At 39.1% G+C, this 72,089-nt stretch overlaps 1 protein-coding gene and 1 long non-coding RNA gene across 2 annotated transcripts; both read right to left on the reverse strand.

The window, feature by feature from the left end:
• Nucleotides 1-1,621: 1,621 nt before the first annotated feature.
• CD36 (CD36 molecule (CD36 blood group)) lies at nucleotides 1,622-31,141 on the reverse strand. The gene is made up of 14 exons (XM_074580731.1): nucleotides 30,918-31,141; nucleotides 26,925-27,158; nucleotides 18,328-18,488; nucleotides 16,113-16,257; nucleotides 13,249-13,428; nucleotides 13,008-13,099; nucleotides 12,522-12,568; nucleotides 10,138-10,207; nucleotides 8,379-8,566; nucleotides 7,478-7,596; nucleotides 6,052-6,125; nucleotides 5,222-5,276; nucleotides 4,862-5,026; nucleotides 1,622-4,125 (listed from the first exon to the last, which is right to left on the reverse strand). The coding sequence occupies exons 2-13, from the start codon at nucleotides 27,042-27,044 to the stop codon at nucleotides 4,862-4,864; spliced, it is 1,416 nt and encodes a 471-aa protein (XP_074436832.1). The 5' UTR covers nucleotides 27,045-27,158; nucleotides 30,918-31,141; the 3' UTR covers nucleotides 1,622-4,125.
• Nucleotides 31,142-31,556: 415 nt separating this feature from the next.
• On the reverse strand, nucleotides 31,557-35,590 carry LOC141741279 (uncharacterized). Its single transcript, XR_012586369.1, has 3 exons — nucleotides 35,453-35,590; nucleotides 34,159-34,249; nucleotides 31,557-32,870 (listed from the first exon to the last, which is right to left on the reverse strand). It is a non-coding gene; the product is annotated as an uncharacterized LOC141741279 (long non-coding RNA).
• Nucleotides 35,591-72,089: the final 36,499 nt, after the last annotated feature.

The following is a 72,089-nucleotide window of genomic DNA, read 5'->3' on the forward strand; positions in this document are numbered from 1 at the left end:
TAAGAAAAAATTGAGATTAAAAATGTGACTTTCCTAGCGCTACATGCAAATATTCTAGCGGGGCTGAAACTGCAAATGCGTTTAAGGTGCATCCAAAACCTAAGTCACATAAAAGAGCACACACATCGCTATATATAAGTCCTGATTTGTCCACAAATCCTTGGTGTTATACAAGTGAGGCTGGGCAAGAAACAGAGTCCTGAAAAATATGGGTGTGCCTGGTTACATCAAACGTGTATTTCATAAAACACCAATTACAGAACTTAAGGGAAACCCTGGCCTTAGCAAAACACTACGGAATATTAATGGGCATCGAAATTAATGGCAACGGTCTTAGTGCTGCATCTGAAAATCTGACATTCAGCAGACACTTAGGATGTGTTTTTTCTCACACTGCTTTTGAAGTGATGTAATTATTTCTGATGATGTCAACTGGCAGAGGAAGCAACAATGAATTTTAGCCAGCATTATTTTTGACTGCCTGTGCTGAAATGAAGCAGGAGAACTTGTGAAAAACTGTATGCCCTTTGGGTGGCGCCTACTGCAAAGCATTTGTTTTCTTTTCGTACACGGTAGAGCTGAGAAAGGTGCCAGCCTGGCGCTGGCTGGGTGAGCTTTAAGTCCCGTCCTGCTTTGGGTACTGCTGGGAGAGAGTGTCACCACACAGCATCAGGGATATCTGGTATGCAAAGAGGGGACAGAGAGAGAGAGTAGAAAATGAATAGCATCTATTTATAAATGCAGTTTGCATCTGGTAAGTGTGAGTCATTTGCCTCTTTGGGTTTTGGTTTAATATGGCTACTGGAAAAAAAAGCTGTAAACGTATTTTATTAGTTGTTAAATTTATTGGGTTTTTTAAATACTGTTGATGTGTACATCCATCAATAAAACAAGTCCTTGCCTAGACTCACAGTTAAAACATCAGAGAAAACATCAATTGTCTTTCGTTTTCAGGGTGTAGTAGTAGTAGCATGTTTACATTACCTTAACAGACACTGGTAAGCTAGGTGAGAAAAACAGGTTTTCAGAAAGTCTTTGAAAGCATAATTACAGTTTGAGATCAAGAGCCGGCACACCTGCTGTGGGGTGTAAGCATGTGGGCTGTTAGATCTTGGGTCAGATCTGATTTTCACCAGAGATTTTCACCCATAAGGGCCTGGGGTGATTGGGAAACCTGAGGTGTGAGCGTAGCTGGGGTCACCTCCTACCCAAGCTACCTGGCCCACAGAGCCAGCAAAGGATGTCGTAATGTGCTGCTGGATGTGCTAATGCCATCCTGCCAGCACCTCCCGCTCAAGGGAGTTGAAGGCAGGTCGCTCTCTGAGCTTGGTGTTCTGGGATTGTTTTAAAATTGCTTCAGTTTAGGCATGGTGGTGCTCAGCTCTGCCCACAAATTCTCCTCCGTTTTGTAATCCGGAGCACAAATGCTGTATGTCACCGGTATTTGTAATATATCACGCGGCAACACGAAACGTGATGCTCACTTCTAAGCAGCTGTAATGTGCCAGATTACAATGACATAGCAAGGTTAGCCATTAAGCTTGTTTATTCATGAATTTACAAAATCAATCTCTAGGAAAAGAAAACACACTCAAAATACCAAGAAAAGAAACACAAGGAGTTCATTATCCAACACAGAAGACTTTATTTACAATTAGACATAATGATGTCAGAAATAAGAGTTTGAGTTTTATTTTATTTGTAATGAGTTCATTAACATTTCTAAAAAAATGTTTATCCTGCACTTTTTGAACAAATGTAAATACTTAACATTAGCCTTAATAACATGAATGAACAATAACTGTAACCAATGCTTCGGACAAAACAAATACAGATTATAATTCAAGTGCAGTCTAAGTGCTGAACATAGTTTAAAAGTCCAAACCTGCATTGAGATCAATGAGATTATACATAGGAACAAAGGTATTTGTGTGCATGCAACATTGGGCCCTGAGACATTTAAAATCATGGCCTGACTTGCTGGATCACTGCTGCTGGAGCACCACATAGCACTAAACACCAGTACAGCAAACGCTAACTTGCTGGCAGTGGACTCAAAGCCAAAGAAAATTGAGCTGAAACGCTAGCGTGTCAAAAACGACAGCAGAATTGCTGTTGTTCCTTTGGTGAAAAGATCTCACTTTTATATTCTGGCCCAAAAGACTAGTTGTAGTATAAAAAGTTAGTGTCAGATCTTAAACCACAGCAGAGCTGTGCATGTTTCAGAGGAGAAGGTGACTTAATGACTTTAGTGGTCCTCATACTTTTTCGGCCAGGCCATAGGACTCTAGGGATGCCTTCAATTATGTCAAACTGTCAGCAGACTAATATGAGCACAGAGCATCACATATGACACCAGCAATATGAGAGACAGAGACAGACACAGAGATGAGAGAAAGGCCTTATTTTTATTGACTAGCAAGCACTGTGAGTAATCAAACACATTGGCTCTCTAAGTGAGAGCAGAGCTTCCCTTGAGTGTCGTGCCTTCTTCACATCTCCTGCCCTCTTACTTTGCATTTCCAGCTCACAGCTGGAAAAAGAGTGTAGCTATGTACCACATAGACCTTGCCTTCAAGAATAATCTCTCAGGTTTTCTGTGACTCATGAGCTCTATTGACAGCTACAGAACTTTTTCCACAAGGAACATGTGATTAAAAAAACAGCATTTCGGTTTCTTGGGTTTTTCACTTTATTTCCAAAGTGTGAAAACACCTGGTGAAAGATATTGTCCTTTACTAGCAAGGTAAATCTTCCTGGTTTAAAGTCCGTTGTAGCACTATTTCCAAACACCAGGCTAGGAGAGGCTGGCCATTTTTGATTTTCCTTTTTCTTTGCTGCTCTTATTTAAGGGGACAAAAGATCCAAGAGGAAATCTTTAAAAATGCCAAACTTAGGCTCTCGTTCTGAATTCAGTGAGTCCATGGGAAAAGTAGAAACCCCACAACACTCAGTATCTGCCCCATTGACTCTCATTTCTAAGATATAGCATTCAGATTAAATGAAAAAGTAAGCCATTTATGCAGATGGCAGTGTTTGCTACCTGTCTACAGGCTGATGCACTTCATTAAACAAATGGTTGCACAAATTTCGCTGTGGCAAATGGTCTATGAGTAAAGAATTGGGGCTACCTGTTTTCATTTATGTTTTTCTATAGCAAGGAAGCGGAACCCTCTGATATTTGATCAAAATCGTTATCTCAGGCCTTCCTGTGTCTGGAGCATTCTGGAATATTTTCTACTGACCGTAGAGGGGACATATGAGATCACTCCCTAAGGGAGGCCGTAGACAAAGTGGGGTTAGGGCAGAGCAGAGGCTGGTGTTCAAGCAACAGCCAGGAAGAAAAGCACACAGGAGGCAACAGTAAGAGCAGAGGAGCAGGTTGGGAGTTAGGGAGTAGCTCAGGTTGCTAAACAGCTGTGGAGCCAAATGTTGATGAGCTCCATCAACATACAAATGACTGTGGTGTGTCTATGAGTCATCTCCATATAAAATGTATAAACCATGTATTTTAGTAAGTCTTTTATTAACTTCATGTACTACAGTTAGTAACTTTACATAATAAACTTCACATTCAACGCAATTCACATCCCTGAATAGAGGATAGAGAGCAGTTCTATTGCAGCAGCTTCCATTCCTTGAAGGAACAGAAAGAAACATTGCAATGAGAGCATCTAGAGCACAGCATGAGCTCAAAGGTGTTGTCATTCCCAGCCCGTGCTCAGAGACAGAACATCAGCAAACGGCTTTCGTTTGTCTTGCAAATCCCAGAAGAAAAAAAGGAGCAAGTTGCATAAATGGCAGAAGGTGGACTAAAATCCAACTGCATCTCAACTTCAGTTGGCTTAAATGTCATTTAAAATTTGTAACAAGGTTCAAATAATCAAAGTTATTTGAAAACATAGTTTCCATGGTGGCCTCTTTAGCAGTGTCAGAAGTGTGGACCTTTGGAAACATCAGCTTATTTGGGTTAGTGAGTTGGTCTTCTCAAAATGGAAAAGCATGTTGAATTCCATAGCACGTGGACTGCTATGCCTTGAATCATACCTTTTGTCTCTGCATTTTAACATGCTGCTCGGCTGAAATTTCCATTTAACATTGCCTACCTCTGAAGTCTTTTGTTACCTGTAGTGAAATAAAATCAGAATTCAGCATGTGGTGAGATAAGTCTTCTTAAAAATTTCTCTTTACTACAGCATACTTTTCACCATAACATTCATGTCTCTGCACTTTTTCTAAATCACTCCAAAAATGTGATTGTTTCCCTAGATGTCAGTGCATTAATCCACCACTTGGTTATTCTGCCCATGATGGGAGTGTATTTAGTCTTAGTGGGCTAGGTATGTTCAGGAGATGTTTAGGGTAACATGACAGTGATACACAACTGAGAGAAAGAAGTGAGAAACCCTATCCAACACTTAAAAAAAAAGTCATTTACAGCGGGTTCTCTGAACGCCAGACAGGGGTATGTCCTGGAAAAGCACAGGAATCTGCAACTGTGTGGCCTCTGTCCCAGGGAAGTACTAGAGGGCACTTCTGAACAGTTTAGCAATCTTGGGTAAAAAGTCTATTTTCATAAACCCACAACAATCGTGTTGTGTTCTGGAATAAAAAAATTGTTGGTCTTCTGATATAGTTCCCAATACCCTCTCCTGGGTGTGTTAAGAGCATCCTGAAAGATTAAGGCTGGGAAGAGAATTTGAAAACATGAGCTAAATTATCTGAATGATTTCCCACAGAACAACTGCTGGATTTCCTAGCACTTGAAAAATAAGAACAGCTAAATAGGTAATGATTCTGAACTTCTTGAAACCCTGAGGAAAAGTTAGTGCTGAGGACTGAGCCATTGGTGCTTACTTACTTATTTTAATTTCTTTGATCTGCATATGAAATAGGAACCCATGAATGAGACGAACAGCACAGAACCTGCGATCATTAACACCATCTGCAGCACACTCAGCATCTGGACCCGGCCGGTGACTTTATTTCTGAACATTTCTGCTTTCGCATCCCCAATAACAGCAGACTGAAACAGTGCAAGAAAAATGTCAGTGAAAGGTAAGATACAAGCCCTCACTTGCTGACTATATTCTTGGTGTGTGCAAATCACAGCCTGAGTTTAATTGCCCAATTTCAGGGCACCAACTCTGAAAAAGCTGTGTCAGTGTTTTTCTGTTTGTTTTTTAAACAGGGAAGATTAATTGACAGAAAACATACTAACCTCATTTAGCCAAAGAAGAGGAAAAATATAAGGTTTTTTAACTTTTGATAAAGCTCTGAAATGAGAAAATAAGTACAGCATGTTACCCTTAGTTTGGTGCATAAGCCCAGTCTCTATTTAAATATTTTTCTTCTCCTCTAACTACATTTCTACCTTCCAGATGTACCTTTTATGTATAGTTTTGGACCGGAAAAAAAGTGAGCCTACATTTAATAACAGCCATTTTACATATCAGGCAACCATCTCTCTCTTTTAGTTTTCCATATGTGGGTACTCAGAAAGAAGAAAGGTTGGACATAGCTTGGTGCTGGTGGGAGGGGTCTGAAGATCTGTGTGGTGTTCACCTGCCAGATGTACAGGATCCCAAAATATACATCTGTACCTGTACACTTGGGCCAACAAAGAGAAAAGAAACAGCTAGAGACCCATCAACCCTTGTGATAGAGTCCGTCTAGTGACAGAGCACACATAAATTCTCTCTCGTATTGGATTTGTTACAGAAAATACATTTTGCCTTCTAGTTCATCCTCATGGCCCCCGTTTGGGGTTTTGTAAGCGTGTTATTTTTAAGAACATGTTGCCTTGTGAGCTTCTGTGGGGAAATCAAATGTGTGTTAAAATACTGCCTTGCTCAAGAAGGCTTGGTCTTTTGCTGAAATTTATGTTCTCTGACAAGTCATGTCAGAAATTTTTGCAAGAAAGATGAAAAGTCTTTGGGGAAGTATTTCAATTCCTTCTTTTCCCAGCTATTTCTACTGACAGTCTTACAGGCCAATTAACCCTCTTGAAAAAAAAAAAAATTTAAAACAAAATAATGAAGTAATACTTACTCAATTTTTGGTGCAGGCTTCACAAGGAGGTTTACTTGAAGCCTTTTTGCAAATTGCAGTGTAAAACCAGTGGTCTAAAACCAGAAAAAAAAAAAACCACAAACAAACACATTAATTTAAATTTCTGAATTGGATGCCTAAACCTAGAATATGGACTGTGTCGAAAAGCATTTTGGTATTATTTTATCCTTATGTTTTGAAGAATTCCATTTTTATGAAATTTTAGTGTCTCTAAGGGTGTCTCATTTCTCATAGAAGTTCTGATTTTGTGGATTTACTGTAGTTACTTTTGTAATTTGCAATTAAAACTGAAGGCAAAAAAAAGGTTAAAAATACTAAATCAGTCATGAAATGTTTAATATAAAAATGTTTTTTAGTTTGTTTGGTTTATTTTACCAACAGAAATTAGCTAAATTTTCTTTTTCAATAAAAATTATGTTTAACTTGCACAGGGCCAAACCCAAACATTTCATATCAGAATAAATATATCAAAACAGAGGTCAGACTGTTCTTCATCGCCTTCTTTTCCCCTCTGTCCTCCATAAAAACAAGACAGGGTGTTATTCTTGAAAATTTCATATCAGATTTAGGAAATTCTGGTTGATGTTTCTATTCCAAATAAGGTTTAATAAAATTAAATCTTTGTTTCTTTGTTCTCTATTCCAAATAAGGTTTGGAATAGTAAACAAAGAAACAAAGATTTAATTTTAGATTTTCTCATTGAAGTTATATAGCTTAACTGACAAGTTATATGACTAAACATATTTTAGTGAAAAATTCTGAATTTTACCTTTTCATCCAAATTCAAAGCAAAATAAAATTTTGAAACCTTAGAATTCATCACGCAATTCAGAAAACTTTGGTAAATACACTTAAAATTAAGAATCTGAATCACCAGAACAGAGATAGAGGGAAAATCGAAGGCAATAAAAATCAGAGGTGTCATAAATTCATTCTGTTTGGGAGTTCTGTTGGACAATCCAAGTCACAAAGACAATATTAGATCTGTTCTAGTCTGTTCAGACTTCTAGCAATTTTCTTGGAAATAAACTGATCTATATTTATTTCATTTCAATTGAGTTAGTAATTATACAAAAATGGCTAGTTATAGAAAATGAAAAAAAACCTGAGTATAGAGGGAACAGAAAAGAATTTTCTTCAAAGTTTGCAGAATCTATTTAATACCACATTACCATAAGGAAAAATCAAATCTTATTTTCCAAACTTTGAAGGCCAGAATGAGACAAAGTTCTGCTCTAAAATTCCCCTGCTAAAACCGTAACACTTGTGTGAACAGATCTTGCAAGAGCAAGCATGAAAATATTGTATCTTCTGCTTGTCCCTCTGGTAAAAGGCATGCTCTACTATAATTAAATTTAAACATGGCAAATTTAGTGAGTTACAATTATTAAATATTGGGACTTACAGGCTCTACGTCTAGAAATGTCTCGTGCTCCATCTCATTTGGGCTCAGTCCTTCAACATCGTGCAACACAGAATCACTTGCATGAAGAAAATGTGGAAGAGAGATAAATACCGGTCTTCCTATTTGAAAAAAACAAACTCATTTGAATCATTAAGCCTGGTTTCAGTGCTTCTCTTCTGAGTCCATTTTCCATGCAAACATAGGTTTTTATATAGACACACAGTCCTGATAAAAATGTTAATAGTCCCATCGCCCAAAACAACTTTGAGGATTTCTGCCTAGGAAAATTTGCACGGAAAAATAAATTGCAGTTGTAAATCCTGCTTGTCTATGTCCACACTGGGGAGCTGGCAGTGCTCCCAGTTTCACACTGAGGTGTGAACTGTCACTGTTTCCCCCACCCTCGTGATCTTGTTTTAGTGGAAAGCAAGCCTGAAGGGAACCCATGCAGTCCACTCTGCAACAAACATAGACTCTGTATATATTTATTTTATTAAACCAGTGCTAACCTTAGCCGATAGCGTCTCTCAATCTCTGCATGTGTATATAAATGTGTAGGCACACACAGAGCACCTGTGAATTATCACAAATACAAGGACTGTGGCTATCTCTGGTTTTTATACAGTGCCTATAGAATCATCTTCTTTCCTTTCTATATATGCATTCCTGCAGTTGCAGTACACAGTCTGTAGTATCACCATTTTGCATAGCACTATGCAAAATACAGAAATACTGTAGTCCTCATTTGGGGAAATGAGGCTACAGAAAAATGAAAGGTCTCACAGGCAATCTGTAGAAGTATTCACAGACAAACACGAGCGTCCTGGATCTTAGAGGAACACCTGAGCTACAGGGCACGTGCTTTCTCCCCAGTTAAATGGCTTGTTCGGCAGTACTATACCTGCTTTGCAAGCACTAATGTCTAGGACTCCAGCTATTGTGCAGTTCTTTGATATGACTTCATCTGTACAAAAGCAATAATTATCTCTGACTTCAGCAGGTGATGCAAATGCTTGACGAGGAACTGTGAAGCGATAGAGTGGGATTCCCTTCACATTCTGTATGCCCTGGAAAACTCCATAGATCGATCTGAATATAAAAGAGGAGAAACGTGTTTCAGTCATTTGGATTAAAAATCTGAATTCATGGCAATACTCCTCAAGGATCCCTCAACTGTCTCCCTCTTAAAAGAAACGAGTAGTCCAGGGAGCCAATGTCCAGGGTCCCTTCACACTGTTCAGCAGATGGTAGGCGATGTTGTACAAGCTCAGAGGTGAGCACAACAGTACACAAAAAGACAGACAAAAATACTACTAATAAACAATATACACAAAACTGACACTTCTACACCCACTGTTTTTGAAAGATTTTGGACTCCAGTAGAGATACTCACCAATATAAATCAGTCTGCTATAGGTTTTTGCTGACCTGATGATACTAATCTAAGCTTTGTGATGCAGGCAACATTCTGCATATAACCTTAGTCCATTGTGTACGAATGAGAATACCACTTAAGCTGCTTTTTGCTGATACATTATCAACTAATAGAAACTGTGGTTGTTACACAGTAATGTAACCAGGGCAGCAATACTTCGTATTGCAGCCAAACCACAGAAGGGATCTGGGTTTTGCAACATGGACAGAACTGTTTTCCATGACCCCATTTCAGCACAACCTTTGGGTGATTGTTCATTAATTGTGAGAATTAAATGGCCAGGGGGAACTCACAAACTGTGTACAATTGACCCAAATAATTTTGTCATTTCTCCTCTGCATAGAATTTCTTTTTCCATGACTTGTGAATTGCTTTCCAGTTTGGGGATACAATTACTTCACAAAAAAAAAAAAAAATTCCACAAAAAAAAAAGAACTTTCAGTTCATGCAAAAACATTGATCTTTAAAAACAAACAGTCTGCAAAGCAAATGCCCCACTTTAAACCTGGTTAAAAGGAAGCAGCTGTTTCCAGGCAGCAAAATAAATAAAGGGATCAAACCACCCAAAGTAAATACACTGTGATGCACTTTAAATCTTTTAACGTTGCTTTTAGTGATCCCACTGGAGAACTCAGGGACACTGGATAGCCACAGCAGAAGAAGCAGGCTGAAAAGCCATCAGTATGGGATGCATTAAGCAGGTTTGTTTGTTTATAATAGATAAAAATAAAATACATAAAAATATCCTGTGAGAAAACAATTTCAAGTACCTAGTGTATGACAATAAATCCTGCTCTGCATAGAGGATGTTCTGCAGAAATGCCAAAGACGGCCCTAACTAGCCCCTGCTGTATCTATGCAGAGGGATAAATGGTCTTCTTAGATCGAATAAGGCAGGTTATAGGCTGGGTCCTGGTCTTAGAAGAAGTTCAAACTTTGAATCCTGTGTCCCTCAATGTCTGTCATAGATCCATAACAGTTTACAACAGTGTCAGATATTCCTGAATTATACATCTGCAACTGGCTGAAACAAAATACACCATAAATGGCTTGCTGTTTGACATAAATAAAAGCATAGAATCATGAGCACCACTCACGAATTCACTCATGCTTAGGCGAAAGGTTTTATGTTGAGCTGCCTCAGCGACCTGAGCCCAGGCGGAGCCACTGCAGCTGCCCTCTGAAAGGAAAGACGGTGTGGGTGGCACACGCAGGACCAGCCTACCTGCAAATGTCGGAGGAGAAGAAGCGCAGTACCTGATCCTTCTTAACAAATGGTGGGAATGACGCCCCATCTGTGAATAAAATAAGAGCTTGAAAGCAATTCTGCTTAGAAGACACGATTTAATTTCTAGGTCAACACTCAGCTGTTACTTTCATATAAAGCTGTGAACAAAGTAAACAAATTGAGTCATTTATGGGGAAAAAAATTATGGAAATTATGGCACAGTGACAGGTACTCCACAGATAAGATTATGTTGTTTTTGAAAGCGAGCCAAATTACAGCAGCTTTTTATTTTTTTCCCAGATGTAAAGCTATAAGATCAAGCTCATTAAAAAAAAAAAAACAGTCCTGCTTAATATGAATCCCAATACCTGCTGCCATTGCTTCAAGGTTTAAGCAGTCTAAAACCCTAAGCTTTTCTAGAGATGCTTGGTTCGCCTGCTGTTATGGCACTCAGTGCCTACAAGAAACACAGCTTTAGACTTCAAAACTGCCTATTTAATAATCAGTGCTAAACCTTTTTTCACCACAGATTGCTCAAGTGGACCTCTGTAAGCTGTGATCCTGAGATCCTCTCTATAGCTAAGGGAGAGAAGAAAGCGCTTCTAGGGCACTAGCCATCTCACCCCATGGTAGACATGCAAAATAGGTCAGAGGAGCAGCATTTTGGTGATGTCTTTTTCTCCACTTATAAAAAGAACGCAGACAGCCAGTTCAGATGCATGTTTCTGCATTGCAAGCATCCAGAGTTAAGTAAGAGGACCCTATGCCATTTTTCCAAACAAGGTGTTGTAACAAACCTTTAACCAGTACATTTGTTACTTCTTGCTACAATTTCTGCTTGGTTTCTTAGTCAGCCATCATAACCAAGGAACTGAAAACATCTGTGGTATCTTTGAATCTGGTTGGCAAAAGCAAGAAAGCTAAATTACATACTGCCACTTGCCCACTGCTGACAGAAGCACTTTTTCTTAAAGAAGATCCAAGACCATCCTAGACACACTATTTCTAAATCTTGGCAGTCTTGGAGAGTTTGCAAACATGGACTCATTTCAAACCCCGTACAAGAATACTGTTTAATATTTTTATCTAGATACTTACTTGTACTACACATGCTGTGCTTTGGTGTAAAAGCTTACAAGATAAGAAGGAATTCTCAGACTTACTTGCAAGATTTTCTGAACCTGTTGCTTCTCTAAACATTTGGTCTCTCCTGAGCAGTCGCACTGAATGCCTTTGTAAACTGTGCTATAACCTTTGCTAATAAGGATAATCTCCATATTGTAGCTCCATACTGTACTGGAGCACTTAGTACTAGAGCACTTAGCTGAGTATGTTTATTCCATCAGCTCTGAAAGAAGGAAAATTAAAAAGCTGTCCCTGGGGGAAAAAAGGGTTCAGGCTCCATAAGAAAGAAAGAAAGTCCCAGAACCTAAAAAAATATTGTCTCTTATAAAATTACATATTTTAAAAATGAACTAATCCTTCCTGATTCACAGATTTTTTGAAAGTCATATTCTTGTGATGTATTTGAAATACTTCAAAATAACCTGCCATATGCACTGGCTTATAAGTAAAATGATCTATGCCAGCCAAAGCAGTACAGAAAAGGATCAAAAAATCCAAAAACCTGCTTGTTTTGATGTTTGCTTACTGAAGGCCTACACTTCTTTGCAAAAGCCTCCACCAGCTCAACAGATTCTGGTGTCCTCACAGTGATGCTTTCACTCATCAAAGAAAAAATATCACTTTGAACAAATGTATCAGCAAACAACTCAACTGTTTTCATACGCATTCCAAAAACAAATTCAAAAATATCCCTCTCCAGTTTATTCATCCCAAGCTGAACTACTTCTCTTCTTCATCCATTCTCACCTGCTAGCGGCCTCTAAACCACTTACCTGAGAGCCTTATCCCTTAACACCTCAATTTCTTTTCATATCTCAGTATAAAACTTTTCTGTCCATTCCATTTATTTTATTTTTCAACACTGTAAATTAATGTACATTATTAGAATGCAAAGATAATTTTTCTACTGCTATACAAAAAAAAAAAAGTCTTAGTTATATTGTTGTACCATAAAGATAATTGGTAGAAACAGAGAACCAAACTCTTTTCTTGAGTCTCTTCTACATCTACTCTAGCTGAAGAGGGTGTGTGCACATGTATATATAAATTAATGTACAATACTGTATAATATATATTATAAAATATATGCATGTATAGTAGTAGAAGTATGTATACATTCATATTTATATAGACATTTAATATACAGAATATAGGACTCTGGAAGCCCAGGGGAATTAACTTAAATATTGTATCTCATTGTTCCCTTAAAATATCAAGAAATGTGTTGAAGTTTTAAAAAGCTTTAATAGGCTCACCTGTGCCATTAACCAAATCACAGTAACCTTCCCAGTATGAAAGATTCCTTTAAGATAAAAAAAAAAAAGTCATGCTGCATGTAGTATATTATAACATGTAATCAATTTCATTACCTGTATTGCTAAATATAACTGCTCCAGTATAAGCCTGATTCATTAGCAAAGTCAGAGGGTAGAAATGTTCATACATTTATTCAGATAAACTATATGATGCATTAGAATAGGATAAAAGGGATCTAGCTACTTAAGTATGCAAAACAGAAGTAACTACTTGTACCAAAGAATCAATAATTGTCTTAAAAGCATGCTCCTAACAGAATCATAACTAGCTGAAAGAGAGAGGTGGTTTTGCTAAGCCCAGGGCTTGATCCAGCTTTCCTTGAATCGTTGAAGAATTTCCATTTATCTATAGCACTTAGTTAATCAAGCCTTAAAAACCGTACCTTCAAAATATGTATGGTCTTTAATTACACAATGCTATGATACCTTTTGTTTTTATAGCTTTCAATTATTGCTGTTTTTTTAATATCTTCTGTCCCGGTATAGACATTGTAAAGTCCATCGAATGTTCCATTATACTGTAACAGACACAAGAAGAAGGAATAACAGTTAGAAGTACTGAAGCAGATTGTAGCATTGTCAGATTCTTCTTCCTCACAGCAGATACCTTAGTTTTTATTCACAGAATGATAACTGAAGGCTTTGCCTCCTCATTGGTTTCACTTACTGGGTAGAAGACTCCCAGAACTGGGTCCAAGGGGAAGGGGACCTTGTTTAAGAAGGGATCTTTGTATCCCCACAGCAATTCCTTCACTGTTCTGTTCTGCAGCATGGTTGACTTAGAAGCTTTAATCCAAGTGTTTAATAGTAGTTGTATAAAGGTGTTTGTATACAAGGCAGGTGCAGCCTACAACAACAATAAAATTAAAGTTTAGCATAAAATTATGCATGCTCTTATTATCAAGAACTTACCTTTATTTTTGGACTCCAAGAAAGACAATTTCCAGAGTTGCAGCTCACTATGGTGAGCTTAAGTTTCTACTTAAAATTGACACTCCTTAACAAAACAATTACTGGGCATAACTTATACAAAAGCAGAAAATTTGTCTTTACTGCTTACATGAGTTCACTAGATCATCCCTAGTCACAGAATCACAGAACAGTTGGGGTTGGAAGGGACCTCTGGAGGTCATCTGCTCAAGCAGGGCCACCAAGAGCCAGTTGCCCAGGACCGTGGCCAGACAGCTTTTTAATATCTCCAAGTAATCACCTTAAATCCCTACCTGTTAACATGGGTTGTAACACTTTTGGTTTTCTATCTCTTTTCTGTCATTTCCATAGGTCACACACTTCAGACTCACTCGCCCTATAAACATCTAAGTAAATGTATACAAGCCTTGTTACTTACTGGCTTAGATAAGTGGTTTAGATTTGCTGTTGCACTAGCAGCAAAACAACTGTATCCTGCATAAAACTGACAAAGTGCTGAGTCTCCGTTATTTCTTTACTTAGAAAGAATACATATTTACAACAAACAAGTCCTTCTTTCTGAACAGCTTTAATTCTAAATAATGGATAACATTTCCTAATTCAACGAAGAATAACGTAGCTTTACCAGCAGTAATTGTAATGAACGTTACCAGAGGCATAAACACAAAGTCGAGTCCCTAAAGGCAATGAATAGCTTATGGAAAGCAAACAGAAATGATCTATGTTGGCCTGTCTGGTGAAGCAGGAAATTGTAACAATTTTCATAAGTAAATCTGTGTAAAAACAAATAATTCTCTTAGAGCAAGTGCTCAGCCCTTAAGTAGACCATCTCTTTGTACTCAGTGCTACAGGGATAGCAATGGAAGAGCCTCTTTCACTTCCTGCCCTCCTCAACCCCCTGAATCTTCCACTCTTGTCTGAACTTCAACACAGGGAAAGCAGAAAGCATGGGTGTGACAAGATTACAAGATAGAGGAGATGTGGGTTCAATCCCCTCCAGGTTAAGAAAGTGTGAAAAACATCTGTCTAAATTCCCTTGTGGGCATTTTGACAACAAGGTTATGATATAAACAGTGGGCTCTACTGGATTGAAGTTGGTGCTGTCAAATGAGACAGGCAAAGCTGCTCTGGGAATTGGACTTACACCAGTTGCTTCTGAACAGCAAAATGGGTCTTGGATCCTCTGTTTCCGTGTCCCCTGACATGGCTGCTTCCAGGCATGAGTCTACGCTTAGACCCATAAAGAGCTACATGGTCCAAAGTGTGGGGGCTAAGCAGTGTTAGTTAACACACGAAGGACTCTGAGTACAGGAAACAAGAACAGCTTTCCAAAAGAGAGATGCTGGCCTAAATAAGGACACGGGCAGAACATATCTGGTCTGAATAATGTCACTTGCCTTTATTTGTTAGGTCTGTTCTCCCTAGAGAACAAAAGGCTCAGGTGGACTTCATCACAATATTCCAGTACTTAAAGGGAGGCTAGAAAGAGAACTTGCTTCACAAGGAGTGACATGGAGAAGACAAGGGGCAATGGGTACAAGTTGCACCAGGAAAATTTTGTCTTGATAGAAGGGATAATTTTTTTACAGTGAGAACAGTCAATCACTGGAATGTTGCAGAGTCCCCATTGCTGGAGGTTTTCAAGGTGCAATTGGACGCAGTTCTAGAAAATCCCATCTAGGCTCCCTTTCTCAGCAAAGACTGGATCAGATGATCTTTTGAGGTCCCTTCCAATGTTGGCTTTTCTATGATTCTGTGATGGATTCTGTGATTCTATATTCTGTTAATACCAAGCATCTCTTCACTCTGCCCCTAACACCCACCCTCTCTCAGTGAACCTGAACACATACACGCGGACATCACAGAGTTAGTGCAAGACAATCAGGCAACACAACCAGGGCTGAATAAAATATGACAACTGTAAATGTCAGTCAAAGGCAAACATTCTCAACCTGTGACAAGGTAAAAACATCTGGACTGAAAAGGCTCTAGCACAACTCTAAGTGGGCACCCCGGTGCTTTTCTTTGAAGGACTAAGGTCTCAGTAAGATGGGAGAGCTCAGGGGATGCCATTGCAGTGCTGCTGAGGGGCACCATGGGGAGCAACCAGCTGGGGCAATGAGGCCATACATACACCGAGCGTGGGATTTAATACAGCCTCCCCTGCAAAGCAGGACTGAGGATGGTATGAAAAGAGTATAGTAAATCCATCTTGTACTGTTCAAGCTATACCTCACACAGAAAGGGAATCTTGATTCATTCCCACACTAAAATTGCCTAGGAGGATGCTTTCTGATACATCCCATCCAAACTGATGACTTTGCTTCGACTGATGGGAACAGGTCAATTTTCGTTTAGCGTTAAGATTACCCTGGCAATATAAGGGAACCTTAAGATATATGCAATATGTCCTCAGAATTTCTTTTTCTTAAAGATGGTAATACAATGATCCTCAGTGTAGCTGACACTGATATCATCTGGGTTCATAGAGGGGAAGCCTATCCTGTGGCAATTTCAGTATTACTAATGCTAACTTCTCCCCTAGTTCCTCCAGTATCTCAACATTTGAATGTAGACGTTATGGTTTTTTTCTTTACTTACAACAACAGCAAGGTTGAGGCATGTGATGGTGTCATTTTCTGTCCCAACAGACATATCAGGTTCAAAACGAGCAGTGTTAGGCAACATGTAGGATATTGTGCCATCAGAGTTTTCCGTGATATTTACTTTAGGTAAATATCGCACCCTTGAAATAAAAAATAAAAACATAGAATATTTTTAACATTTTATTTTCAAGACAACATTCCCGACTGAAGCTTTTTGAAACATTGATGAACATTTTTATAGGTGAATGTCGAGCATTTTATAACTGCTGAAAGGATTCTAAACTTTTCATGTGAATATATGTAAAAATTCCATTTTCCATAAAACATTTTTCTTTTGGGAATATTTCCTTAGTGCTTAATGGAAATTTTTTTCTTGATACTAAAATGAAAACTAATATTTCCTTTTTATTTTTATTTCAGTAATGGACCTTGTACCTTTTTGCACTTTGTTTTAAATTAATCATATTTTGTCACATTTTTTTCTAAGCTTTCTCATGGTTGCATGTAATTAGAAGGGGATGACTCAGAATGGTTACTAAAAACTCTTAAATTTTTATCTGATATTGAAAATTTGATTTGATTTGATTTTTCTGTGTTACAACAAAACAGATTACAGGTTAAATCCGTAACGGGAGTCACTTTAATAACATTTCATATGCATGTGGGGATTTATAAGCAGTCTTTCAGCTCCACTGAGATTCTCATAAGTCTCTCAAGCATACCCTGTCAGCAGATCACTAAGGTACAAATCTCTGAGCTGCTGCAGCTCTAGTTTTAGCTCAACTCTTCAGGTCCCCATCCTCCTGCTGACCCTTTTCTGGGGGCAGCATCCAGCTGGCATCATGACTTAGTCTATGCTGTGGGTCCACAAAGCTTGTCCCAGCTCCATCCCAGAAGGGATCTTCACGGTACTTCATCAGATCTTCCAGCCTGGGCGTGGGGGGCCCAAAAGGTTCAGAGAACATTTCCTTGTGGTACATAGGCAGCCAGAGCAGGTGGGCCTTACCCCAAAAGCAGATCGATCTTGGCTTCTCAAGATTAGGTTGTGTGCATGCCGTTCTAATTAATAGCCTAATGTTCAGAGTACCTCCCTGAAAGTTTGGAGATTTGGTTTCTAATTAATATTAGTTCTAACTGGAAACGAAGACTTAAAACAAGGTTTCCCACTTCCCAACAGAATCCCGGGGACAGCTGCATTTTCAAGGCCAAGGAAGAGACAGAGAGAAACCCAGTGTCACAGTGATTCAGGTAGACCCAATACCCCAGGTGAGCATGACTGCAGCAGTGAGAAGAGCAATAGTCATCATTTTTTACACAGTCTCATCTAGGCTTCTGGCGGAGATTTGTTTCTGAGAAAATAGGCTGTTTCCTGATTACTGTGTAATCATTTCCTATGTCTTCCCAGGTACTGTATGAACCGAGGTATTCCAATGAGAAATAAATAAACTTTTTGGCATCAAAGCTCCTCAGTTTTAGAAATGCAGTCCAAAACTATCACGCAAATATAATATACATCTCCAAAAAGGAAGAAAGAAACACCATTTTCGGAAAGCAATGTCATAACAAGGGTGCCAGTTATAGCTGGATGTTGGGCGTAACAACTCAGGAAGCACCAACTAGTCCTATGTCAACATCATATTTAAAATTATGCAAATGATTAAAAGCTTCCCGGAATGAGGATGGGCTGCTGCATCTAAGCCCTGACTAGTACATTCAGAAAAAGGAATGCTTTTCAGAGGAAAAAATTAAAAATGAAAAGGCATAGATTAAAAATAAGTCATAAGGGAGCAAAGAAACAAAACACATTATTAAAATAAATGTGAGTGATACACGGGTGATAAAATAATCTCTTGGTTTTAGAGCATCTGTCATGTTTTTTTCTATGTAAAAGCTGGCAGACACTGAACAGCAACAAATGCAACTGTCTGTGTGGTGTTGTGGCAAGCACCTTGCTAATAAGCAATCGTTTTCCACAAGAGCAAACAGCTTCACACCCAATTACCTATTTCTATATGCACTTTCCCAATGTGAGACCCAATACAGAAAGTGTTTGCAATTGCTGTGTGTAGCCCCAATTTAGGCATTTTTGTCAAGTCTGACTAAAATATGCTGCTGGAATTTCAAGAACAAATTTTAACGCAGCAGAACTTTCTCTGACTTTAACGAAACTTCTGGTATGACATGTCACATATTCAGTGTGCTTTGCTTACCTGTATGTGTACGGTCCTCTTTGTTCAAGTTTTGGACGTGCTCCTTGGTCTAATACCTCTGAAGGATTTTGCACATGGAAAATCCAGAATTGCCTGTAAACTGAACTTCCTGGCACAAGCCAATTTTCAAAAGCAATGGTACCATTTGCAATGACAGCTTCCTAAAAGGACAAAAATCAAGGCTAAAATTAACCACAAAAAAAGTAATGACAAGCTGCATTTCCTTTCCAGATGATTGTAGAATAAGCCCAAACAAACAGAAATTAAAATAAAATAAAATAAAATAAAATAAAATAAAATAAAATAAAATAAAATAAAATAAAATAAAATAAAATAAAATAAAATAAAATAAAATAAAATAAAATAAAATAAAATACAAACAAACAAACAAAAAAACCCCAAGCTATTTTATCATCAGTAAGAGGCATAAAGCCCACATTTTTAGCCAACATTTGAAGGCAGCCTGACATTCCTGCTCCGTGACAGCAAAAGTGAGCCCCCTAAAATATGTGACCACAAAGCTGATATAATTGCTATTGTAGCCAGCAGCAAAACTCTCCTACTGCTGTGGTTGGGCATTGCCTTAGTTGCCAAATACTTGCCAAATCCATGGAAAAAGAAAATCTTTGAATGACTGAATGATACCCATCAGTTTTTAGAATCCATAAACTACTTTTCACACACTTGCAAATAGCCCAGGGAAGGAAACAGAGAGTTTTCTCTGAGAATTAGTCACACAGCAAGTAATTTTGCACTCACAGGAAGCAAATAGTGTTCTTGCAGGAATGTTTTTTTGTCAGAAAACTCTTGTCACCAAAACTGAGACTTTCTAAGAAATGTTTCTCGTTTTGATAAACTTCTGTTAGGGACATTTCCTAGCCCTAGGGAAGGAAGGCAAAATATGTCTATAAGGACAAGGCAGGACATCAGGAACCACTCTAGGGTAACCAACAGCTTTATGTCTGTGGCACTCAGCTGTGATATGGTAAATGTCTATTCAGTCCTTGGGACTGTACAGTGAGAAGGAGAGATTGAAGGTATGTTCCCTGTATTGTCAAGGGAATGCCTGCTTTGCTGGTCTACATCAGGCCTTTTTTCCATATGTTTTTCCCAAAGCCCTGGGTTAATGTAGATTTTCCCCTTGGTGGTAAAAATTCAGAATTTTTTTTTTCTATAAGAAGAAAAATCTAGGCTGCCTGGCTCCAACATATAAAATGCTTATTTATTAGAGTGGTGCAATATTAATAAGTTAATTTGCACAGCTCAAAGACTCCCAGGAATTAAAAGGCTGGAATCACTCCAGATAGCAAGAAAAGACATTTTAAATTACAAGTTGCTACATTTTCTTTCTAGCTTAAGTTTCTGCCTCTAGAGTTTGCTTAGCAAGCACCATCCAAAAAAATGGATACTACCAATTGAAACCACTGCAGTTAGAAATTAATACTGTGTCTGGGAGAACTCTTATCACTGGCAGGGCTTTATCTGTGGAAAGCCTGTTTGTACAGTGGAGTTGCGGATGCCTTGCTGGTGGTGTAAAGCACTTGCCTTGCTGTCTGAATATCTGCTATAATTTATGTGCATTTTTGTGAGAGGGGAAGGAAACCTTGGTGCAGCGAAGGTTTATCAGCTTGGCGTGTTATCAGCTTGAGGTCTTGCACTCAGACCCGACAGCTAAAATTCTCTTCAGCCTTGTTTTGCCAACCTCGGAAGGCCGAAGGCTCTATCACAGCTGTGATCCAGCGTGGGGCCCACTATCTCTTTGGTGAAGACAGAAGAGCTTGCATGATTTGGAAATCACTTTTGCAGTTTCCACAGAGAATTGCTCAAAGGCTCTGGGAGAGGCAGACTGATATAAAGAGAGGCACAACTCAGTTTGCCCAGAGCCTGTCTGCGACCTGTACTCAGCAGGGTCCTGGGATGGGGGCAGATGCCAGGATTTGACCTCCTGCCTCAGTAACTGGGGTAGGGAAATGGCTATGGATTCCTGGCAGCTACATTGTTAAGAGGACAAACTAATCTCTGGAGAAGTCAACAACGCACCGGCACAGAGGTGAAGGGAGAATTTTCAACTTTGTGACACTAGATTTTAAAGCAGTGTTACTTACTTCTTAAAAGTTTTCCCTTCCATCCATTCCTCCCTCCCCTTATAACCCTTTGCTAGGGGTTATAGCAGCACAGAATGATATGTCAACTCCTCTGCCACTGCAGAGTTTGCTCAGAATGCCTGAGCTGCAGGACCTCTCCTCCCATCCTGGAGAGGCACAGAAATAGTCCCCAGCCTGCTTCCAAAACATTTTGGGCACTTTGAAAAATGTTTATTCTGCAACGATCACATCACTATTTTGTTGACTTGGAACAATATAAGGAACATGCTTCCTCACAGCCTTCTCCATGTAAATGATCTTATTTTTTTCCAAAGTGTGGATCTTTGCCTCTAATCCTCTCTCTGCTATTGCAGGGAAAGCCAAGAGTGTGCAGGGCTTTATACCAGCTTTTTAGTACAACCAGGACAACTTTCCATGTAAACTGAGACTGTCGGCTATGCAACAAACCTTTTCATGCACTTCCTGTACTGACCTTTACTGCACTGTACTGTATGAGGTACTTTCTTATCAATCTAGAACAAATTTGCTGTCCACCTGAAGAGGTCAGGTGGCTCTCCTGTATTTTTCGTGCAAGAGTAACTACTATGTCCGTATTATAGCCTTAGTAAATGCCAACAGAGAAAAACTACTTTGGGCATTGTATGAAGAGATCCCTGGGACCTAAGGACATGGGACAGACAGGCCACAACCAGTTACTATGTGGATTTGCAGCCCACCATTTACTCTGTGCTAATGCCACCATGAACACTCTTGGGGGATGCTTCAAGGGGACAGATGATCCAACCTGACAGTGCTGGAGCCAAAGGACCAAGTTGGCTCCCACAAGGCCTGGTACCTGATCCATGTGCCTCCCCCTTCCTCTGTGCCAGATCTCCTTCATCAGGGAGCTGTTTCTCCCTGCTGGGCTGGAGAAAGAGTATTTCCTTTTTTTTTTTTTTTCTTTTTTTTTTTTTTTTTTCTGGGTTACCTCTCTTATCACTTGGCTCGGTGGTGTGGGTAGGGGGAAGGATCAGATAAGAGTTAAAACAAGGGAAGCAGCAGGACAAAAGAGGGAGGAGGAGGAAGGGAGCAAGATGATTATTTTTGGTGGCATTTGGCCATTATTGTTAATAACATTTGTCCCACAAAGGAGGTGCATAAGATTCTCTGTCACATACTTCAAGAGTGCAAACGGTGGGTTAAAGCGGAAGAAAATCTAGAGTTCTGTATTTATTCATGTCTTCATTTAATAAAACTAGTACCCTCACACCAGCAAGCCCTTGGGTTTTGGCTGTCTGGTCACTGGTAAGGCCAGCCCTAAATATTATCCCTCTCTATTTCTGGTGACTTGCATATTCCCCAAGTAACACTGACATGTTTTGTGATATTACAAAAGATAGAGTAATTTGGGAAACTACTAATTTGCAATTGATAATATGAATCACTTTCAAGTCCCTAGTCACCCTACATCAGCTCTAATATCTTATGCAATAGTCAACTGTTGTTAGCAAAAATAGCCAGACAATATGTAATTGCTACATAGTCAGATTCATCTCATGACCTAACTGTGCAAGACTGAGTGAAATCAATGGGAACGTTAATCCCTTTTGCTTCTGACACAATTTTTCCCCCACTTGTGGTGGGTCAACTGGCAATACATAAATTCACAAAATGCTGAGCAGTCAACAGTAGAAGCTTGCTGCTTTTTGTGGCTTTACGCTAAATTCAGCCATCATGATTTCTGATGAAGAAATACAAAATGTAAGACTAAGTGTAGGTCTTGACAAAGGATCTGGCCAGAGGGACAAAAGATGCCATTTTCTGGGAAATGAGAGATGCCACGAGTACTTTTGGCTGTAACAAAATTGTTACTACTTTATCCCTATGTGTTGTATGTGTTGGGCTGCATACGTAAACTAGAGGAAACAAACAATACAGTTCTGTAAAACTGAATAAGCTAAATTAATGAAAGCAAATAATCTTCTGTTTGGCAGCTGAAAGTACGAATAGCCATTTATTGTTTTTTAAGTGATGATTATTACCTTATTATTAGCCTTTGTATTCAGGCTTTGTTGGATCAAAATGTTTAGTCCTTTTTCAGTCCATGATCATAAAAAATTATGGAAGCCAATCAAGTTTATCTTTGATAATGCTGGAATATGTGTGATTAGATCAGTTACATTCTGGTGGGAGTCAGAAGTGGCTTTAGCTTCATTTGTTTAGATAACGTAGCATATGTATGAAAGTCACAAACACAATTTTAAATTAGAAGTGTTTCCTCCAGTAGCTGAGGAGACATAATATGGCCAATGATAGATAACAGGTATGTAGAGAGACAGATGGCTAAACATAATAATAGCTAAAATTGATAGCTTTATTTCTAAAAATAGCAGAGACTAACTCTGAGGACTCTACTGAGAGAGTGTAGCACTGAGGTATTGTGGTAAAACATACACCATTCTGTATTATCAATTCATCAGGAATTCAATATATTAAGTAACATTATGTGGCTTGTTAACTTCCTGAGCTCACGTGCCTAGGTAGAAAGCAAGAGCTCTTAGAGAAGTGCTGATAAAGATCTTTCAGGCAAATGAATCAGCTACCAATGGGTTTGAGTGGTTAGACCTAGTTGGAAAAAAAAGCTGATTAACTAAAAAAAATAAGTTTTATCATAACTGAAATGATGGGAATTTTGCCTACATAAATAATATTTTAAGGGAGGGAAAGGCAAAAAGTAATAATTGTGCCATGTCAAAATACCTCCTTCCAACAAGATGCAAGCTTTCTGATTTGTTGCTTTGGATTCATGTTTTTTTAACCTTAGACATGATAATGGTAACAGACATGATAATATGCAACTGAAATGTGTGGAGTCAGTTAAAAAGGTATGTTTTGATAGCTGCAAACAAAATATTTTTGTAAAGAACTCCGAAATGTTCATGTTTCACTCCTAACTTACTGAGGACAGTTTTCTAAACCCTTAAGGCCCTCATGGAAAGGCATCTCTCCCTTCTAGATAGACTCAGTGTTTGGGGAAACTGGGATTTTTACCCTTTGGTACTGAAATCAAAGGCACCTTTTACGGGCGAAGTCTCCTTTCCCTGAATAGTATCAGAGCTGATACATCTTAGCACTAATTTCTTTCAGTGCCTCCCTGCCAAGATGCTGCTGGTGGTGGTGTCATTTTGAGTGTGCTCTCCAAGTAACTGTTTCTTTAAAGAACCTCTAAAAAGATTCAGAAAATATATATAATGTTGGAATTCTTTAAAACCCTGCCCCCCCGACTGGAAGCAGGAGTGGAAACAGCTTATCCAAAAAGATGTGGTATCCAAAAAAAGAGGTAAAGCAGTCCGGGGTTAGAAAACAGCAATGTGTTTGTGTTGAAGCACTGATGTATGTTAATAAACTGGAACACATGAAGAGGTGACATCTTGGTTATCCATGTTACATGGACTTTGTTTGGGTGTCCACCCATGGACTGGTCGTGGGTGGAGAACAGCACCTTGCCTGCAAGGAGATAAGACCCTATACCCTGACAGTCTCTGTCAATTTTCTAAGGGCACCTGAGATTGTCTATACACTTGCAGGTGCTTTATCTTTGCTGCAAAACCAGTATGCAGCCCTACAGTAAAATATATCCTGGAGTGTTTACTCAGGCTAATCTCTCAATGACTGTAATAAAGGAGATGTGAGGCTGGTAGGGTTTGGTAAGCTGCAAGGATGTGTGCTTAAGAGAAGCACGCTCAGGCTTACGCTGCTAGCAGAACAAGAACGGTAAGGACTATTGATTCTATTGAATTTTGAAATCGAAGTTGCCGCTATTTATTGGGAGATGCTAAGAAGCTCAACTGGACTTGCTTGAGAGTAAATTGATGACAATGTGATTTGACTAAATCTTGATAACAAGTTAATTTATGACAGTTTGACTTGTTAAAGTATGAAGTGTCCTAAAACTATCCATTCAGAAGAAAAAAAAATATTCAACATTTGTGTCTCTAATCCAGCAATAACATTTTATAGCAAAATTCATTTACCCTAGAAATACAGATTTGGTCTTACTGTGTTGCTGTCAACTTGTGCAAAGAACTGGGATTTACTCTGAGATAGGATAGGCAGAGGAAAAACTAGGGGTCTTTTTTCAAGCTTTGGACTGTGCAGAATTTAAGATGCGATTTTGCTTAAAATGGTGACATCTGAAACAGTTTTTCCCTTTCATTAAAAATACATCATTTTGACATTTGTTTTCACCAAGTGGGTGAGGACCCAAGTTCAGGCTTTGCCTCGTATGAGTCCAAATGGAAATATAAATGTTTGCAGGCCATATCTGAGAGAACAGCTTGCTCATTAGGTTTTTTCTGGTCCTAAAATCTCTATTCTTGAGAAATTCTAAATAAAGTTGTCATTGCAACTGATCTGGTTTTACCAAACATTTCCTTAAAAAAAGGCATTTCCAAAAGTGAAAGATTCCAGAAAAAAAAAAATATTTTCGGTCTGATCTGCTCAGCAGACTCTGTTTCCTTTGCAGTCAGCTCTACTTTTATTTTAAATACAACGGCAGTGAATAACAAATATTGGTTTTTCTTACTAGCCCTTTCATCAACAATGGTAAATCAGAATGACTTAGAATAAGGTCCCTCTGAGCATCTGCTGAACTGATGACACATTTCAGTCGTTGCACCTTGGCATATCTTTTCTGAAAAGGAATTGTCTTAGAGTCTCATAGTCTCCCTAAAGAGTCAGCATGACAAATAGGAAAAAAATAACCTAGTATGACTCTTGCTTAGGAAGAAAACTATCCATTTACTTAGATAAATAAAGCCTCTAGAAATTTACTCTTTTCTGTTTTATATGAATACTGGAACAATTATTATTTTTTTATATATGTATAACAAGCTGCCTTGAAATAGGTACAAGCATCCGAAACCTGATCAGAATGCACAAAATTATACAGACGTTGCTGAAAAAATTACTCTGTCTAATACTTTACCACTAAGACCTCATGCAGGTGTAATTTCATGCGTAGACATTTGCAAATCATGCTGTATAACTGGTTCATTATTATAAATAAACAGATGAACACATAACATTGCTAATATACGTCATTTGCTTTGAAAATACTTAATGGTGTAAGACAACACTCTAGATTAACTCAAAGTAAATATTTAATGTAAGGAGATACACACTTTTAAAATTATGTGCTTTCTAGTAAACTTGCCATTTCCTCAATATGTCAATCAATTAAAATTATTTGCAAATATAGAGGGTATGACTTTTTTGTGAAATGTTGGAAGGTGGACGAGACATTATCTAGTGAGAATTATTTTTTTGTTCTCTATAAATTTGAAAATTTCATGAAAAATAGAATAAGAATTGGAAAATTCCTCTACATTTAGGTTTTCACTGAGTTCGCTGACAAAATTAAAATGTTATGTAGAAGCCATTTTTTTCAATTTCTTTTTTTTTTACAGTGATGGTAGAATCTAGATAGGGCCTCAATAGACAGTTCAACATTTCCTGACAGTTCATATATCCACCTCCTTAATTGACTTCATCAGCTGTTGAGTTAAAGGCAGTCTTCCAGAAGGGCCTTTGAATAAGTATCTCCAAGATCTCCACAGTCTTCAGCGCCACATCAGATCATTGGGAGGACTAACCAGCAGCCAAAGACCTTAACGTTTCTGTATTTTTAACTGTTGGAGAGCCCACCTTGGCTGCAGTGACCCCAGGGAGACTCCATGACTCTATGGTGGACACCGCAACGCATCCATGGTCTTTCATTCCAGATTACTCCATGATTTAGACCTTCAGTTACATACCCTTTTCACCAAAGATTTAACAAATTAACTTTCAATTTTTCTTTAAAGACAAAACTAGATTTTAAAGAAATAAAATCATCTAAAAATCAGGAAAAAATTGTGTCTGCCAGGTCTACAACACTATACTTCAATTGTTCTACACACTCCTTGAGTCAAGGAGATGTGAAGATAGGATCAGATCCTGTAGCCTAGTGGAGCACATTGGCTTGGATCATACAGTCACAGATGTGAGCTGAATGCATGTAAGTGTAGGATTAGATTCTGCATCAAAAGTTTGTTTAGATTATTTGCAGTACATAAATACAAGTGCATGGAGTCAGTACCAAAATAAGAAAAAAAAAATACAGAAGAATAAAGAAACTAGAAAGAAACATAATTAAAATGAAAATAAAAAATGCTGACTTTAAATTACATTACTGAGAACACATCTTGTAAACAATATTTTGGCTTCTCATGTGAAGCATGAAAGGCAGCAAGCAAGCGAACGTGATAATATAATTAATATATTAGAAAAATACTGCTGCAGCTTCTATTCCCAGGGAAGTTTGGATTGCATACATTACAAAAACTAGGTTTAAAGAAGGAGAAAAAAAAAAAATGAAAAAAAATAGAAACAGCACACAAGATTTAGAAATAACAACTCTTCAATAACGACAAACCATACAGATTGAAAAAAAAAAAATGAAAAAACTTGTACCTTTTTTATTGCTCTGCCAATAAGGTGATCTCCAAGCGGTACCAGAACTCCTCCCAAGATAGCCAGCACAGCACCGATGACGGCCCCAGTGAGAAGCCCACAGTTTCTGTTACAGCCCATTCCTCTCTGTCAGGGTGCAGACAGACAATGCAAAAATTCCCTTGTTGTAAGGCTTGATGTATTTTTCTTACTTCTTGGTCCCAATAGACTCACTGATCTTCCTGAGAGAAGCTCCTAATATAAGGAGAGAGTGAACAAAAATCACATTCCAAAGCTCAAAGTACAAAGTGCATGATATGAAGCAGGTAGGAAGATAAGAAGATAACTCATCAAACGCAGCCAGACAGTGGCAACCACTGCCAAAAAAAAAAAAAAAAAGTTGCATGTACTTTTGGCAAGACTTTTTTTTTTTTTTTTTTTTGGCTCTATTGCATTAGGTCAAACTGACATAATTGCTACTCAGCTGGCACTCTTCCTGAAATAAGCACCTTCTCTAAGATCTCTCTGTGCCAAGGGAGGAGGTTATAGCACCCTGCTTTTATCACAGCCTGCATTGCCCATGGCTCCCACTTCAGGCAAAACCAGGAGTTTACACCGCTAGTGTGAGCTACCCAGGCTGTTTCTGCACTATGCCATGAGGAAGTCCTCAAGATCCATCAGCACCTTGGTGGGAATGGCACCCTCTAATGAGAGACACCTATAAGACGTCTGTCTCTCCAGACCTCTGTCAGTCCACAGTCTACTACTAGAGGGACAAACCTTTTGTTTCAGCAACTTCATGACAAAGGCATGGCTGGGTTTTCCTTTGAGAGCTGCATTCTTACCACCACCTAGTTTCATCAATCCCAATTGCCTTACAGAAAGGCAGACTTCTTAAAACCAGTCTAGATTTTGATCACTGAAAGATGTAACACCTTGTATATCAAGTTCAGTCTCAGAGAAGAAAAAAAAAAAAAGTCTGCGATTACTCATTGGAAAACAACCTTTGCTGGTAATATGTGCTGACATATCTTAAGATCTGGCGTCGTAAAAAAAAAATCAGAATTATACCAGCTCTAAGAGATATGGCAAAATATAAGCTCCCAGTGATATTTCTTTCCTATTTCTTAACTGTTTATGAATAACTGAGACAAAGAGCTGCCTGATTTGCAATTTAGTCTTGCTCAGGAATTAATCACATCCACAGAATTTGCAAGTTTGTTTTTTGCTTTAGGCCACCAGCTAAAAGAAACTCTGCTGTTTTCTATTTTAGATGTCATTGTCCATATCTTTTTTATTCTTACCATTTTCTGTTTGTTAACATGTTGTGATCATCTCTAAAATCAATTTTAAAGTGGCTATTAGTTGCAGAGTTAATTACGCATTCAAGGCCAAACACAGGGAGCAAAGGAAAACAGAAAGATAGAGTGGAAGGACAACTCAACCTGAATTCCCATTTTACTCATGAGGATTAAAGGGCTAAAAACCTGCATGAATTTCTAAATAGTAAATCAGGTGTAGGAATAGCACGTTTTGTTTTCATAGACACAATTATGAGGTCCTTTTACTAAAAAAAGGACACATACAGCACAGACTGACATATAAGGTACCATGGCCAGCAGGCTAATGATGTGTTCTCCCCTGTCCTACCAAACGCATAATTATATCATGTCCATACCTAATCCCAGACTTCCCCTTGTATCTGGATTGAAAACCCACCTTTTGCCTGCTCTTGCACTAGCAGCAATTTGTAGCTCCCCTGCCATTAACAATGACTGTTTCTGTACATTTGAGCTTGTTTGGTATTTTTATCATTTCTCCTTGGGTACTTGCAAGGAGGCTGACCAAAAGACTACTTTCAATCTCAGAAAAATAAAAGTCAGCCACCCGCCACCAGGTCATTCCTTGTGGTTCACACATCAAAACTTTGCTCTTTGACTGCTTTGCCTGCACATACAAGAGACTAAGAAAGAAACCAGATTTGGCTAAAGTTCTGGACTTTCACTGGGAACTGAGATCAGCCTCTTTATAGCTGTAAACCTGGCTTTTCTATTGGAGGAGGTACATCTTATTTGAAGCACAGGTTTACTTAGTTGCTTTCCTCTCTACCAGCTCTGTTACTCTGTGTCTTTGCCCAGAAAAGCAAAAAGAAACTCATCAAAGCAGTAGCATTATGAAAAACATTCATTTTCCCAAAGTTTTCATGCAACCTGTTGCACTTTTCGCAAAGGTAACTGAAAGATGACTTGACTGAATTATAAAACCACCAAGTTACTAAAGGCTCTTTGATACAGTGATGCATAATGACTAATGGCAAACTTCAAAGTAAACTCAAGCGAGAAATTCATTAGACCCAAAGAACTTTTAAGTGAAAGTCACTAGGACCAACTCTTATCTCTGTAGATATGTTCCGATCAGGATCTTTAGTGTGGTAAAACAAGAACTGTAATACAGCTGTGCAACTCATTGGGTAAGTGGCGTGGGTATTTAAAAATCTGACTGCTGTTACACATTGTAGCAAATCTAATGAGAAGCAGAAATTCTGAATTAAATACAATTCTGAAAAGTACACATTTCAAGTTGATTCCCCCCCGACACACACGCTGCTATCTATTCTAGCAGATTCTTTTAAAAAGTGTGGAAATACACATTTTAAAATTTAAAATGGAAATTATCTCTTCCATAAGTGTTTAAAGAGGGCTTTTAGACATTGCCAGGCTTTTTATTCTTGGTTGACATACTGAATCTTTTCAAATTAAATAGAAATACACTTTCTCCTAAAATACAGTTCCATCTAAGTTTCTACAAGGTGTTCCAATGGATTATTTTCATTTTGTGTTAGGCAGACTAAGTATCTCTCATGAGCACTGGCAATAAACAGCTAGAAAGCAACTGGCTGCTAATAACTTGTGTCTATCCCAAGCTTTTGACAATAGCAAAATATTCACCCTTCTCCCACCAAACACAATGCCATAGCAGTCTAGACATATCTCAATTTATGCAATTCAAATTATCCATTACACAACTGCAATGAGGAGCACTCACAACATAACACTCAATTTCACATAGAAGTCAACAAGCTATTCTCATCTATCACAACTGAATGCAAAATATGAAAATATGAAATATTAAGTAGAAATTTCCAATAAGAATGCAGTTGTGTCTGGGAACCCATATTCAAGCAAAAATACTTTACCTTAAGCAGAATAGATGGTACCATAACAAAATTAGGAGGAAAGATGCAAAATGTTATTAAATTTTTTCTTCCCTACTTAACTTATACTCCTGTAGATGTTACCTTAAAGCAAGTCCTTATAAAAATCAAAGAATAATATCTGTTTTTCTTAATTACTTCTTCAGCTTTAACAGCAAGTCTTAAACATTGCTTGACTTGGCATTACTTCAATTCTGACAAAGAATCAGAGACCAACCATATGGGGAAGAAGTGGTGTATATAGTTAAAACTAAAATGCATTTTGAAAATACCTATTAAGAGTTTCAACCCAAAAACACAGTGTTTCTTTAAACACAATTACAGTTTCTCCAAGGTCAGGTGATGCAATTAAAAATCCTGAAATTATCAAAACATACATTGGCAGGGAAGAGATTATTTCTCCTTTTTTTTTTTTTTTAATCTTTGATATACTTGGAAATTATAGTTTTCAAACTTTTAATCTGCAATAGCAAGTGCTACAAATATAACTTTAAAAAGATGCATTTCTTATAAATTTACATGACTCCACAACTGTAGTTTCAAGAATATTAAATATCAAAAGACAGGATGGAGTTGGGAAAGCCAGCAATCCTGAACGTAAGATACCGTTGCTAACTTAGTAATGAAGCACTTCACTAATACATGTAAAATTTCACTGTTTCTTGCAAACAGCTTTGCAAAATCCTGCCATTTTTTTTATATATTACAAATAAATAATTTCAGGACCTTTCCGCCAACTGATTTTAGAAACATTTCTGAGGAAAACCCTCTGATTTTAAACGTTGTATCATATGACTCACCTTGAATAAGGGCAACTGACTTTTCAGCTGAAGGTGCAAGTACTTAACACATGACTTGCATCAAGTTACGAGAAGACAAGCAGCTAAATCTCCCCACCAAGCAGCTAAATCTCCCCACCAAGCACATAGCCTCTAAACTCCGAGGGAGTGTTTATATATTCCAAGAGACGTCAGTTCCCTCTTTATCTTTTTGCCAGAAGAAAAAGTTAAGTTGTATTGGTGCTGGGGGGGAGAAGGGGGCGGGGGGGGTGTTATTTTTACAGTGTGACTAAAAGCCACTACCTACATCTCGTGGTAATATACTTAGCAGCTGCAATCTTTGTCAAATTTTGATCCAAGTGAATCAAAGGTCAAGGACACAAAAGGGTAACTTACTTATTTGGTTCCTGGTCACTTCTCTAATATGCATTTGCTTTAAAACTGCTCATATTAGCAAGTTATGACTAACCAGTTCCTGACATCTTCTTTAATACTAAGAATATTTTCAAATATTCTTTGCTATATAGCATGCTCTGTTGTATAGACAAAGCCTTACTACTGCAGTCATTCCCTGCTAAAAGCCAGGCTAAACACCTTTACAGCTTAATCATGACAGCATATTTTCAAGTAATAAAAATCAGGAAAAGTCAGAATATTTTTAAAAGACATTTTATTTCCCAGGTTGGATTACAACATTTCCTCACAAAGTGCTGGGGCTCTTCCTCTTTTACTGCAAAGTCAATGAACTTCACCCCAGAAGCTTCTTTCTCTTAACGTATCTAGAAATCAGCAATTTTTACACTGACATCTGTGCAGACCAAATTGTCATCCCAGCATAGTGTCTAGTAATAATTAACAGTAATCAGTTTGGCAAGCTTCTGCACAAATATTTTTTAAATACCTCCTCATCCCGGGTGAATTAAATGAATGGATTGTTTCAGAAGACTTTTCTGGCAGCAGCCAGAGGAAGTGATTTATATTTGGTTTATTTAGTTATAAGAGAGAAAATATTCCTAAAAACAGACACTTAGGTCCAAACGTTCAGGGTATAGCACAGAACAGTTTGTGATACACGTGTTTAGTATTTGCTATGTGTTTTGATTGACTGTTTACTGTTCTGTTTTTGATATTGCCCTATCTGAAAGTTAAGCTTTTGTGGAAGAAGTCCCCCTTCTTCTAATCTATTTCTGCTAAGTAAATCTAAGGTAGATAAAGATTAATGAATTTGAGGTTTTATCTCCTACTAGTAAAAGCAAGAGTGAAAGTGAGCCTGGTCCTTCAAAAGCAATCTGTAGGACAGTCTTTGCACAAGGCTCACTGCCGGCAGAAGTTGGTGACCCTGACTCACTCCGGTTTCAAATCCTTGAAAAGTGGAGTAAGTTTGCTTTTCTCTGTTCTGTGAGAACAGAGTTTAACTGCTGAAAGAAGCAGTCCTCCTTGCTATGGTTCCCACCATGTGCTACTTTTATGAATCTTATCATTAATTATTTCGATTGAACATCTCTTTGTATGATGCTTTCCTGAGGATGCTCTTGTTCGGGATGCCCCAGCTTTCCTCCCAGGCTGCACTGCCTTCTTCACTGCTCATTTGTCCCTTTGAAGAGTAACTCCAGTAACTCACACCTGCTCATGGAGATGTTCCCTACCATGCTAATTTTCTCCATTTGCATTGTATGGGATTCAGTGTGTATCACTCGTAAGGGAGGAAAGTATATGCTGCTGGGGTTTTTTTGAATCCTAAATGTACTAAAGCAGATGTAATGAAGCTGTTTTCAACAGCTGTATGGTGAGTTGTATCAGCTAATTTTGTGACTTATGATATCCTATTATTGTCCTATATAAGCAAAATCTTTTCTAGCAGGCAGTGCTTGACAGTGAAATGAGGACCGCCAGGTTCAACTGCAGAAACCAGTTAAAACAATTTGAAGCTAAGAGAGAAGTTGTGCACTTTTGGATACCAGCCATTTCTGATTCCTAAAAAAAAAAAAAAACAAAACAAACCAAACCATAAGTACTTAACGGTCCTTCTGTGTTCTCTGGCTTCATATCAGAGTGCAGAGGTTATAGAGGAGAAAATACAGAGCGATGACAGAAAAAGCAAAAAATTATGTACTTCTTTGGAATCCCCGGTGGTGCAACAACAGACAAACTACCCCATAAGGAGAAAGTGTTGAGAAAGATAAATAGTGTAAATGACACTCACATGCTTGACAAAGACACAGAAAACCACAGGAAGCAGAAAAAGGCAACTGCAGTTGTTAACACCAAATGAAGTCCACCCACATTTCCTGGAATAAACACGCTACTGAGAAAAAAAAATGCTGAAGAGATTAATGGCTTTTTCTAGACATCTCATAGCGGGACCTTTTGGGAATCACTTTCTTTGGGGTGCTTTCTAAACACAGGGGAACAAATGAGGAGAGTTATCATCTTTCTATATGCCCTGAGATTCTTATAATCTTTCTATATGCCCTGAGATGCCTAAACACTCAATGCCCTCCTTTAGATGCCTAAACACTCAATGCCCTCCTTTTTTTTTTTTTATATTAAGATCCCTTCCATCAGGGGATGACGTACCTTTATGGCACACATAATTTGAATTTTGAGGATGCCCTCATAAACGTTCCCACATTCCTGTGGGAATTCTCTGATGTACAGCACAGCACAGCATGATCTTATGCTCCCATGTTTCCACAGTCATGGCATTCACAGTTTTTATTTTCACCTGCCTGTTATAAGATTTATCAAAACTACTCTTAACATTAATCCCTTGTCAGATGTGGAGATGTTAGCAGATGTTAGCTGAGGTTAGCAAGGGAATTAGAAAACTCCAGGAAACTCCTGTCTCTACTTTTCCACTCTCTGAATTTTTCAGAGGACACTAACGTTTACAAAAAAATCAAAAACAACCTTCTAGTTGTTAGGGAAAGTGCCAAGCCCTGGGTCAGAAGATAAGGTTAATGTTCTCAGCATTCAAAACATGATTTTCTATAATCTTTTGGGTAATCTTCCTATTTTTAAAGAAAGGTGTGAGGAATTACATTTACCTCCTTTCTATGGTAAGTAAACCCACAGATTTATTGTTTAACTATCTGGCTTATTCTATTAGCATCATCTCATGTGGCTTCTGCACTCCCTACCCAAAATCCTGTTGCCACCACTCAGTGGTCCTCCAGTGGCTCCTCCAGTTAGTAAGCCCCACACTTGCTCAGTAGCGAAAGATTTAAAGCATTCAAACAAACCACAAAAAAACAACATGTACCTCCTGTCCCCAAGTAAGCTCTTTCAACACACTCATGTTCAATCATATGCACTTAGTTCTACTGAGGTGGAGAATGGTGAAGATGAATCATCTACAGAAGAAAATGTGTAATATGTCACCAGCTGGATGAGACTTCTGCTCCTCTGCCTGTACCGGAGATACCATTAGGCGTTCCTTTATAGGGAGTGAAATTTTGTATTCATGAAAGGTGGTTTGATTCCCTATGGAAATGAGAACCTTCTACGTATCATGACATCACATAATACATAAGAAGCAACACATGAGCTATCCACTCCTCAACAATTTACTTCACTTCTACTGCATAACAGGCTCCCCTAGAAAGAACATGGCCTATCTTTAAGTACTGCCTATAAAGAACTTGAATATATAACACCGAAATTATAAAAATAATCATATAGAAGTAATTTTCTTTTCCTAAATTATATGTTCGCTGTCTTTGTCCCAGATACTCTCACTATGACTACTATTTTGTACCATCTTTCCGAAAGGTAATTTTCCAGAAGCCATGGGCTAGCACAGAGTTATGTGGCTGGAGCAGCCACCTCACTTTAAAAGAAGGAAGTATCAAGATATTTCAGTGTTTTCGGTTTTGCTTTTAATATCTTACCTCTAAGGTCCTAAAAGAAAAGAAAGACATAGTTTCACAGCAATAATTCTTTTCTTGTTTAAAGTTAATTACAAGTATCTGTTGCAAATAACTTTATCCAGATAAAAAGTAGGCATCTGGCCTAAGTAGGCTGGATTGGTTTCCTCTCCTCCCAATGGAGAGGTATGAGCACATCCACAGACTCATCCCATCTATCTTAAATGCTTATCTTCAGCAAGGATATCATCCTTTGGAGGTACTGATGTCTCTCCTTTAATTGCAGAGGATCTAAATTACTCACTTAAATTAGACATCTAGATTTTAGAAGGTTAATGTTAGAACAACTCCACTCAAACTCTCCAAAAAGGCCTTTCAGTTCCTCCCCTCAACAGTGCACCATACTGACAATACCAGGACATTTGTACAAGGTAAGTGCAAAGAACTTGTGAAGCAAGAAGAAAATGCAATTAGAAAACTTAAAAATATTTACCACCTGACATTAATGGAAAGTTTGGCCAAAGATTGCAGACATGGTGTAGCACTTTTTTGGCCACCTCGCATCACAGACTTTTACTGCAGATCTGTTGGCCTTCAAGACTTTCCAGTGTATGCCCTGAGGCATACTCCAAACACTCATAGCAAGCAGTCTTCCACTCCCTGAAAAAAGATCCTCCCAAACATTGATACCTGATTTCTTATCACAAGAACTTGAAAGACTCATTCCAAATTGCTGTGTAGCTCCTTCATTACCCACTAAAGATTCCCAGATGTAGTTTCCCCAGTGCTGTGAAGTGTTAGGACCGAAGGTGCCGTCCCTTGTGATTCTCAATGTGTTACAATGATACGGAAAACATCCTAAAATACCATTGGCTAAAGCCAACTTGGCAGCAGTACAGTGGAAACAGCGTGATATATTTGGCTCCTGCCAGTGATGAGTTTCTCTGTCAAACTGTAAGTAGGTTCTTTAAGGGCAAAATGGGCAATGGCAGACCCAGCAGCTGCTTCAGTTCATTTTTCTCCAGGAAATACATATTCTGAGCTCTTCTTCACTGACTAAGGCACGCATAAACTGCTGCCTTTTTCAGGCCTCAAAATAATTTTAAAATTTATTTTCAAGTGATTTCAGCAGGAGAATCAGGTGAAGAAAGCACAAGAGAGGCAGGGATAGAGCGGACTTTCATTCTTCCACTCCTGTGGGTTCATGTGAGAGTCACTCAGAATGTAGATAGGAAGGAACTTTGTAGAACTGAAGCCAATACAGAAACTGTAAGATAATAACTTAGGCTTCTGTGTGAGTCTGAAGCAGCTAAGAGCTATAAAAATCTGTTACCTAAAGGGTTGGGTCAGTCTATTAATGCTAGACACGCTTCTCACTGAAACCTAAGGAGGGCACAGAGGAGGCTTCGATGGTAGGGGAGAAAAATTTTGAAAGCTGACATCTTTTGAAAGTCAAGAGAAATTTAATAAATCTTGTCCCTACTTGGATATATTCCACTTCTTGCAAAACTCTCCTCCTTGGCTCAGAAGTCATAGAATAATACAGTAATTCAAAACTCCTTCACCGCTGCAATACCTGGTTGAGAAATAGCCACCATAGTGAATCATCCCGGACAATGGCAGTGGCTTTGATGAATGACTGGGTAGTCCTTACGTTAGCTTTTGACTACCAGCTACATCATAATTTGGTTGGTGTAATAATTAAGAAGAGCATACATAAAGGTGATTTTTCCAATTAATGAAGAGGTAAGTTTAAGGTCAGCTTTTGGTGATTTCTCAAGAGATGGAGACTTGACAAATAATTGACATCCTCTTCTTTCAGTTCACATGTTCCAGACCTGGAGATGTGTCCTTGGTCTGAGCAACATGCAGAAGATCTTCACCACAACTGTTTGTCACCTCAAACACAAGGCATTAAAGACAAACCGTGAGCCTACTTCCAGAAAAAACCCTGCTCTTCATCAGGTCAACACAAGCAGAAAGCAGTACTTCACCTACCCCATGTTCCCAGCCCCACTTCGACAATCGAAATCAGAAGTTGGGGTAGTATCAGGACATCCAGGCCCCTGCCAGCGAGACATAAGTTTTCTACCAAAAGTAAGGGCAACATAGAAAATCATCTGGAGAATTAATACAGGCCAAAGCCCTTCCCGATCAGTCTTTCTCCCTCAAAGGGAAATCTCAGAGACTACAGCAGTGGCAGCACAGAGCTAATGGAAACACTCTTGAAAAGCGGTTTGTGCCCTCCAGCTGGCAGAGGAGGTACAGACTGTATGGATCTTCCAGGGTGAGGAAGCAACAGTCAGACAGTTTTGAGAAAATGTGAACCGACTGCCATGGAGTTTTTCACCTTTGGTAGCCTTTTCCTATGGGTATGGTGAGCTAAGCTTTATTTAAACTATTTTATTATACAAAAACTTGATTATAGAAATTTTCCTATACCATAGGATGCTTTTTCTCTTCTTTATTCTAAGTGCTAATGCGCTACTCCGTGTGTGTGACTAAAAAATGAATTTTTCCTTTTTTAATATTTTTCTTGAGAAAATATTTAATCACCACAATGAAAGTATAAAACATAGATAACACACACACACAAAACTCCAACTGAAAAATGCAATCACCCTTGCTACAACAGGTACCTTGGCAGCAGTTGAAGATCTTGAGAGATGAGGAAAATTTGTGTAGTAGTATTGCAAATTAGGAAATGTTAACAACTATGAAAAACAGAGTAGTAGAAAAAAGTACTAGTGGTGATTTCTGTGCACTAGAAGTGAATGAAGCAGGCAACTAATAGATACCCTGAACTTCTCAGATTATCTCATTTTCTGATGCTAAGATATGGCTTTATTCTTTCAAATGAAACCATGGTACAGAAATACGCATATAACTATCAGTTACACAAAAGTAGTTCCAAAATATAATAACTTAACTGAAAAAATCTACATTTCCGGTCATTTTCCTGGTTGGGCCAATTATACAAATGCTTCTGAAGTACCACTTGAAGACAGAAAAAAATCCCCCAAACTAGACAACTATGGACTATACATTTTTTATGAATAGGACAGTTCTGCCAAGTAAAAAATAAATCACTGACTTAATATCATAGTTGTTGTAACCGCTGTTAAAGAGAAACAAATCACTAAAAAACCCAAGTTATTAGTATTTACAGGACTATGCTATATCTGATGAGTTGATCTCAGGAATTACATGTCAAAATTAATTTAAGATATGTTACATCAGCATCTTTACTGGACATGAATTAAAATTTTAAATCTACGCAGAAATACACACATATGCCTTTTCCTGTAATTAATAATTACTACAGTATTTTGAGATGGCCTTTTATAACACACTTATAAAACATACATTTTATGATCAGCCATACACTTGGTATTTCTCTTCATTCATATTTATTTTTTATAACAAATGTGTATAATCCTTTACCGTGACCTTTATATGGAAGATAATGATTCACAAATTATTATACTTATGTTACAGTTTAAAATGTGACTATATTAATTTTAAATTGAAATGTACAGTGAAATATTAGCAATATATTAAATATTATTAAGATATTAATATACAACCAAAATAATTTGATTATCAGTATTCTTTCTAAATTTTAGTAAATGGTCTCTTAGAGTTATAAACAGACAAGAAATAGAGGCTGAACGGCATCGGTCCTTGCTTTTAGTAATTCTAGCAGGTAAGAGCATTTTGCTAGCAGCAGGATGCAATAGTGTGCTCACAAGAAATGAATACAGAGTCCATCTGCGCGCTGAGAAACTGCATTTAGTTCAGGCGCAGGGTCACATACCTGTGCAGAGGGAGAGCTGCTCTCACTACTCTTGCCATCAGGAACTGGAGAGCTGCAGAAGAGCTTGCTAAATTAGCTCCTTATTCACAGAAAAATCAAGTTGCTGTAGCAACCCTGTAGCAACCCTACAGCAACCCCGGCTGCCCAGTGCCCTGCGAGTCAGAGGATCTTTCATCAGCCACAAAGAAATAGAAAGTTGCAGAGACCTTTTAAACTCCTTGATAGCTAAACTGTCTCAAGTGATAAGGAATTATAAGACAAGGATAATACTCTTTTACACTTTGCAAGAAAGACCAGCTCCAAGAAATCCTTTCAACACCAGCCTCTGCCTCTGATCTCCTTACCCCCTGCCATAGCCCAGCACTTGGAGGGAATGTATCAGGTCCCCGTCGCCAATCCAGAACAAGCCCAATTGACTTTGCTATTTGCAGTAACTCTTTGCAAACACAGTCTAATCCCAGTCAATCCTCACAACGCGCTGGAAGCCAGGTAAGGAGTATCATACTAGAGATAATTCTTCAGACTTGGGTTTATTATGCATATTTACACAAAGCACAGAGACAGGCCAGAATAAGGGATCCCAGCTGTTCAAATTCATGGGACTGCTTCTAATGATTCCCACAGGCTTTGGTTCAGAATTTTATTGTCTAAATGAACATCGGATTCAAGTGACAGTGCTATTTCTTCCTCTGCCTGTCCTTTGGATCCTCGCTGGATTCCTTTTATCATAGCAGTGATGAACTGTTTAAAGTACTTTTTAAAAACAATTAAAGTATTAAAGTTTTAAGCACTGTATTGTTTTTTTTTTTATTTGAACAGCAGATTGAGGCACCTCCTTCTAGACAGTTACAGCAAATAGCAACAGTGAGCAGCCTGTCTGACAAGGCCTTTTCTAATTAAGATAAAAGCTGTCCCAGAGCATTAACAGGACCCTGAGGTGAGTCAGTACGACAGGAGGTAGAAAGCTACGTCCCACACGTACTAACTCAAGAGACATCCCATGGCATAAGTCTCTTTGCCTGGATTTCTATGAAGTTTATCCTTCTCTAAAGTTAGTTAGAAAATGAAGCAACAAGGGAAAGGAAGGAAACAAAAATATTCCTGAAATTTCCATTAATCTGGATATTTTCTGACCTATCCTCTTATGTAAATGCTGTTGTTCTACCTTTGCTCTTCTTGGAGTCCCGTTGACTGCTTCCTGTGTGGCTTTCGCAGCTGCAGCCTCCAGCTTGTTGCCAGACTTCCCTTCTGCCTTCTTTTCTACATGTGCTTCCCTTTACTCCTGTTTCCTTCCCCAAGAATCTCCTCCCTCCTCCAGCTCTCTGGATATCTCTCCCACCTTCCACCCTATCATCTCAGGAGTCACTCCTCCACCAAGCATCTCCTCTGGTCTGTCTCCTCCCACGTTGGATTATCCTCTATTTTTTTTCCCACTTCCAGAATTTACAGTTTTCCATCCATTCTGTCGTTGTCCCCCGCCATTAAAATACATGTTTCCCCAAATCTCTCGTGATATTTTTTTATTTCTTCTCCTACTTCCCTTCTTCTCCCTCTGCCTGAAGTCCTGGTATATAACCTCACACTACCAGTTAATAAAAAAGCTGGTTGCAACTGAAAGCCAGATTTATCGGTGCTCTTTGGTCCACAGATGAATCTTACCTGGAAAGGTTAATTATAAATAATAATTTAAGTTTTGTACCTTAATCCTGTAATGCCTTCTTCTTTGTCTTCCTTCCTAACGCCTCAGAACAGAAAAGCCCACGGTATTCCTGCCATATCTTTTTCCCTGCCCAGCTGTCATTCAGCACTCTTTTTGAAGCCCTCCCACTCCTAAGAAAATGAATATTGGGCAGCTTCACCCATACACAAAGAAGCAGGTGTGCCAGGTAAGGAAAAGTAAACCTCGTCCTCGACTTACCTGCACCAGAGCAGAGAGAGGATCTGAGATGAGGCTGGGAACAACTCAGATTTCTCTGAGCGCAGAGGCAGGGGGGTTCAGTCGCCGAGCAGGCATACTGGACTACCAAAACCAGTAGTGCTGTGCCCGCCCTTCCATCCCACAACAGCTAGAAAGGATATGGGATGTATCCTTCACCTCTTCCTTATGCTTTGAGAACTCAGGGCACTCATTAGTGTTTAGCGTTTAAAAACAATCCTTAAAATTACATAGGATAAAGATTACAGAATTGTAAACATGCCATCACACCATGAAACACCCCAGGCATGTTTGTGGCAGAGTGCACACCCTCCATCTAATTATACTCATGCTTCTCTGTTTTAGGCAAAAGGTAACAATAGTCACTTATCAGATTCCCAAAATGGTATTGGAGAGGATTCAGCAGGACACTCCCAAGACATTCTGGGTAGGAACAGCCACAGGATTACAGACATATAAATGCTCAGTCTCTTCAGCTTCTGGCAACTGTTCCTTTCATGCTGCACTCTGCTCTTTTAGTGGTTTTCTAGTTAATTTTTCGCCAGTCTTTCTTTCACAATTCCTTTTCTCAACTGCCAGCTTCTAACATGGACTTCTCCCCCCTTCCCTAAGCCTTGCTATCAGGCTGTCTGCCCACATCCTCTCAGAGGATAAACTTTGACCATACCAGAACGGTACCTTTAAAGGTCTTGGATGTGCAGACAGAAATGCCCGTCTCAGCGTTGCGTCTTCATGCAAGGAAGTTTTTTCTGCTCTACTGCTGTGTGTGAGAACTGTTTTAACAACAGTAACACATTCCAGGTCTTACTGAACATTGTATTTTCCAAAGCCCGCGTGCCCAAGAGAGTGGCCAGTATCTTGACCAAACACCATGGACCTCTATCAGCTGATATCTATCAGTTTACCTACCATGCCTCTTTAGTTTTAATGTATCTGTGATTCTAATGTACACATGCCTAAATAGTGTTTGCATGCACATTCAAGTAATGTGTATGAATCTCCTTATAACAAAAAGAAACAACTGCCGTGGAGAAGATCTTTTATGGCCTCAAACAGCTTTCCTGGCAGAGAGCTCTCATCCATTAGGCTTATAAAAAACCTAGGAAAGGACAACTTCTTTGCCATTTGGAGACAGCAGTATTTTGATTCTTCATCTGCACGTAATGAGAAGAACCTTCATCTTGGTACGACAGACATATGTTGCCTCGTGAATTGGTGAGGTTTGCGAGAGGATCTTTTCTTGCATAGTAAACATGAGAACATATTTACCTGTGGATATTTTACTTTCCTGTGCCCAAGTGAAATGCAAAGACCCTCTTCCCTAAGTGCCGTTCTATTCCATTTTCGATGCAACAAATATTTAAGCCCTTATACATGCTTGCATGCATACAGCCTCTTGCAATCTTGCCTATTGACCTTTTCCATCATGCAAACACCCTGAAAAATGCCACCTTTTCCTTGGAAACTTCCATGTGTGTCTCACTGAAATGCATATGGCTGGGAGGACTTGTGCCTATACAGACCTTTGAAACTGCATTATGATTCCCCGCACAGCCTTAACCAAGCCATACTTTTCATACCATTCAGGTTCCTCACTTAAAGAATGGGGCAGTAATATAGACCTATTTCTTTGGCATGTTGCCACCCTTAGTGCATTGCTTAAACTGAGGTGCTTTCTGAGGTGCTACAGCCCTCTTTAATGTGGTTACTGCATTTCTACGTAGCCTTCCTTGTGTTATGATCCATGAATAGACTCACACTTTTAGAACTATGCCTCATCTAAATACCATTTTGATACCTCATGTTTAATTCACATTATGCACTAGGCATGTGCCCAGCACATATTCTATAGACAGGACAAGACCAACTTCCAAAGTATAGACCAAATGCAAATGTGTTAACTCAACACTTCACCTAATTTCACTTCCAGATCTTTCTGGATCACCTGAAAACATATATTGTTTGGATCTTACAACCCTAAGGATCAAAATCCCACTTAAACCTGTCTTTAACTATATATGTGACATCTTCCACTTTACTTCAAGAAATCTTCATGCTGTTGTTCCCTGTTGTGAATGTGATGTGTAGTCCTCAAGCACCCTAGGAGAACTGAGCTAGTGCATTCTTTCCTGTGTGTGAAATTCAGTAAATTCAGTAAAAAGTTAACAGATGTCAATTAAATAAATAAATAAATTACACAAACCAATGAAAATCATGCTGCTGACCTTAGCATTTTTTTTCTGAAAAATCTTTAGTGCATTCTGAATCAATATGCATTTTGTGGAACGAAAGAAATGAACTGCCATTCTGGGTAGGATTCACCTTTCCACATTTCATTGTCTACATTGTAGACATCCGAATGTCTACCCAAATCCCTTCATTGTCTACAGGGAAAAATATGTCTTTTTAGGACTTGACTCCTCTCATCCTTACCATACGATAAATTAAAATTAGTTCTCATGAGCTACCTGCCATTAGTGTCTACTCCTCTGCAAAAATTTAGCTCAGAATATTACCCAGTGTGAGATGAAGTTTCCCCTTTCTTCCTAAGCAAAAAAAAAAGGAGTATTAGCTATACAATACCCCTAAAAAGGCATGCAAAGATGCACTCCAAAGATCTTGAAGGATTTTCAGAATTTCAGAAATAAGCTGTATTCAACTTCATGGGGCATTAGAAGGGAGCAGAAACAAACAAAATGATAATATATGCTTTACCTGACCTGGTCTCATCCTCATTTTGTAATTGGGACTTATTTGATTCTGGGATTTACTTGCTGTTTTCATCCTGAAAAAGTGACTGCAGTGAGCGAGACTTGATACAATGACCTAACTTGAATTTAAACAGCCTGTAGGCATTGTTCCTGGGTCTTGCTCAGGGTCAGTTTCATCACAGTTGAAAGAGCTCATATAATCCTTTATTAAATAATTGCAACATGAAATTGTTTTATTCTACCTGATTCATTAAGTTTTTTATTCTCATTTATCCTTATATTCTTTATTCACTCATATTTTAATTAGTAAAAATGAAATTAATACACAATTAATGAACAATTAAAACTTGTCAGACGCTCTGTGCTTGCAATGCATGAAGCCTAAGCTTCATGAAGCGCTGATGGAATCCCAGACAGTGGTTTTCTTCAAGCAGTTTTAGAAGCACATAAAGGAGCCATCATATTAATTAAATAATTATGGGTCTTAATTAGTTAGATATTAAGACAGAAGTTAGTTCAATATTAAGTTTTAGCAAGGAGCACACTAATCTAGACAACCCATGCAATGCCGAGTGATATTTATGAAAAAGTATTACACTGACAAATATTTGACACCTATGTCTTTCTGTGTGGCATCTCTAATAACAAGAAAAGGTGTGAGATATTGCAGTACATTGTATTTCTCTTCAGAAACTACCACAGCAAGCAGCACTGAACTGGTCTTTGCTGTACATTGCATGAGTAAATGACAATTCAAGTAAAACAGTAGGATAGCATCATTATTTTTTTTAATGAAAAATCAAAATAGCTCCTGAGGAGTTCAGTGGCTCAGTCTCTGACGTGAGAAATGGACTTTAATTGAGTTTATAAAGATTCAGAGCCCTCGAAAGTAGTGTTCTACCTGCTTTTTGTATAGAGAGAGCCTGACAGTGTCTAAAGTCATGAACAAAAATATTTGCAAAGAGAAATTTATACAGGGTTAATAGTTTCTATGCATGTTCAAGAGTTAAAAGTCAGTCTGAATTTAGAAACTACAAAGTGGCATTGCTCCTTGTTTAATGACAACCCATCCCTGCCAGACTTACACATATAATTGAGTGTTCACAGCGAATCGCCGCAGAGCCTGAGGGGAAGCTGGGAGAGCTGGCATCAGTGCTGAGTCTAGGCGGCGAGACTGGAAACTCCGGTGTCTCAAAGCAAAAAGTCAGAGTAGGAATTTTTCCTAGTCCAGTTGCCTAGACCTGCTGCCTACACATCCAGAATTGGTGACAGCAATTGTCCTCTTCTCCAGCTGAGCCTGGACCTATTCAGAGCCATTCAGAAACAGAGGCCAGACCAAGTGACAGGTCACAAAAATCCAAAAGGACTTACTTCAGAGAAGTAATGTAGTTACATAAATAAAAGGAAGTGGAAAATCAGAAGTTCTGTGTTATTCTTCAATTTTTCAGAGATAAGGCCCATTTATTCCCATGTATTTTCTTTAAGTCTCGGCATGGCTGAAAACAGCATCTCTGCTTTATTTCTGTAAACTGAACACTGCAATATCCTAATGTACATGAATCCTAAAAATGTCTTCTTTAGAAGTCACAAATTATACTCAATGCCTTCAAATTTACGTAGCTGATTTGTGAAGTCTGCTATTTGTCCTTTGGAAAATTAGATCCCTTTTAGTTGAAATTACCATGTTCCACAAAACAGAGAGATTAGCATTGCCAAAAAAACTTTTAAAATAAAAAATTGTTGGTAACTTAAAAAATTGAAGTGTTGTGTTTGTTTATACAGTGTCTTCACAGTGAAAAAGAAAATTGTTGTTTTACATTATTTCAATCTTACCAAATAGCAATTTTTTTAATCATCAAAAAAATATAAATCTCTGATCTGGATTTCTCAGCTGGATAGTTCTTTGCTATCCCTTAAAACAGAAGCAAAAAGTCTTTCTGTCACTTTTTTAGCCATATAGCCCAGAACTTTGCCCATCAGAGTCAGCTGGAGTGTACTCAGCAGGACCCTCACAGTGCTTATCTCCTCTCCTACTGGAAAGATTCTTAACATTTGTTTTTCATCTCATCAGACCCTAATTAGTTTTCGTTTCTTTGGCCTCTCATTTGTATTTTCGAAACACAGGTGTCATGTCTGTAAAACACCATTTGATGAAAATAGAAGGCTTATATCTTTTGAAGGAGCATTGATTTCCAGTACATCCCATGTGTGTTTCAGCGTATCCTGACTTGGAACATGTCTGTCTGGGAGTTCTTGATTTAGAAAATGTATCTTCAAGGGCATATGAAGGTGCAGCAAGTAAAGCCATGGGCTTTACAAAGGACTGACAAACAGTTCCTTTCTACTTTAGCAAGCACAAGTACAAGGCATAATATCACAATTCAGGCAACAGGCTGCTCTCTCAAAGAACAGGAACTTAGCTTTTTTTTCTTCTGCCGAAAATGAGAAACCAACTTCAAATTCAAGAAAACTAAATTTTTCATAGAGATCTCATTGAATAGCTCATGACCAGCTTCACAACCTTTGCATCTGAAGCTAAACTCAGTAGAAGACGTACTCTAAACAAATAAGGCCACTCAAAATACACTGTTTTAAAAATCAGGTAACAGGTATATCATCAGAGGATATCATTAATACGTGAATTTACGATTTACAACTTTTACCTTTTAAGCTTTTATATACCATTTTTAAGCTTCACAGATCTGGCCACTACATTTCTGAAATAAAGGCTCCTTTAACAAGGTACACAAATGCCTCGACTGTTCTTGCTTCCTCGAGGGACCATTCGCCTATGAATTGACCAGCATTAGGAATTTGATCTATTTATAACTTGAATAAACATTCTTTTATTTAATGTTTGCAGAATTAAAGAGCTAAATGAATTTTTCCTTTATGAAATAAGCATATTTTCTAATTAATGAGAAGCCCAAACAACAACTTGCATTCAAAATCCTCTGGTGTTTGCATTATTATCAGGGCCAGAATGCAGACTCTGGTGTGAAGAATAGAAATGTCTGTATCATGTGCCCAAGACTATCTGCCCTACTGGGCAGCTGTAACAGACACTTATCCTTGTTAAATTAGGAAGATACTGAACAAAATGTCACAAGAATGTTTCTTGCACTTTGCAAGGACTTGGAACCACACGTGCACTTTGGGTCTCTAATGGCTCTGGCAGTAATTGTGGGAAGAACAGCAGCTGATGCGATGCCGGAAAGTAAGAAGTCAAGAGCAAAAAACATATTGGGATTGAGACAGATCTTGACGTTGCACAAGTCATACTTAAATAAGTGCCAAGAATGACTATTCAGAGGCCAGTAGCCCAAAGATACTTGGCTTCTCTTTACACTTTTAATCATTTTTTTCCAGGCACGTATAAACAATACCTAATTGTAGGAAAGTTGGGAGGTAATTTTCAACTCCAAAAAGTAGGTAAAAGGGTAAAGGAAACTCTGATGTTAATAAGGGAGAACCAGACTTAAGGACTATCTGAAAAGCCTCAAGGGACTTTACAGCAAATAGACTAACAATCTTCAAGCATGACTATGTTGTGAAAGGAAATTAGGAGAAAAGTAAAAATTCAAGAAAGATACTAGAAAATAAAAAACTAAGGAAGTGTGGTAGTTTGTCTTTGGCTGGCTGCCAGGTGCCCACCAAGCTGCCCTATCACTCCCCCTCCTCAACTGGACAGGGGAAGAAAATACAATGAAAAGCTCATAGGTTGAGATAAGGACATGGAGATCACTTACCAATCATCGTCACGGGCAAAACAGGCACATCTTAGGGAAATTAATTTAATTTATTGCCAATTAAACAGAGGAGAATAATGAGAAATAAGAACAAATCTAAAACCAACTTTCTCCTCTCTGCGTCCTCCCAGGCTCAACTTCACTCCCAACCCTTCTGCCTCCTGCCCCTGAGTGGCACAGGGGGATGGGCAATGAGAGATGCAGTCCCTTCACAGCACTTCAGCTCTGACACTAAATCCGCCTCACACTCTTCCCCTGCTCCATTGTGTGGTCCCTCCCATGGGACACAGTCCTTCATGAGCTTCCCCAACATGGGTCCTTCGCACAGGCTGCAGCTCTTCACAACTGCTGTAGCGTGAGTCCTTTCCATAGAGTACAGTCACTCAAGAGAGGACTGCTCCAGCGTGGGTCCCCCATGGGGCCACAGCTCCTGCCAGAATACTTGCTCCAGCGTGGGGTCCTCTCTCCACAGGCCACGGGTCCTGCCAGGAGCCTGCTCCAGCATGGCCTCTCTGCAGGGTCACAGCCTCCTTTGGACACATTCACTTGCTCCACCATGGACTTCCATGGGCTGAAGGGGAACAGCCTGCCTCACCATGGTCTTCCTCAAGGGCTGCAGGAGAATCTCTGCTCTGGCGCCTGGAGCACCTCCTCCCTCTCCTCCTTCACTGACCTTGGTGTCTGCAGAGTCATTGCTCTCACATACTCTCTATCCTTTCTCTCACAGCTGTTGCACAGCTTATTTTTTTACCCTTTTTAAAATATGTTATCACAGCTACCAACGTCACTGACTGGCTCAGCTTTGGCCAGAAACAGGTCCATCTTGGAGACAGCTGCAACTGGCTCTCCTGGGACATGGGATACCTCTGGTGTTTTCTCACAGAAGCCACCCCTACAGCCTCCCCAGCCCTAGTTACTAAATCCTTGTCACATAAACCCTATACAGAAAAAGAATAAAAATATTGTTGTGGACATACGAAACAGTAAACCAACAGAAACACTTCAGATAACTTTGACTTTCATGAAATCAGCATTACCCAATAGGATCATCATTTTATTGTGCCAAACTCATGTTTGGTATTGTTAAACACCTTTTTACAGAGTCAAGTGTAAGTGCTAGTATGAGTATCTCGGATTTCATTTCTGAAAAAAAGTTTCTAGTTACTATAGCTATAGCAAAAAAAAATTAAAAAAAAAATACTTTTTGCAGTGAAACCAGTCTCCTAATTCTAGGAAGGTTAATTTATTATTCCTGGGGGACTGTGGTGAGATTGCGTGTGTTGAAAATTTCCAATTTTTATCAACACTTAGGGAAACTCTAGTAACCATGTTTTAAATATTGAAGTATATTATTATTACATAATTACTGAGAGCAAACATTTATACATTTATACATTTTAAACTAGATTTCCTATTTTCTGTAACTCTAACAAACAGAGTGGTAATAATTTAAGAACTATACACAGAAAGGAATCCAACTTTTACAGTGTGTTTGTAAAGAAATAAAAAAGGAATGACAAGAGTCAGTGCTGTGTTAGCAGTTCTTAAATAAGGCATATGTGATTACTTAAAATACATTAATACAGACTTCCATAAAGTGCCTGGAGACACAGATTCCCTCCTTTGGTTTCACTGAAGATCTGTTACATTTCAGTGGAGGGTTCTGTGTCTCAACTTTTGTTTATTTACTCAGAAGACTTTTGGAAACCACTTCTGAACGTCCTTGAAAATGAACTGCTTTTCCTACAGTTTTCTAATCACACAAATGCAGGAAATTGTTATAATAAAGGTTCTATAAACAGTCTTGTTTTGATGGATTAGTATTTCTGATTCTTCTAACCTTCTAAGATTGATTTTCTGGCAATAATCTAACCGAAAACATACTAAAATGTTCTGGAGATTGCAACGATCTCAATAGCATCTAAGGCAACAGTTATTCTTTTAAACTGTTTTGAATAAAAGTAAATTAATTAAATCAAATTAAAAAACATTGCTTATGAGGAAAATGTTCAGTTGGTGATTCCCCAGCGTCACATGGTTTCTCCACACAGAGAAGTACGTGAACAAAACAAGGAAGGCCGGCCTTGATCATGAAGCAGACAGGCCTGACCTTGTCTTGGTTGTTCAGATGAGATCAAGTGAGAGGGAGGATTTCTCAATTGTTTTTTTGTGCATTGCCTATATCTAGCATCTTGTCATCCATCTAGCAATTAGAAATTCTGTCACTTGCAATTGCTGCCTAAATCAGTAATTACTTCAAACCGTGTAGGTGATTTAACATAGTCCTACTTAAAAGGAGCAATTCAATAGCTGTCAAAGGCTTGGTGGAAAAACAAACCTATAAACACAGTAGCTGAAATCAAACATCTTCAGCGTAGGCTGTGTTTGTATGTGGAAAAAGCCCTTCTAATAGCAATAAAAACTGCTTTCAAGAAGTATTTACTTATACTTTAATTAAGCAAGTGTATTCATAGATATATTATCACAAGGCAGTTCCTCCTAATTTTGGTCATAATACAACTGTTTGCAACTGTCTCAAAAGGATTAGTTTGCATCCATGTGTAAATAGGTACGTGTATATTCTCCATCCATGTATAAATAGGTACATGTATATTTTCATTGTAAAAGCTGGTGTTTTGCTAAGGTAGATGGGAATGAGTGTGATTTTGAAGTTATAGTATTTTTGTGATGTCATGAGAGCTTCCAGAAGTACCTTTTTTTTCCATGACATGCCACTTTCATCATTACTTTTTTCAAACTCTCCTATTCTATTTGTTTAATTAAAACAAGGTTTATCTGAACTGCTCAACAGCTTTAAATACGTTACTATGCTCCAAAGTTTCCACATTGCATAAACCGTTTCTCCTCACATCCCAAGTTATACTTTCAACTAAATAGAGAAGTGGGTCTGAACTGACAGCTCTGACTGATGACTGCAAATCCCATCCATCCATCCTTCCCTCCCACCTTAACACGCCTGCTTTAAACGATTGCTGTCCTGATAGCTGTGAGGAAGAAACCGGTGGGGTAAGTGAGGCTGAGCAGACAGGAACAAAACGAGGTTTAATAAATTCTTTCTCTCTCATAGTCATTGTGAAGAGTTAATGTTAATTGGGTGCTCCAACACAGTTTGAGGTTTTGTTTATCTGCAGCTGGGGTCAGCTCTGAATACATATGAGTTAATGAGCTCAGATGTGGAGGTGAGAAGTGGCATTTAGCTGTTCTCTGTACTTTATTTATGTTTGAAGAAAGCTGAAAGCTCAGTTGTGAAGAGTCAGTTCTGTATTCAGGTGTGATTGGTAAAGAGAAGCTAGGTGCTTTTTTACTTCAGCAAGAGCTGAGGGCAATTGGTGAAATTAATATTTTTATTCGGGGTGTCTAAGTTGCGATTTCTATGCTAAATTATTCAAACCAAAATCCAAGTAAGCCCATAAACCCTGTTTGTATAGGCCAAAACCAGTGCAATAAATACAATCACCTTTTGAGAAATATACCAATATGTCCTTGTGTCCCTTGAGTGTAGAAAAATACTTTTTGTTGTGGCAGAAGTTTCAATCCATAATAGCAAGTCCAACACCTAGTGCAGTGAGTAAGGGATTGGGACTCCTCCGATTCAGTCAAAATATCAAATTAATGCACTTAAACAAGTCCTCACCTTATTTATTTAAAAGATCAATTGTAAGGCAAAGTCCTGAAATCCTTTCTGGAAACAGGAGTTTATCTGAGAAAGGATACAATAAAAAGTGTTCAAAGTCTCTCAGAACTGAAACATAGCCTGGAAAAAATCGATCACAAATGATTAACAGAAAAATTCTCTGTCTGAGCCAGTTAGGTGTTTTCCTACAGTATTCCATGTCAATGTAAAGAGTTTTTAGCTTATTCTGCTTTACATAGAGTAGAAGGTGTTAAAAATACAGTGCAGAAAAGCTCTTGAATATTTTTCTTTTGAAGTTCTGGTCTTAGAAATAAATCAAAACAGTAGAGGATTAATCCAGTGTTTAGAATTCAGTCCAAATTATACAAGTAGAGGATTAAGATAATGTTGTTCTATTTTAAATCAGTGAGATACAATGATTATAGTAATTTTACCAACAACCAAAAGCAAGCAGAAGCAACAAATCTTAACTTTAGAGCTGCAATTAGAATCACTGAGTAGAGCTCTTCTAGTTGGTGGCATCTGCCAGGTTCTCAGTTTCCCTGTGGAGATGAGTAATATTCTGTGAAAGTGCATGAGCACCACAGGAAATACAGGGCACATTTCAAACCACAGAAGTGCTACTGGGCACCAGTTCAGACAGGCAGGTAGAAGGGAGGAAGGAAAGAGTAAAAGGTGCAGAGGAGAGGCCCAGCTACAAAGTAAGATATAACAATTTCAACTGGAAATTACTGCACTTTACCATTATTAGAGTAACATAGACATACAGGCATAGACCTTAATAAAACTTTCATCAAAAAAAAAATGCAAGAATCCTCAACCTTTACATGTAAGCAGAGTGGTTTTACAGCCAAAGAAGACAGCTGCTATGAACAGAAATCTGAAAGGGAAGGGCTGCATAGAAAACTTAAGAAGGAAGGAAACCCACAGCAACGCAAAACTTGGAAAGGTTTGATAAGGTGATAAAAATAGGCAGTCATCTCCTGTTAGTAACCATGCCTTCTGCCAAGGTGAACTTCACAGTTATTCTAAAATCTTGGATTCTTGTCTTCAGAATATTTTGACTTGGTTGTATGACGATTAAGTCCCAACTTCCCCTCTGCTGTTCTACAGCATGATATTTTGGACAGCAAAGAAGAGAAATGGGACAGGCTGAGAAAGAATTTGAACTTTGATCTCCAGTCTTTAATATTACACGCTTAGCCACCAGGCTCCTACACAAAAGGAAAGTACTTTTTCCAAGAGCTCAGCAAGACGGCACCCGGGCTTTGGTTCATCCCATTCACTAAGGTGTATATGCCATCACAGTGAATCCCACTCCTACCGCCTGTTCTGGAGCCTGAAAGCATCAAAATTTCATTTATAACTGTGGAATAATTACTAAATTGGCCAAGAATACAAAAGTACAGCATTGTTCACACATTAAGGAAAGTCATGGAGTCAAGAGGCTTCTGAGGTGGAATGTAGCCGGCACGCGAAGAATGCAACATCTGCAATTCCCTGTACAAGGTTGTTTGCGAAACTACATGAGGGATGGAACGGAACGCGCTCATTCCGTGGCCTTCCCTTGTGACAAATAGCAGATATGGGGACGAGATGGTACTATGGAACAGATAAGCGGCCTACACGCTACCCAAGCCAACATTTCATCAAATGTTGATGAAATGCTGTCCTCTGTGCGAACTTTGCTCACTACAATGTACCAAAACACACCTCCATCCCGGAGACTATCTGCCCCCGAAGTGCGAACACCCCTCCTTGAGTACATTAATCATAATAAAAGTACATATGACTAAAGTCACTCAAACTCCACTTTGAAGATAAAAAATAATATAAAAATAGCCCGAGAGAGAGGGGATGCCAGGGAAGACACCATCGCGAAGAATTCCATCGCTGATTTCCGGGATCAGTCGACGGGCTGAGCCTTTCTTCCCCACCATAGGGTCGCTTTTGGGTAAGACTTCGATTATACCGAGTGCTTTCTTGGGGACTTAGAAATTTCTCTAGAGAATCTCTACCCTACATTTATAGCCAGGCTGTATCGTTCATAATTTTGTCGCGCGTTTGGTATACTTAACAATATCTTTATTTGCACATGCTTTGCAGACAGTGTATTCATCACCAGCAATCCTAAGAACCTGTATATCTGTTGTTTAAATAAACTGCACTGTTTAAGTAGCTAGTCATTTCGGTTTCTCACTGAACACGACCAAGGACTTGAGAGTGGCCGTGCTAGTTCATGAGCACGACTAGACTGAAGGTGCAGTCCACTATTAGTGTATCCAAATCATAACAGTTTAATACATATTAAACGCGATTGGACTGATAGTGCTGAATTGGGCATCACTCAGAATTTAAACCTAGCCGCACCTGGCCTCCCACCTCGGTGAGGAGTGTTAGAACACAAGGGGATTTATCTTCTGCCAAAACCGCTTGGCCCCTTTTCACGCAACAATAACCCTATGCCTCTGGGACTGCTTATGTTCCTTCTTCTAACTTCTTACCTAAAATTTGAGTAGCTGAAGTTGAGAGGAACTTTATTTCAATTGTTACATGGTTTGAATTGTTTCCAGAAGATTGACCATGTTTTTAAATATCCAGTCTTCCAGGTCCATACGCAAGTATCTAACCCAATGGCCTGACGCTAATCTTACTTAGTACTCAGATGTCATGGTTTGGGCTGGACTGGCCACTGAGATGAATGACAGATGCTCTAACTTCTCTCCCAAGTGAGAGGAGAAAGAGAGACTTATGAGTTTAAAAGGAACTAAACTACTTTAATGAAATATAAACAATAAAATAATAAAAAGAAAAGATAATATCATTAATAAGAAAATAATGAAATACATACAAAACCAGTTTTGAGCTCCCAGGATGATGATCACGTCGCTGGCAGGCACTGGGAAAGTCCCAGATTGGACTCAGTGATGGACGGGAGCTGAACTCAGGAACTGGATTCAGGAACACATGGATCGGGATCAAAGGCAGACAAACAGACAAAGTCCTCCTTGGACACCGGCAGCTGAAGAAAGAGGCTGACCCCTTTGATCACTTAGCTTTTATACTGAGCATCATGTTGATGGGATGGAATACCCCGTTGGTCAGTTTTGCATCACCTGTCCTGTCCGCTCCTCCCCACAGGTGCAACCCCTCTACGCTCTTCCAACCCTCCAAGGGGGCACATAACTAAGTTAGCTTGGTTGTTATAGCAATAGGAGCCTCTCTGCATACCATTCCTTGGTATTCACTATAAACAAGGCCTTACCACTCTGGAAGCAGATACTGTCTGAAAAATACGCCATTAATTTCAGAGAGTTCAGTTAGTTAGAAGACGCTTAGCTAAAAGATAAAATCACTGAAAAGAAAATTGGTTTTATTTTACCTCAAACCAGGACATCAGAAAAGTTCTTTGTTAACTTGAAGCTGGGAGGTGATGTGAATCCTGTCCTAACATAACTCAAGAAAATAGGTAAATACCAGAGAAGAGTTAATAAAGGCTTCCCCTTTGTCAAGAAAAGTTATGCCTCAGAGTTTTCTTTGAAGAATTGAGCAAAAGTTGGTATGGGAAATCCTGTGTATGCAGTCATTTCAGTTTGAAAAAATTGTTCAACAAAATCATCCATCAAATGTTCCTGAAGAAACCAAAGTGGCAAAGCATGAGAAGGAAAATCCCTTAATGAATGAAGGCCTGCACAAAAGACAGGCAACAGATGGCAAGAGGAAGTAAACAGGGTTTTTTAATGATTTTAACAAAGCTGGGAGATCAGCAGGGGAATTCTGCAGAGATGAGTGCTGGGGCTCATGAGGTCAGCAAAATTTTAAAGGTTAGGCAAAGAGGAGGAATAAAGAAATGACAAGTTTAGTGATAATAAGAAGTTATTCAGCTATATGAAAACTGAGTTTGAAGAATCACAGAAAAGTCTTATGACATTAAATGACTGCGCAATATTTTTTTCTGAGAATACAACTGAAGCTATGTACATAGAAGGAAACAGTCCTAAATTTGCTGGAGTTCTGAGCTCTTATCAGTCAGGAATCCGAGTGATGAGGGATTTTGGACAGAATAGGCAGTTCCATGAGAATATTCTCTGAATAACAGAATATCAAACATAACGTTGGCAACTGTATTGGATTCTTTATTCTGCAAGATAGTCTGCTGAAGTAAGACACGACAGAGTTTTGCAAATAGTATAATAGAAGTGAATTGTTCTTTCTTCTGTTAAAGGAATTAAATGTATTACCACTTAGAGTGGAACAAAAAACCCAAAACAAAACACACCAAAAAAAACCCAAACCCAAAACAAAAAGGCAAAAACACATGCAAAAGAAATGGAGGTGTGCCTTTACACAGTTAAGCTACAGAATTATCTGCTGCTATTAATTTACTTGGGTTCAGAAAGTAACAGAAAAGGATTCCTGGAGAAAAAAAACATCTATTTAAAGCTGTTTAGGACAAAAACCTCTTTGTCAGTAAACTATAGCCTGCTATAGGCTGGGGGATTACTCAAGAGAAATTTTTTCTCTTCTTACACTATTCTGTAGGCATTTCCTATTTGTGTAGTGTTTGGGGTAGGGTGGACATTTAGTTTGATCTAATTCTTTTGTTTTTACATCCTTATGAAAATCAGGCATTTCACGTAATACCAAGGAATCTGATTTTACATCTGAGTGATTCAATCCTGGAGCCTGAAATTAAACTGAGTAAAATGAGCTTTCTGTTTTTCATTTATGATCCTGTCCCAGCTATGACAAGTAAAATGTCACAGTGCAGCAGAACAGAGCAGCAGTTCTAGGGGCAAGCAGGAGAAAGCAGATAACAAGATAATCTTTATGAAATTCTCACTTGTCCCACTGCAGAGAATTTATTTCTTCTGCAGGCATCCTTCTCTTATTTAAACTCATCTCACTTTGGGGTAGTCTGAAGAGTAGTTTGACTGAAGAAATTACAAGATACAAACATTTGGCAGGGTAGGTCTTGTATACAGATGTTCTGATTACTGCTAGCAGCTTGGCACTCCAATGTTTGCTTGTTGTGTAGGTGCGCCACTTTTCAGGTATGTAGTGCATAAGGAATCTCCACCCCTAAAAACTGTGACAGATTATCACAGATGAAAATATTTGACATGGTTATGATTTAGCAGTGATTCAAAATTTATTAATGATGTAAGGTAGTTTGAAAGGTTAAATTTTAGCTGCACTTATTAATTGGTTTAGGTGTTTACAAAGTAAGTAAGCAAAATAATTGAATGGCAATTTAGTTACAGATTCGAAGACGGCAAGATTCACACTAACTTACTTGAAGGCATCCCGAATCAATACATATACTTATGTGTAAAGGTACAAATCACAAATCAGTACTTATACATATATCTCTCTAAGCAAAGTGTATAAGTGCGTGCGCACACACACATAAACAGGTCTCTGGGAATTTCTTACTAGCTGGCAACGCTAGCAAGCGAAAAGGTACTGCTTTTAGATCCTACATGTGCACGGATGGACAGAAGAGCATCCGCATCCATAAAGCTAATGTGTATGTAAGAGGTGGATAAGAGAGAAAGACTAGCCTATAGTTAAAATTTCCCTTTCTCAGATTTAAGGTAAATACTCATGATGCATCAGTGTTCCTCAACAGGTGATAGTCGAGGCTTGAGAAGGGTCTTCTCCTGCCCTGGCCTCAAGGTGTCAGCATGAGAGGTATCTCAACTCAGGGGAGTTACTGGCCACAGCCCGCTGTGATCCAGAAGAGCTCAAAGGGTTTTTACTAGAATCGCTACTTCTAGGATCCGAGACAATTGACTTTTGCCAGGTACTGGAGCAACTCGGATGATAGTTACACAACCCCAGGGCCTGCTAGATCTTGGGGTCCTGGTATTCCCCCCTTCTGTGGCCACGATCCATATGGTGTCAGGAGGGATCGATTATAGTTATTATCTTCAAGCAGTAGGAGCCATGGGGATCAGGCACACTATTGTGTTCTTGGTCTGTTGCTTTCTACTTTTCTTTCTTTCACGTTAGACCATTCTGTTACATTCTGGTCCATTGTGTTGTTCTGTGGCCCAGGCTGGGAGGGAGATCACGTTAAGTCCCAAGTGGCCTGAAGGCTGGGGAGTTGCACCACCCCACAGGTGTATTCAAACTGAGTGGATTAATTAAATGAGTCACAAAGTTTCTTCATGAACACAGTTGAATGAAAGTTGAGTATGCTACTTCTTTGAATATCTCATTTGATTCTGGAATTACAAAACAGAGCCATATGGGATGCTTAATAGTAGAGTGAAGCTTTTCACTGTTACAGGTTTTTTTTTGAGGGGCTCACAGATACAAATAGTCAAGAGCCTCAAGGATCTAAGAGTGTGGCTTTTGTGATGAATTTTAAAGCTCATTTCCTATTTAGATTTTCTTAGAAGGGGAAGAGAAAAACTCTATAAAATCGAGTGCAGTATTCATGAAGTATTCTGGTAGCCTTCAAATGAGCCATTAATATTTACAAGTAATTCCCATCAGCTTTTATTTTTTCAATTTGTTGATCTATTTTCCACCATTATTTAAATGTTTAAAGTCAAAAGAACTTTGATTTTAAATAGATCCTTCTTCTATATGACTAATAGCTCTCTTTCTGTACCCTGCTAATCATGTTTTCTCCCTTACTCATAGCTATTAATATTGTCTTTACCTATCATCCCCAAATTTTTAGGTTTCTTTCTACATAGAAATCTGGCTTTATCCAAAGTAATTCTTTCTGCATAATAGAATATTTTCCTAATATTTTCCTTATTCTCTTTTGTGCCGCAGTAATAATCCCCTTGTCCTCTTTGCCTCCCTACAGGAATGATGTTTTGTTACTTATTTTCACTGACCTCAGTGAATCACTTAGAGTTCACATAGTCTTGTTTCCCCTAGTTTTAATTCCTGAAAAGGATCTCAGGATTTCTGTCCAAGATAACTGACTGTTTTACCAGTCCCTAAGGAGAAGGATGCTATAAATATAGCATGGACATTAATAATGAAATGTGGTGACAGGATCACCAGAAGCTCTTTCAGACCCTGGCTACACAAAATATCCTCTGGACTTTTCCCACTAGAATATCTTCTTCCACTTGCCATCATCTTGCCTTTGAGCTCCATGGTGCCCAATACTTTGTTTCTTACTCTGATCCCAGAAATATCTAACAAGCATCTGAAGGATCAAGAAGCACTAAAGAAGGAAGAGAGTGGTAGTGTGAGGCACAAAAGAAGGTACAGAATTGGCCAGTTTGAGGAGGAAAAGGAACTTCCTTATAGGCTTCCCTATACTGTGGGAGACCTGATTAAATTCCAGCTTTTCCACAGATCTCCTGAGTGACAAGTTGCTCTACTCCATACTTTCAAAGACACTCAAGTGTTGCAATCCTACAAACCTGTGTTTAACATGTCATGTCTCATAAAATCTCGAATAGTTTGGGTTGGAAGGGACCTTTAAAGATCATCTAGTCCAACCCCCCTGCAGTGAGCAGGGACATCTTCAACTAGATCAGGTTGCTCAGAGCCCCATCCAGCCTGACCTTGAATGTTTCCAGGGATGGGGCCTCTATCACCTCTTGGGGCAACCTGTTCCAGTGTTTCATCACCCTCATTGTAAAAAATGTCTTCCTTATGTCTAATCTAAATCTATCCTCCTTTAGTTTAAAACCATTACCCCTTGTCCTATCAGGCCCTGCTAAAAATTTTGTCCCCATCTTTCTTATATACCCACTTTAAGTACTGGAAGGCTGCTGTAAAGTCTTCCCGGAGCCTTCTCTTCTCCATGCTAAACAACCCCAACTGTAGTTCCTAGTGTGAACTATGTGTCTCTCATATAAATACACACAAGAGAAAAGCTGCATAACTTACCCAAGCAAAAAAGACAGAAGAAAGGTTAGATACATGCCTCATTCAAGATAGGATGTTTAAGCACGAACTCTCAGCTGTGGAGATGGACTCCTCCACAGGTAGTTGCGTGTCATAAGTGGGACTGTAGTCAAGATCACCTCTATTTCAAGATTTGAATCAATTCACCCATCCCCACCTACCTCTGAATAACAGACTGTCTTTTGTGACAGTGCTGCTCAGGGGACGCCAAGAGGATCGGATATTGCTGGCCGTCTCCTACCTGATTCACCAAGCTTAAGACTCAGCAGTTTTGAGTGTGGACATTGGGACAGAAGAAACTCAGGCAACAAGACCAGTGTGTCTATAGAGAGAAGGGTAGCCGGAACATTGACTGTGCGCACTGACTGTCTATGTTTAGCACTTCTCAGTGCAACAGTTCCTTAACTGTTTTGAACCAGTACAACTAGCTCTAACACTGTTGGTATAGGACAATCAGTGACACTTGGTTCCAATCCCTTTTTATTTGGCAGTATCAACAGACCCCTAGAGGCCTTAGGTAAACATAGTTTTTTAGGATGCTTGTGATGTCTAAATAGTGGTTAAACGTACCCCAGGTCCTCCAAGCATCACTAGTTTAGCTAAATTAATCTCTCTGCTCTTTGGAGGAAGTCAGGAAGCTGGAGAAGCAATTCAAATCTTTGCAACTTTAGTTCTTTTCTGCTTTCTATAAACTGCAGGGGGGGAGCTGAAGTGACTAACCTCCTAACTTTTCTGAATCTGCTAAATGTCTGGATTTGGGCTCCAAAACCTCTTAGGGGTACTTTCGTTCCCCACGCTAGCACTGGGGATAAATGTATAGCTAGGTATAAGAAGCAGAGTGACTGGAACTAGAGCAGAGAATGAGTGCTGTGCATGTGTTTAAGGATGTAATACTGTAACTCTATCTCTGTGTCTTCACCAAAGAGAAAAGCCCCTGGGATCTTTTTTACTAGAGGAGGGCCTCATCTTATTATTCTTTTTCAGAATCTTCCACTTCATTTACTCTAGCACTGAAACCTGCTGCTTTTCCTTCACAGAGCTGGAACACAATATCCAGGTTTTTTCTTAAAGAATGCATGAACTAAGCTGTTCTCACAAAATATACTAATAATAGTAAAAAAAAAAAAAAAAAAAAAAAAAAGAAGAAAAAGCAGTGTAATCCCAGTAATTAAGAATAAGTACTTATTATAATTATTCATTAAGAAAATACCCATAAATCCTCGTAGTAAGAATATTGCACAAAATATGGTTAATTAACACAATGCTCCCTCCTCCAGAATTGCAGGGTGTGGACCAAATAATCCACACTACCCAGGCTGCATGTTCTGGACCTTTACCATGTTCAAAGTATCATCTTGGAAAATGGTACCGAATTTGCAATCCTGATTCAGCTCTTTTTAGGGACAGTGGTGAAAACTCCCACTGTTTTGTTGGTGGGGTTTTTTTTGGTTTTGTTTTGATTTGGGTGGTTTTTCTTTTGCTTGTTTCATGAACTGTACCAATGCCTACAGCTAAAGGTAGAAATAGCAAGCTGGCACCTTCTAAGGCAGTGGTTAACATTGAAATCCTTGGAAGAACACAATAATCACCTGTGTAACTTTTTCCAAGGAGGTGACATCCCTAAACCCTCTTGTACGGAATGACTCTTTCATGAAGTTCCAGCTATGAAAAGTATGCAGATTCAAGAGAGACAAAGAAAATAATTAAAATCTTGCAGCAGCGTAGGTCAACAGCTCCCTGTGGGCTGGGGCAGGGGCTGACAGTGTTGGACTGGGCTGGAATGGGGACCTGGGCCATGGACAAGGTGGAGGAGGCCCCAGGATGGGGTGGACAGGTACAATAAGGCCTATGGATGCCCTCAGGATTGTGACAAAAAAGCAACTGCAGACATCCACAGACTTCCTCCTGGTTTAGTTCCAGGATTTAGAGCAGGGCCCATCCTCTGTGCTGCATCAACCAGCCTCTCTGTGAAGTGACACTCCACCATTCCTCTCCCACCTCACACCCAGGAGCATCTCCCTTGTGTTCAAATGGACAGGGGAAAGGAAGCAGGGCTGAAACCTCTTCTGGAAACTTCACAGCCCCAACAAGAAGCATGAGGTGCGAAAAAAAAGGAGCAGAAGTGGGTGCAAAGCTCTGAGTGATGAAGATGAAGAATCTTGCCCAGCCTGAACAGCCTTTGTACTCAAACCTCAGTAAAATACTCAGTCTCATTTGACCTTGTTGCTTCAGTTATCATTTAGTTGACACAATGATTCTGTAACACACATGGAGTTTTAGTCTCTCACTCCAGATATTCCCTAAAATTTTCACACTAGGGACTTTACAGGTAGTATTGTGATGCACATCATTATTAACCATTTCTGGGATGAACTTAAAAGTTTCCAGTTACCTCAAAATCTCAAAATCACACCACAGAATTCATGTTAGTAGTCTAATAAACACCAGCCTTTTAGCAGCCGCGTTAGCTTTGTCGGCATTGTTTTTATATGTTGACTGGGATGTTTGTCACTCTGACATGGTTTTAGAAAAGAAAGTTACATAAATCAAGGACCACTTTATAACCACTGAGGCTGAAAACTTTCTACCTCCAGCAACAATGCCACTGATTCTACTTTAACTTGACTTTGACAGGGAAACGTAATTTTGCATAAAATTGACTATATTCATAAACAAAACTGTCATATTGTGAGGAGGGTCAGAAAACTTGACTGCCTTTACATAGCCACTGTGTAAAACTTTTCGGTTTCATAATTAGTTATCTTCTATTACCTGTATCTAAACATCATATTTGTGATCCCTCCCAACTACTTCAAATCACAACCAACGTAAGTCTTTTTTCTCTCCACCTGTTTTAAAACATACTTTGTGTGGTTATGGTCATTCCACAGTTTTTGCTAGATCAAACAGTTAAATCCTGTACATTGGTGACTTGAATGCTTCACCTGTGCTATCAACATATATGGGATTGAGTGCCGAAGTTAAAAAATAATCATTACAGCATTTAAATTACAGCAAGCATGCAGCATGGCTTAAGCTGCATCCAAGCCCTGGAAGACTTTCCAAATTTGATTTCCAATATCACAAAGACTTGAGGCACAGGAGAGAAGCTATACCAACTATATCGTGGGGAGCTGCGGATCCTCAGGAGACAGATTTGCGTTTAGAAGTTTTAGAAGCACGTATAAGGAAATCTGCTATAAGAAAACAATATCTGAGGTGAATAAACAAAGAACAATTTGTAAGAGGAAGTATCAGAAAAGGCACAAAGATAGCTTTTGCACTATGAGTAAGACTCGTGACAGGAAAGACACCAGTGAATGGTCATTTAGATACAAAACTACTTACAGACACAGTCAAGGAAATCCTCCACTCAGAGTCAATCATTTTGACATCCTGGCTGAACTGCAAAAAGAATGTAAGCTCAAAATCGAGCAGAAATTGCTTTTAGGGATGAAGGTATGTCTAGTGTTGGCTTTCAGTCAGATGGGCCATGGCAGAAGGTACGCAATAGTGGTTAGTAGCTGCATTTAACATTTACAGACCAAGAGAAGAACAAACCCCCTCTGGCACTTGTGCATGATAGCTAATTAGAAACTGATGGACAAAGACAATAAAATGAATTACTCTCTTTCACACCATTGTCATCTAGAGAGACTCTTTACGTGGTCTGAATTGCTACACAGGGAGGAAGAAAACCGCTTATGCAGTCACATACAGGAGCATGTGTAGCAACCTACTGCCCTGCTGGAATATGCTGGAATGCGAGAAGCTAAACTCCTTTACTTGCTCAGAAGCACAGCTGCCTTACTCAAGATGAATGTGTTCCTGTCTGTTGTACACCGAGATGTTGAAAAGTCTTGGATTTGTGTGAACATCTACAGATCACCCAAAAGTAATTCAACACTAATCCATCATAAGTACTTTTCCTCATACACGTGTATATAGGTGTGTCTATATAAGTGATCTAAGTACCCACGCAGGATGTGGCGATTGTAGATTTAATTACCTCTGCAAGATTTTATATTCCCATAATGAAGACAGCCTTAACTAGCAGTTTGAAACCAAAGTCACAAGTGTGATCATGCTTATCTCACTGTTCCCCTCTGCCCCGTTACTGAAGATGTCCCCATGCTGTTATTGTGCTCTTTTACTGTGACTCTTATCTCTCTTTCCCTGTAAGTGGTTTGTTATTATGTCTTTAAGTCTGTCATTTGGTAATTTATAGTTTTTCTATTATGCTGTACTGAAAAACTAAATCCAACTGTTTCCTGAGTTGGTGGAAAACTGAGTTTTACAGTCTTTGATCTACACTCTGCTATTCCAACTGCTTTCACAAATCAGGGATCTAAATTGTCTTGGCTATTATTTTTAACCTCCTGAAGCAATAAAATAGCAATAAGTCAATGACCTCGCTGAGTAAGCAGTACAATGTTTTGAGGAGTTATTATGCTGATAGCGTTTTATCTCTGTGTTCTCAGGGAGCATGTTTTTTCAACAGAGGTAAATTGTACTGTCCTTTTAGTCACTTGCTCAGTTATTTGGAAGAAAAACTTGTTCCCAACACACACTGAGAACTTGCCGGTCTATGTCACGGTCTATTATTTTCAAACAGTTTTGTGGATAATTAAGATTCCCTCAGGTTCTTCCCTTGGAGAAGGCCGTTAAAGAAATAGATATACAGTGCCCTTCTGGAAAATACATAGTCTGTAGAGAAAACAATCTGTTTTAAAATAGAAAGACTATATCTTTCTATACAGATATTCTAGCTTTGTAGTTTTTTCCAACCAAATATCTTGATGCCTCAGTGGAATCATAGTTTTGGCATTCAAACTTCAATTTCTTCCTACCTTTATACATGGTCTCTTGATATTTGAGACTAGACATCTCAGATGTTCAGCACGAGTGGCTCTAGTCTGGCTAATAAATAGATGTAAACACAGGTAGACAGTCTGTTTTAGGTCATCTTCACTGCATGCACACACCTGTAAAGGACTATTTTCAGCAGCTGCGTAAAAGTAGGTGCATGCAAGTGACAAGCTGAGAAGACTGGACTGCACCTTTGGTAGCTCCATTAACTTTTTGCCATTTCCAAAGCCCAGTGTTCACTTCCAGCTTTCAGCCTAATTTCTTTCTTTGGGATAAGTCCAAATTCAGTGTAAATTCTCTTCATTCTTTGGCAATTTGTTATTGTTTGATGTTCTTCCTCATCATGCTCAGGACAGCAGCCCATGACTGCAGAAAACAAAGTCTTCTTATCAATACTTTCTACTCCATCATCAATATCCCTCCTGTATTCAGTTTTTCCTTCCTGGGCTTTTATCTTTGTTGAGGACTAAAAAAGAATTAAGGTTTCTGTGGAAACCTTACTTTTTTTCCTTAGTGTCTTGCAATACCATTGAATTATTGTAACCTGATATGCTCCCTTTTTTTGCACACACTTTTTATTATTTATAAGTAGATTTTTTTTTTAAAAAAAGCAACTTGTAAACTAGCAACAAATAGTAACATATTTCCACTTCCATCCTCATTTTTCTAAATATTCTCTGTATATTGGTTACTTTTTTATTGGAAATTGCCATTTTTTTTAAACAGATATGCATCATCAGATATTATTGCAAAAATCCACCCTGATTCTCCTTTCCTAATAATTATGCTTATTTTCTTTTTTTTTTTCCTTCAGTTGACATGGAGAAAAAATGATCACCATCCTATTTACTACACTACATTGTACCATACTTTTATGTCTTTCTTAGTCTTCTTGACCAGGTAAAGCGCATTCAGCCTTTCCATAGTGATCATGCATTCTCATATCAGTCCTGGTCTCTTCTCTGGACTTTCTCAAGCTTGTCTGCATTCTTCTTACCCTGAATACAGTCTTCCTAACTTCATTAACACCACATAAAATGTATATTACTTTCTTTGTAATAAACATTGTTCTTAAGCCATCACAGAGTAAGAGTGGTTGTGGGTTTGTTTGGTTGTGGTTTCTTTTTTACTTCTATATAAAAGTCTCAGATTATTAAGCCATACTGAGATACTTAAATTATTCATAAATATTATACTTTACTGACTTTTAAGAATTTCAGATTATTTCTGTAGTTTAGTAGGATTTTGCATTACAGTCCTCTTTACTATAGCATTTATAGCCCTCTCAAAGGTGAAGTGCAGTTATTATGTTGGATAAAATAGATAAAATTACACTAGCTATTTTCTGTGGTTATAAGTTCACAGCCCTCTGTCTCCCTAGAGAACTGACCATACATCCTCTGCTACTTATTTCTCCTTTAATGCTCCTTCCCCACCCTCAAACATACACGTATCACTGCCTACCCAGTTGAACTTTCATGTCTCAGCCTTGGCTGGATGAAATAGTGGTGAAGAAGAGGACTACAGGGCCCCTTCATCTTACCTCAATGTCTCCTCCTTTCCCCAGTTGTTCGATCTGCACAATGTTCTTGTTTAACCAAAGAAAACTCTGCTCACTTCAGGAGTCATTTAAGCACTTGCCAATCCAGAAAGCTTGTTCTACAATACATTCCTGACAGCATACATGGAGGTTAATCCTTTCTAAATCACTAAACTCACATTTGCAGAAGATCATGTTGCAGTCAGCATCTTCTCGTGAGGAGCTTGCTCCCTGTACACTGTTACAGACTCACTCAAAACTCACCTGAATTCAGGGCTTGATGGAAAAACCACCCTAAAAAAGGGTTACCTTTGCTGCCCTTCGCACAACCCTACAGCTTTGTGCATTGCACAGTCCTACAGCTTTCTGTACTCAAAGAGCAAGACTATAGGCTGCTGAGAAAGACTTGAGTGCGTCTTTCCAAGTCTTTAACTAGGATTCTAATTTTCTAAGAAGTTACGGTAAATTTATGAAGTCAGCCCAACTAAAGTCTGGGTGAGTTTTTGTCTATTGATTTGAACGCCAAATGGTTAAAATCATTGCTTACAATAGCACTCCAATTCTGTACTCAGTCAGAATTTGTTTATGGACCCTGGAGAAGGGCTTTATTTTACAAGTTCATATTCTTAATCAGAAGGGAAAAAAATAAGAATCTTCTCCCAAATCACAGTGATGTTCTAAGGACTTGTTTCCTAAAAGGTTTTGTAACCTTCTGTGAGATCTTTAGAAAGAGTATGCTTAATTAATTACTGTTATCATCATATATTCACCAGAAGGATCAGTGCACAAATTGTAAGTGCTTTTAAAAACAACCAGTTTCTTTGAAGGGAATAAATTTAGAATGTTGACTTCTAATTACAAAGTCTAAGCTACAATAGACGTAAGCACAAAGGATCTTTCTAAGAGGCAAGGGGTTATACACATTGCAGCTGTGGGTTACAAGTGTTCAGATGGTGATGGTCACACATTTGTTAATTAAATGGTGAGACAATTTATGTCAGATGATCAGCTTGAACACCATTCCTGAGTGATGAGAGTGTCCCTTCAGCAGATGTGCACACTAACTGCTGCAACTCAGAACTGAAAAATTAGCTTCTCCTGGGCAGCAAAGTGTTTCTGCACAGGGAGGAGGACATTGAGGTGTCTCTTTTATAACAGATCTCCTAGAAAACTAGTTCAGCATGTACACACAAAAAGACTTGAGCATTCGTTTCTTCATTGGTTGTGTTATTTTACAAATTTTTTACCTGTCACCACGTAGTTGTTCTCAGGCCTTGATCTGTCCCTTCTGTTGGGTCATTACAACCAAATTCCTTTTTTCCTGGGTTAGTTTCCAGCTAGATATGTTCCCTAATACGGTGAACTTGAAGCAGTGCAGAGGGAACACACAGAACGGTAAGAGTGTAGGAGCTGCTTAATTAATTTAAATGCGTATCTAGTATTTATGCCAAATATCTAAACATGGCCTCCAACAGCTGGACAGGCAACTTAACCCCATCCTCATAGTGAGATTTGCAACATAACACAGGTATTTGTAGGGCTTCTTCAGAGTCAAACATAATCAATAAGGAGTTTATAGACATCTCTTGGGAGGATACCCACATTCTGACAATTCATTTTAAACATGACTTCATCACTCACTATTGATTAAACTGTAGTTTTATCACAACTCATATAAAGGGCAACGTTTTGTTGCAGTGCTAAGGATCAGATCTGGACAGGGATTTGGATCCAAAATATCACCACCTGTTTCCTATCTCCACCTAGGGAGCAAAAAATGCCATACCTATACATGTTGTAGAAGATTGTCTGAAGGATCATTTTCACAAGACCGAACTCCTGCTCATGCTGCCACGGTTAATCTACCAGCTCAAATTGCTCAGCCCAAGTATATTGCAATTCAGGATTGAACTGACTCAGCAATAATTTCTGTGAGGTGAAATACAGCTGCATGAGCCAGAGTCAAAGTTTGATGTAGTAAAAATGACAGCCCTCAAAACTGTTATTTGCACAGAAAGAAGATTTATAGTAAAAAAATAAAATAAAATCAGGTAAGTGAAAGTATAAATCGGATCAACTTACAAAAGTGCTCAAAAAACCAGACTGAAACAGAGGGTAGGATTAAGTTGTTAATGGTGTATATTACAGTGTCATTTAAGCTTATTTACTACTGGTAGTACTCCCCACCTCCTTAACTACAGCAGCATGATACCAGACGAGAAATATTTTCTTCTCATTCATAGCTTTGAAAGAACGTACAGGATTTTGTAGACACAGAAGAGATCTGGGCAACTAGTACCGTGTAATCATTCAACTGCACTGCTTGATCATGGCTTAATATTTGTTTGCTGGCAACAGGCAGAAGAATTCATAATCAGATCACATTGTATCTAGTGCATCTTTGGACTTATTTTTTTTTCACAAGCATTAAGCATGTGAAACTGTCATAGGTTTAAACAGGGAGAGGTTCCCACTGTGAATTTATAGGCCCTTCTCAGTACTGTTTGACTCTTGCATTTGTATGTAGTATAGCGTGTTCTCAGATTATGCTACAAAACTCATAAGACAGTGGCAAGTTGAAGTCAGGTACAAGTCCAAGGACAATCTCCTACTACCTGAAGTTAATTACTACGCCTTCTCTTCAGTGTAACATCTTTAGATAGACCAAATAAATATATTCACCTGAACTTGAGCAGAATGTCGATCCACAGCAGAAGCTAATCACTGAAATGGTAGCTGGGAGGGGTACGTCCAGAGGTCTCAGGTCAAACTTCCTGTTTAAACCAAGAGTTTCATCAATGCTACATTACATCAGCTGCAGCTTTGATTAGCTATAACTTGAAAACCTCCAAGGACAGGTTCTCTGTAGCGCCTTCCAATGCCGCATTATCCCACTCCCACTAAGTAAAGAAGCTTTTCTTCATGTTCAAAAATGTTCAGCATCTGGCTCTTTTCTCTCGTTATACATCTGACACTCTTGAGAAGGTTTTGGCTTTCGCTTTACAATTCCCTCTGAAGTAGATTTAGACTGCAGTTACATTGCCCCTTATCCTCTTCTTTGCTAGATTAAATAAACTCATCAACCTCAAATTCTCCTCACAAGTCATATTCTTTAGGCCCCTAATTATCCTAGTGGTTTCACCAGTTTCTAGACTGAGATGGCCCAAAACTGTACAGAATATTTCATGTGTATCTGTCAGCACCATGCAGAGGGTAATAATGACTTCCTCAATTTGTTTTTGTTTGACATGCTTTCCTATTCCATAAGCAGTTTGTGTTATCTACAATGAGAGCACACTGTTGGCTTATCTTCAACTTGGTGTCCACGGTAGCCTCAGCAAGTTTGCAGCTCAGCAGGTCAGTTTGCAGCCTGTAATGATGCCTGGTGTTATCCTGCCCTAGGCACAGAACTTTAGGCTTCTTGTTGAACTTCATAAAGTTTCTGTTGGCCTAGTCTTCAAGCTTCTCAAAATCCCTCTGGACTGAATCTCAACTGTCAACATGCCAATCACCTTACACAAATTTAACGCCACCTATAAATTTTCTGAGGATGTTGTCTGTCTCATCATTTGAGATGCCAATGATGATATTCAACAATATTAGTCCCAGTATTGACCCCTGCAGTACTTGTTATCAGCTGCCACCTAGTTGTCAAGCCATTGGTTACTATCATTTGAGCCCAGTGGTCAATGCAGTTTTCAATCCATCTAATGCACACTTCATCCAACGCATGCTTCCTCAGTTTGGGAAAGCTGTGGAAAAAGGTGTCAAAAGCCTTATGAAAGTTAAGGTATCTGATATCCACTGCTCTTCTCCTTTCCCCATAGCCAGCCATTTCATCGTATAAGGCAGTCAAGTCAGTCAAGAATGACCTGTCCCTGGTGAATTTGTGCTTACTGTTCCTGACAGACTTTCTTGTCTTTCTGGTGCTTGTAAATGGATTGCAGAAGTACATGACGTCCAGACTGAGATAAGGTAGACGAACCTTTCTGCCCTGGAGCCTCCCTTTTGCCACTCTTAAAGATGAGCATAATATTAACCTTTTTCCAGTCAGGGAATTCCTCTAATCACTATGACTTTTCTGTAGGTAACAGTCATGCTGCAATCACACTTCAGTGAATATCATCTAGCCCATGGCTGTGAATACACTCAGCTTTTTTAAGTAGTTTTTAATTTGTTGCCTCCCCACTGTTGGCTAGCCTCCTTCCCAATCTCCCATAGGCAGTGATCTGTGAGCAGTCTTTGCGGTGACTGAGGCAAAAATTACAGTGGGTACTTCAGCCTTTTCAATATCATCTGTCACCAAATTGACTCTCCCATTCATCAGTGCAAACACATCTCTCAACTTTCTTTTGCTACTGTCATGCTTGTAGAATCCCTTCTTGCTATGTCCTCGGTTAGGTTTAGCTCCAGCTGAGCTTTGACCTTTCTGATGTTTTCACTAAATGCCTGAAGAACACTGATGTATTGCTGTCCTTGTTTCCACTTCTATGCTTTGTACGTACTAGTTCATTAAGAAGTTCCTTGCTTTGCAGAGCTGGAATACTGTCAAAATTCTCACTCTTTCTATAAAATGGTTGTCTGTGGAGTCCTTTGATACAGTTTCCCACAGCATACTCCTGGAGAAACTGGCTGCCCATGGCTTGGACAGGAGTACTATTTGCTGGGTTAAAAACTGGCTGGAGGGCCAGGCACAGAGTGTGGTGGTGAATGGACTTAAATCCAGGTAGCAGCCAGTCACGAGTGGTGTTCCTCAGGGCTCGGTAACAGGGAAAACTCTCTTTAATATCTTTATCAATGATCTGGGTGAGGGGATTGAGTGCACCCTCAATAAGTTTGCAGACGACACCAAGTTGGGTAGGAGTGTTGACCTGCATGATGGTAGAAAGGGTTTGCAAAGGGATCTGGACAGGCTGGATAGATGGGCCGAGGCCAAATTCAACAAGGCCAAGTACGGGTCCTGCACTTGCCAACCAAGGAGAGAGGTTAGGATGCTCTCCTGAAGTCCAGGGTAGTGAGCTTGCTGTGTACCCTCCTCACTGCCCTAAGGATCTTGAATTCTACCATTTCATGATCACTGCAGCCAAGGCTACACTTGAGCTTGACGTTGCCCACCAGTCCCTCCTTGTTGGTAAGGTCAAGGTCCAGCATAGTTCCTCTCCTCGTTGGCTCCTCTACCATTTGAAGTCATCGACACATCCCAAGAACTTCCTGGATTTCTTGTGCCCCGCTGTGTTGTCCTTCCAACAGATATCGGGGTGGTTGAAGTCCCCCATGAGGACCACGGTCTGTGAATGGGATGCTGCTCCTATCTGTCTATGGAGGGCCTCATCTGCTCCGTCATCCTGGTGCATCTACTCAGCTCTGCTACCAGGCTGAGTAGATCACCCCCCTGGTCACACCTCACACAGCTGTCATCCCTTCTATCATCCACTAGCCGTGAGAGGTTAAGGCACTCCCTGCAGACAGAGACCTGGGTGGCTGCACGCTTCCACGGGAACTCTGTATGGCTACGTCTGCTCTGGCATGTGCAGAAGAAGCAGGAAGCTGCATTTTTCAGGTAGAGACCATGGTTGAGCTCCCCTGTTGAGCTTTCCGCACGCTTCTTGCATGCTGTTCCGTGCAAACTACCATGCCATGCCCTGTTTGCCCATCCTGGTCGCCGAGCTCCTGGTCACTCATGCTCCCTGGGGATGCCTTTTAAGGGGGTGGGGGCTGTTGCTGCTACTGCAGGCTTTGCCCCCACCTCCTCAGCCACCCTCATGCGAGCTGTGGGCTTCCTGCGGGTCCCTGTCACTGCCTGGGCCTGTCCCACCCTCTGAAAAGCTTGGGAAAAGCCCCTTGATACCATTACTTATCTACGATGCCAGATCATGGGAGGGTTTCACAGAGGTCTTGGAGGGTCTAGTGTTACTTTGGTTGGCTTTAAGACTCCTCTTGGAGCCATTAGGGTCACTAAGAGTTATTAGGGTCATAAAGGTCATTATCTTCAGGGTGGGGGCTGTCCTCCTCATTGCAATGAGCTGGGGCCCTTTAGGTATTTTCACTTGCCTATGTCTATGCAGTATTCAATGTAAACTATATATCTCTTAAGAAAGAAAGAAAGTTCATACAACTTCATATGATAAAGACTAATTTATACAATAGTTAGGGGATGAGATTTTCTGAACATAGACCACTCTGGCTTCTCTAACGTTTGTACTAGAAAATTTTCACCAACAGGATCTAAAAATTTCTTGGATTGTTTCCACAATGTTATCTTCCGCTCCCACCAAAAGCCTCCATGGGGACATGAGTTTGGGATCAGGACTTTTGCACTAATTTTGATGCCATTTGCCCACATTTCAATCCAGATTTTGAAGCCGATGGGGACTTTCACTTTAGGCACATCTAATTCTGTCAGGATTGTGTTAGAAAGGGCATAGATTTTACTGACAGACTGAAAACTTGCAACTTGGTGTTGCCCCAACAGAAGCTCTTTCTGGTAAGCACCCAGCACACCCAGTCTGTCAACTGTACTATGGCCCATGCTATGACAACGCGTGCAGGAGAGTCATGAAAACCAGCCAGAGCTTTGTGGAATCCGATTTTCTGTTTCTAGTGCTCTTCCCTTTTCTTAGGGATTCAAGAAGAGTGCTACCGTTTTACAAAATATTCTCCGCTTTGTGAGTAGCGAAGTATGGCTGCACGTTTATTTCAGTTCCACTGAATGGCATATAGTTGCTAGCTAAATTTGACTCCACATGTTTGTTTTCATAATTTCATCATCTGTTTAATGTACATGCCTTAGATAAAGTATCACCTTAGTCCTTAGCTGTAAACTAGCCCTATCTTAGAGCCAACCCTCAGCCAAAAAGCTGGTCGTCCTTCACTGGTGCACTTGCAGCAGGTTGCTTCAAAACTGGCTTGTAGCCAAAGACATGTCAACTCCAGATGCCACTGGACTTTCACTTCTGCTTTCACCCAGCAACCCACATTTGAAGATACATACATTTTAGTGAAAATCAAATGCATTCTAGTGAAGCCCAAATTGCTCTGCTATCTTCACGAGTAATCACATTAAATTCTGTGGCTTCCAATACGCCAGAGGAATCAGTTGGTTAATCACAGCTCAGGCTCACCAGGGTGCCTCAGCTTCAAGCAGGACCTCTTGGTCCAGAGCC

This window comes from Larus michahellis, chromosome 1 (genome assembly GCF_964199755.1).
Source record: "Larus michahellis chromosome 1, bLarMic1.1, whole genome shotgun sequence".
Taxonomy (NCBI): Eukaryota; Metazoa; Chordata; class Aves; order Charadriiformes; family Laridae; genus Larus; species Larus michahellis.

Coding starts and splice junctions, on each gene's coding strand:
- CD36 (XM_074580731.1), bottom strand. CDS start 27,044: ATGGGCTGTAACAGAAACTGTGGGCTTCTCACTGGGGCCGTCATCGGT. Junction 13,429..16,112: donor GCCTCAACCTTGCTGTTGTT/GTAAGTAAAGAA, acceptor TTGTTGTTGTAG/GCTGCACCTGCCTTGTATAC. Junction 10,208..12,521: donor TGATTTGGTTAATGGCACAG/GTGAGCCTATTA, acceptor TTTTATTCACAG/ATGGGGCGTCATTCCCACCA.